Genomic DNA, 72,089 nt, shown 5'->3' with positions numbered 1-72,089 from the left:
GATATAAGGAAAATATAAATAACAACTTTATTATTGCCTCTAGGGCATATTTCCTTCAGTCTCCCACTTACACTAGAGTCAATAATCTAGATTACATAGTAATGATTCTAACACCCGTGGAGTCTTGGTGTTGATCATGTTTTGCTCGTGAGAGAGGCTTAATCAACGGGAATGCAACATTCAGATCCGTATTTATCTTGCAAATCTCTATGTCTCCTTCCTTGACTTGATCGCGGATGGAATTGAAGTGTCTCTTGATGTGCTTGGTTCTTTTGTGAAATCTGGATTCCTTTGCCAAGGCAATTGCACCAGTATTGTCACAAAAGATATTCATTGGACCCCATGCACTAGGTGAAGGAAATATGCCCTAGAGGCAATAATAATGTTATTATTTTATTTCCTTATATCATGATAAATATTTATTATTCATGCTAGAATTGTATTATCCGGAAACATAATACTTGTGTGAATACATAGACAAACTAAAATGTCACTAGTGTGCCTCTACTTGACTAGCTCGTTAATCAAAGATGGTTAAGTTTCCTAACTATAGACATGTGTTGTCATTTGATTAACGGGATCACATCATTAGGAGAATGATGTGATTGACATGACCCATTCCATTAGCTTAGCACCCGATCGTTTAGTATGTTGCTATTGCTTTATTCATGACTTATACATGTTCCTATGACCATGAGATTATGCAACTCCCGTTTGCCGGAGGAACACTTTGTGTGCTACCAAACGTCACAACATAACTGGGTGATTATAAATGAGCTCTACAGGTGTCTCCAAAGGTACATGTTGGGTTGGCGTATTTCGAGATTAGGATTTATCACTCCGATTGTCGGAGAGGTATCTCTGGGCCCTCTCGGTAATGCACATCACATAAGCCTTGCAAGCATTGCAACTAATGAGTTAGTTGTGAGATGATGTATTACGAAACGAATAAAGAGACTTGCCGGTAACGAGATTGAACTAGGTATTGAGATACCAACGATCGAATCTCGGGCAAGTAACATACCGATGACAAAGGGAACAAAGTATGTTGTTATGCGGTCTGACCGATAAAAGATCTTCGTACAATATGTGGGAGCCAATATGAGCATCTAGGTTCCGCTATTGGTTATTGACCGGAGACATGTCTCGGTCATGTCTACATTGTTCTCGAACCCGTAGGGTCCGCACGCTTAACGTTATGATGATAGTTTCATTATGAGTTTATATATTTTGATGTACCGAAGTTTGTTCGGAGTCCCGGATGTGATCACGGACATGACGAGGAGTCTCGAAATGGTCGAGACATAAAGATTTATATATTGGAAGCCTATGTTTGGACATCGGAAGTGTTCCGGGTGAAATCGGCATTTTATCGGAGTACCGGGAGGTTACCGGAACCCCCCGGTAACCTAATGGGCCTTAATGGGCCTCGTGGAGGAAGAGGAGAGGAGGCCTAGGGGCTGCCGCGCGCCCCTCCCCCCCACAAGTCCGAATTGGACAAGGAGGGGGGCGGAGCCCCCCCTTTCCTTTCTTCCCTCTCCTCCTTCCCCCCAAGTCCTAATCCAACTAGGGAAAGGGTGGCAGTCCTACTCCCGATAGGAGTAGGACTCCTCCGGCGCGCCTCCTCCTAGGGCCGGCCGCACCCCCCCTTGGATCCTTTATATACGGGGGCAGGGGGCAACCCTAGACACACAAGTTGATCTCCAAGATCGTTCTCTTAGCCGTGTGCGGTGCCCCCTTCCACCATAGTCCTCGATAATATTGTAGTGGTGCTTAGGCGAAGCCCTGCGACAGTAGAACATCAAGATCGTCACCACGCCATCATGCTGACGGAACTCTTCCCCGACACTTTGCTGGATCGGAGTCCGGGGATCATCATCGAGCTGAACGTGTGCTAGAACTCGGAGGTGCCGTAGTTTCGGTGCTTGATCGATCGGGCCATGAAGACGTACGACTACATCAACCGCGTTGTCATAACGCTTCCGCTGTCGGTCTACGAGGGTACGTAGATCACACTCTCCCCTCTCGTTGCTATGCATCACCATGATCTTGCGTGTGCGTAGGAATTTTTTTAAAATTACTACGTTCCCCAACAGTGGCATCCGAGCCAGGTTTTATGTGTTGATGTTATATGCACGAGTAGAACACAAGCGAGTTGTGGGCGATATAAGTCATACTGCTTACCAGCATGTCATACTTTGGTTCGGCCGTTTTGTTGGATGAAGCGGCCCGTACCGACATTATGTGTACGCTTACGCGAGACTGGTTCTACCGACGTGCTTTGCACACAGGTGGCTGGCGGGTGACAGTTTCTCCAACTTTAGTTGAACCGAGTGTGGCTACGCCTGGTCCTTGCGAAGGTTAAAACAACACCAACTTGACAAACCATCGTTGTGGTTTTGATGCGTAGATAAGATTGGTTCTTGCTTAAGCCCGTAGCAGCCACGTAAAACTTGCAACAAACAAAGTAGAGGACGTCTAACTTGTTTTTGCAGGGCATGTTGTGATGTGATATGGTCAAGACATGATGCTAAATTTTATTGTATGAGATGATCATGTTTTGTAACCGAGTTATCGGCAACTGGCAGGAGCCATATGGTTGTCGCTTTATTGTATGCAATGCAATTGCGCTGTAATGCTTTACTTTATCACTAAGCGGTAGCGATAGTCGTGGAAGCATAAGATTGGTAAGACGACAACGATGCTACGATGATGATCAAGGTGTCGCGCCGGTGACGATGGTGATCATGACAGTGCTTCGAAGATGGAGATCACAAGCACAAGATGATGATGGCCATATCATATCACTTATATTGATTGCATGTGATGTTTATCTTTTATGCATCTTATCTTGCTTTGATTAACGGTAGCATTTTAAGATGATCTCTCACTAATTATCAAGAAGTGTTCTCCTTGGTGCTGAGACACCACGTGATGATCGGGTGTGATATGCTCTATGTTCAAATACAACGGGTGCAAAACAGTTGCACACGCGGAATACTCAGGTTATACTTGACGAGCCAAGCATATACAGATATGGCCTCGGAACATAGAGACCGAAAGGTCGAGGGTGAATCATATAGTAGATATGATCAACATAGTGATGTTCACCAATGAAACTACTCCATCTCACGTGATGATCGGACATGGTTTAGTTGATTTGGATCACGTGATCACTTAGAGGATTAGAGGGATGTCTATCTAAGTGGGAGTTCTTTAGTAATATGATTAATTGAGCTTAAAATTATCATGAACTTAGTACCTGATAGTATCTTGCTTGTTTATGTTTGATTGTAGATAGATGGCCCGTGATGTTGTTCCGTTGAATTTTAATGCGCTCCTTGAGAAAGCAAAGTTGAAAGATGATGGTAGCAATTACACGGACTGGGTGCGTAACTTGAGGATTATCCTCATTGTTGCTCAGAAGAATTATGTCCTGGAAGCACCGCTGGGTGCCAGGCCTGCTGCTAGAGCAACACCAGATGTTATGAATGTCTGGCAGAGCAAAGCTGATGACTACTCGATAGTTCAGTGTGCCATGCTTTACGGCTTAGAATCGGGACTTCAACGACGTTTTGAACGTCATGGAGCATATGAAATGTTTCCGGAGTTGAAGTTAATATTTCAAGCAAATGCCCGGATTGAGAGATATGAAGTCTCCAATAAGTTCTATAGCTGCAAGATGGAGGAGAACAGTTCTGTCAGTGAGCATATACTCAAAATGTCTGGGTATAATAATCACTTGATTCAATTGGGAGTTAATCTTCCAGATGATTGCGTCATTGACAGAATTCTCCAATCACTGCCACCTAGCTACAAGAGCTTTGTGATGAACTATAATATGCAAGGGATGAATAAGACTATTCCCGAGCTCTTCGCAATGCTGAAAGCTGTGGAGGTAGAAATCAAGAAGGAGCATCAAGTGTTGATGGTCAACAAGACCACTAGTTTCAAGAAAAAGGGCAAAGGGAAGAAGAAGGGGAAACTTCAAAAAGAACAGCAAGCAAGTTGCTACTCAGGAGAAGAAACCCAAATCTGGACCTAAGCCTGAAACAGAGTGCTTCTACTGCAAGCAGACTGGTCACTGGAAGCGGAACTGCCCCAAGTATTTGGCGGATAAGAAGGATGGCAAGGTGAACAAAGGTATATACGATATACATGTTATTGATGTGTACCTTACTAATGCTCGCAGTAGCACCTGGGTATTTGATACTGGTTCTGTTGCTAATATTTGCAACTCGAAACAGGGACTACGGATTAAGCGAAGATTGTCTAAGGACGAGGTGACGATGCACGTGGGAAATGGTTCCAAAGTCGATGTGATTGCGGTCGGCACGCTACCTCTACATCTACCTTCGGAATTAGTATTAGACCTAAATAATTGTTATTTGGTGCCAGCGTTGAGCATGAACATTATATCTGGATCTTGTTTGATGCGAGACGGTTATTCATTTAAATCAGAGAATAATGGTTGTTCTATTTATATGAGTAATATCTTTTATGGTCATGCACCCTTGAAGACTGGTCTATTCTTATTAAATCTCGATAGTAGTGACACACATATTCATAATGTTGAAACCAAAATATGTAGAGTTGATAATGATAGTGCAACTTATTTGTGGCACTACCGTTTAGGTCATATCGGTGTAAAGCGCATGAAGAAACTCCATACTGATGGACTTTTGGAACCACTTGATTATGAATCACTTGGTACTTGCGAACCGTGCCTTATGGGCAAGTTGACGAAAACACCGTTCTCCGGTACTATGGAGAGAGCAACAGATTTGTTGGAAATCATACATACAGATGTATGTGGTTCGATGAATGTTGAGGCTCGTGGTGGATATCGCTATTTTCTCACCTTCACAGATGACTTAAGCAGATATGGGTATATCTACTTAATGAAACATAAGTCTGAAACATTTGAAAAGTTCAAAGCATTTCAGTGTGATGTTGAAAATCATCGTAACAAGAAAATAAAATTCCTACGATCTGATCATGGAGGAGAATATTTGAGTTACGAGTTTGGTGTACATTTGAAACAATGTGGAATAGTTTCACAACTCAGCCACCCGGAACACCACAGCGTAATGGTGTGTCCGAACGTCGTAATCGTACTTTACTAGATATGGTGCGATCTATGATGTCTCTTACTGATTTACCGCTATCGTTTTGGGGTTATGCTTTAGAGACGCCACATTCACGTTAAATAGGGCACCATCAAAATTCGTTGAGACGACACCTTATGAACTGTGGTTTGGCAAGAAACCAAAGTTGTCGTTTCTGAAAGTTTGGGGCTGCGATGCTTATGTGAAAAAGCTTCAACCTGATAAGCTCGACCCCAAATCGGAGAAATGTGTCTTCATAGGATATCCAAAGGAAACTATTGGATACACCTTCTATCACAGATCGGAAGGCAAGACTTTTGTTGCTAAATTCGGAAACTTTCTAGAGAAGGAGTTTCTCTCGAAAGAAGTGAGTGGGAGGAAAGTAGAACTTGATGAGGTAACTGTACCTGCTCCCTTATTGGAAAGTAGTACATCACAGAAACCAGTTTCTATGACACCTACACCAATTAGTGAGGAAGCTAATGATGATGATCATGAAACTTCAGAACAAGACACTACTGAACCTCGTAGATCAACCAGAATAAGATCCGCACCAGAGTGGTACGGTAATCCTGTTCTGGAAGTCATGCTACTAGATCATGATGAACCTACGAACTATGAAGAAGCGATCGTGAGCCCAGATTCCGCAAAATGGCTTGAAGCCATGAAATCTGAGATGGGATCCATGTATGAGAACAAAGTGTGGACTTTGGTTGACTTGCCCAATGATCGGCAAGCAATTGAAAATAAATGGATCTTCAAGAAGAAGACTGACGCTGACGATAATGTTACTGTCTACAAAGCTCGACTTGTCGCAAAAGGTTTTCGACAAGTTCAAGGGATTGACTACGATGAGACCTTCTCACCCGTAGCGATGCTTAAGTCTGTCTGAATCATGTTATCAATTGCCGCATTTTATAATTATGAAATTTGGCAAATGGATGTCAAAACTGCATTCCTGAATGGATTTCTGGAAGAAGAGTTGTATATGATGCAGCCGGAAGGTTTTGTCGATCCAAAGGGAGCTAACAAAGTGTGCAAGCTCCAGCGATCCATTTATGGACTGGTGCAAGCCTCTCGGAGTTGGAATAAACGCTTTGATAGTGTGATCAATGCATTTGGTTTTGTACAGACTTTTGGAGAAGCCTGTATTTACAAGAAAGTGAGTGGGAGCTCTATAGCATTTCTGATATTATATGTAGATGACATATTACTAATCGGAAATGATATAGAATTTCTGGATAGCATAAAGGGATACTTGAATAAGAGTTTTTCAATGAAAGACCTCGGTGAAGCTGCTTACATATTGGGCATTAAGATCTATAGAGATAGATCAAGACGCTTAATTGGACTTTCACAAAGCACATACCTTGACAAAATTTTGAAGAAGTCCAAAATGGATCAAGCAAAGAAAGGATTCTTGCCTGTGTTACAAGGTGTGAAATTGAGTAAGACTCAATGCCCGACCAATGCAGAAGATAGAGAGAAAATGAAAGATGTTCCCTATGCTTCAGCCATAGGCTCTATCATGTATGCAATGCTGTGTACCAGACCTGATGTGTGCCTTGCTATAAGTTTAGCAGGGAGGTACCAAAGTAATCCAGGAGTGGATCACTGGACAGCGGTCAAGAACATCCTGAAATACCTGGAAAGGACTAAGGAGATGTTTCTCGTATATGGAGGTGACAAAGAGCTCATCGTAAATGGTTACGTTGATGCAAGCTTTGACACTGATCCGGACGATTCTAAATCGCAAACCGGATACGTGTTTACATTAAACGGTGGAGCTGTCAGTTGGTGCAGTTCTAAACAAAGCGTTGTGGCAGGATCTACATGTGAAGCGGAATACATAGCTGCTTCGGAAGCAGCAAATGAAGGAGTCTGGATGAAGGAGTTCATATCTGATCTAGGTGTCATACCTAGTGCATCGGGTCCAATGAAAATCTTTTGTGACAATACTGGTGCAATTGCCTTGGCAAAGGAATCCAGATTTCACAAGAGAACCAAGCACATCAAGAGACGCTTCAATTCCATCCGGGATCTAGTCCAGGTGGGAGACATAGAGATTTGCAAGATACATACGGATCTGAATGTTTCAGACCTGTTGACTAAGCCTCTTCCACGAGCAAAACATGATCAGCACCCAAGCTCCATGGGTGTTAGAATCATTACTGTGTAATCTAGATTATTGACTCTAGTGCAAGTGGGAGACTGAAGGAAATATGCCCTAGAGGCAATAATAATGTTATTATTTTATTTCCTTATATCATGATAAATGTTTATTATTCATGCTAGAATTGTATTATCCGAAAACATAATACTTGTGTGAATACATAGACAAACTAAAACGTCACTAGTGTGCCTCTACTTGACTAGCTCGTTAATCAAAGACGGTTAAGTTTCCTAACTATAGAATGTGTTGTCATTTGATTAACGGGACCACATCATTAGGAGAATGATGTGATTGACATGACCCATTCCATTAGCTTAGCACCCGATCGTTTAGTATGTTGCTATTGCTTTATTCATGACTTATACATGTTCCTATGACTATGAGATTATGCAACTCCCGTTTGCCGGAGGAACACTTTGTGTGCTACCAAACGTCACACCGTAACTGGGTGATTATAAATGAGCTCTACAGGTGTCTCCAAAGGTACATGTTGGGTTGGCGTATTTCGAGATTAGGATTTGTCACTCCGATTGTCGGAGAGGTATCTCTGGGCCCTCTCGGTAATGCACATCACATAAGCCTTGCAAGCATTGCAACTAATGAGCTAGTTGTGAGATGATGTATTACGAAACGAGTAAAGAGACTTGCCGGTAACGAGATTGAACTAGGTATTGAGATACCGACGATCGAATCTCGGGCAAGTAACATACTGATGACAAAGGGAACAAAGTATGTTGTTATGCGGTCTGACCGATAAAAGATCTTCGTAGAATATGTGGGAGCCAATATGAGCATCCAGGTTCCGCTATTGGTTATTGACCGGAGACATGTCTCGGTCATGTCTACATTGTTCTCGAACCCGTAGGGTCCGCACGCTTAACGTTACGATGACAGTTTCATTATGAGTTTATATATTTTGATGTACCGAAGTTGTTCGGAGTCCCGGATGTGATCACGGACATGACGAGGAGTCTCGAAATGGTCGAGACATAAAGATTGATATATTGGAAGCCTATGTTTGGACATCGGAAGTGTTCCGGGTGAAATCGGCATTTTACCGGAGTACCGGGAGGTTACGGAACCCCCCGGTAACCTAATGGGCCTTAATGGGCCTAGTGGAGGAAGAGGAGAGGAGGCCGTAGGGGCTGCCGCGCGCCCCCCCCCCCCCCCCCAAGTCCGAATTGGACAAGGAGGGGGGGCGGAGCCCCCCCTTTCCTTTCTTCCCTCTCCTCCTTCCCCCCAAGTCCTAATCCAACTAGGGAAAGGGTGGCAGTCCTACTCCCGATAGGAGTAGGACTCCTTCGGCGCGCCTCCTCCTAGGGCCGGCCGCACCCCTCCTTGGCTCCTTTATATACGGGGGCAGCGGGCATCCCTAGACACACAAGTTGATCTCCAAGATCGTTCTCTTAGCCGTATGCGGTGCCCCATTCCACCATAGTCCTCGATAATATTGTAGTGGTGCTTAGGCGAAGCCCTGCGACAGTAGAACATCAAGATCGTCACCACGCCATCGTGCTGACGGAAGTCTTCCCCGACACTTTGCTGGATCGGAGTCCGGGGATCGTCATCTAGCTGAACGTGTGCTAGAACTCGGAGGTGCCGTAGTTTCGATGCTTGATCGATCGGGCCGTGAAGACGTACGACTACATCAACCGCGTTGTCATAATGCTTCCGCTGTCGGTCTACGAGGGTACGTAGATCACACTCTCCCCTCTCGTTGCTATGCATCACCATGATCTTGCGTGTGCGTAGGAATTTTTTTGAAATTACTACGTTCCCCAACACTAGGTATGACACCTAGATCGCATATGAACTCCTTCATCCAGACTCCTTCATTTGCTGCTTCCGAAGCAGCTATGTACTCCGCTTCACACATAGATCCCGCCATGACGCTTTGATTAGAACTGCACCAACTGACAGCTCCACTGTTCAATAAAAATATGTATCCAGTTTGTGAATTAGAGTCATCCGGATTAGTGTCAAAGCTTGCATTGATGTAACCATTTACGACGAGCTCTTTGTCAACTCCATAAACGAGAAACATACCCTTAGTCATTTTCAGGTATTTCAGGATGTTCTTGACCACTGTCCAGGATCCACTCCTAGATTACTTTGGTACCTCCTTGCTAAACTAATAGCAAGGCACACATCAGGCCTGGTACACAGCATTGCATGCATGATAGAGCCTATGGCTGAAGCATAGGGAACATCTTTCATTTTCTCTCTATCTTCTGCAGTGGTCGGGTATTGAGTCTGACTCAACTTCACACCTTGTAACGCAGGCAAGAACCCTTTCTCTTGCCTGATCCATTTTGAACTTCTTCAAAACTTTATCAAGGTATGTGCTTTGTGAAAGTCCAATTAAGCATCTTGATCTATCTCTAAAGATCTTGATGCCCAATATATAAGCAGCTTCACCAAGGTCTTTCATTGAAAAATTCTTATTCAAATATCCTTTTATGCTATTTAGAAATTCAGTATCATTTCCGATTAACAATATGTCATCTACATATAATATCAGAAATGCTACAGAGCTCCCACTCACTTTCTTGTAAATATAGGCTTCTCCAAAAGTCTGTATAAAACCATATGCTTTGATCACACTATCAAAGCGTATATTCCAACTCCGAGAGGCTTGCACCAGTCCATAAATGGATCGCTAGAGCTTGCACACTTTGTTAGCACCTTTTGGATCGACAAAACCTTCAGGTTGCATCATATACAACTCTTCTTTATATCCATTAAGGAATGCAGTTTTGACATCCATTTGCCAAATTTCATAATCATGAAATGCGGCAATTGCTAACATGATTCAGGCGGACTTAAGCATCACTACGGGTGAGAAGGTCTTATCATAGTCAACTCCTTGAACTTGTCAAAAAACTTTTGCAACAAGTCGAGCTTTGTAGACAGTAACATTACCGTCAGCGTCAGTCTTCTTCTTGAAGATCCATTTATTCTCTATGGCCTGCCGATCATCGGGCAAGTCAACCAAAGTCCACACTTTGTTCTCATACATGGATCCCACCTCAGATTTCATGGCCTCAAGCCATTTTGCAGAATCTGGGCTCATCATCTCTTCCTCATAGTTCGTAGGTTTGTCATGGTCAAGCAACATGACCTCCAGAACAGGATTACCGTACCACTCTGGTGCGGATCTTACTCTGGTTGACCTATGAGGTTCGGTACTAACTTGATCTGAAGTTACATGATCTTCATCATTAGCTTCCTCACTAATTGGTGTAGGAGTCACAGGAACAGATTTCTGTGATGAACTACTTTCCAATAAGGGAGTAGGTACAGTTACCTCATCAGGTCCTACTTTCCTCCCACTCACTTCTTTCGAGAGAAACTCCTTCTCTAGAAAGGATCCATTCTTAGCAATGAATGTCTTGCCTTCGGATCTGTGATAGAAGGTGTACCCCTCAGTCTCCTTTGGGTATCCTATGAAGACACATTTCTCCGATTTGGGTTCGAGCTTATCAGGTTGAAGTTTTTTCACATAAGCATCGCAGCCCCAAACTTTAAGAAATGGCAACTTTGGTTTCTTGCCAAACCATAGTTCATAAGGCGTCATCTCAAAGGATTTAGATGGTGCCCTATTTAACATGAATGCAACCGTCTCTAAAGCATAACCCCAAAATGATAGCGGTAAATCAGTAAGAGACATCATAGATCGTACCATATATTGTAAAGTACGATTACGTCGTTCGGACACACCATTACGATGTGGTGTTCCAGGTGGCGTGAGTTGGGAAACTATTCCGCATTGTTTCAAATGAAGACCAAACTCGTAACTCAAATATTGTCCTCCATGATCAGATCGTAGAAACTTTATTTTCTTGTTACGATGATTTTCCACTTCACTCTGAAATTCTTTGAACTTTTCAAATGTTTCAGACTTATGTTTCATAAAGTAGATATACCCATATCTTCTCAAATCATCTGTGAAGGTGAGAAAATAACGATACCCGCCGCGAGCCTCAGTATTCATCGGACCACACACATCAGTATGTATGATTTCCAACAAATCTGTTGCTCGCTCCATAGTTCCGGAGAATGACGTTTTAGTCATCTTGCCCATGAGGCATGGTTCGCAAGTACCAAGTGATTCATAATCAAGTGATTCCAAAAGTCCATCAGAATGGAGTTTCTTCATGCGCTTTACACCAATATGACCTAAACGGCAGTGCCACAAATAAGTTGCACTATCATTATCAACTCTGCATCTTTTAGCTTCAATATTATGAATATGTGTATCACTACTATCGAGGTTCATCAAAAATAGACCACTCTTCAAGGGTGCATGACCATAAAAGATATTACTCATATAAATAGAACAACCATTATTCTCAGATTTAAATGAATAACCGTCTCGCATTAAACAAGATCCAGATATAATGTTCATGCTCAACACTGGCACCAAATAACAATTATTCAGGTCTAAAACTAACCCCGAAGGTAGATATAGAGGTAGCGTGCCGACCGCGATCACATCGACTTTGGAACCATTTCCCACGCGCATCGTCACCTCATCCTTAGCCAATCTTCGCTTAATCCGTAGCCCCTATTTCGAGTTGCAAATATTAGCAACAGAACCAGTATCAAATACCCAGGTGCTACTGCGAGCATTAGTAAGGTACACATTAATAACATGTATATCACATATACCTTTGTTCACCTTGCCATCCTTCTTATCCGGCAAATACTTGGGGCAGTTCTGCTTCCAGTTACCAGTCCCTTTGCAGTAGAAGCACTCAGTCTCAGGTTTAGGTCCAGACTTGGGCTTCTTCACTTGAGCAGCAACTTGCTTGCCGTTCTTCTTGAAGTTACCCTTCTTCCCTTTATCCTTTTTCTTGAAACTGGTGGTCTTGTTGACCATCAACACTTGATCCTCCTTCTTGATTTCTACCTCCGCAGCCTTTAGCATTGCGAAGAGCTCGAGAATTTTCTTATCCATCCCTTGCATATTATAGCTCATCATGAAGCTCTTGTAGCTTGGTGGCAGTGATTGAAGAACGCTGTCAATGACACTATCAACAAGAAGATTAACTCCCAATTGAGTCAGGTGGTTATGGTACTCAGACATTCTGAGTATATGTTCACTGGCAGAACTGTTCTCCTCCATCTTGCAGCTGTAGAACTTATTGGAGACTTCATATCTCTCAATCCGGGCATTTGCTTGAAATATTAACTTCAACTCCTGGAACATCTCATATGCTCCATTACGTTCAAAACGTCGTTGAAGTCCCGGTTCTAAGCGGTAAAGCATGGCACACTGAACTATCGAGTAGTCATCACCTTTGCTCTGCCGGACGTTCATAACATATGGCGTTGCTCCTGCATCGGGTTTGGCACCTAGCGGTGCTTCCAGGACGTAATTCTTCTGTGCGGCAATGAGGATAATCCTCAAGTTACGGACCCAGTCCGTGTAATTGCTACCATCATCTCTCAACTTTGCTTTCTCAAGGAACGCATTGAAATTCAATGGAACAACAGCACGGGCCATCTATCTACAACAACATAGACATGCAAAATACTATCAGGTACTAAGTTCATGATAAATTAAAGTTCAATTAATCATATTACTTAAGAACTCCCACTTAGACAGACATCCCTCTAATCATCTAAGTGATCACGTGATCCATATCAACTAAACCATGTCCGATCATCACGTGAGATGGAGTAGTTTTCAATGGTGAACATCACTATGTTGATCATATCTACTATATGACTCACGCTTGACCTTTCGATCTTAGTGTTCCGAGGCCATATTTGCATATGCTAGGCTCGTCAAGTTTAACCCGAGTATTCTGCGTGTGCAAAACTGGCTTGCACCCTTTGTATGTGAATGTAGAGCTCATCACACCCGATCATCACATGGTGTCTCGGCACGACGAACTTTCACAACGGTGCATACTCAGGGAGAACACTTATACCTTGAAATTTAGTGAGAGATCATCTTATAATGCTACCATCGATCTAAGCAAAATAAGATGCATAAAAGATAAGCATCACATTCAATCAATATAAGTGATATGATATGGCCATCATCATCTTGTGCATGTGATCTTCATCTCCAAAGCACCGTCATGATCACCATCGTCACCGGCTTGACACCTTGATCTCCATCGAAGCATCATTGTCGTCATGCCAACTACTGCTTCCACGACTATCGCTACTGCTTAGTGATAAAGTAAAGCAATTACATGGTGATTGCATTTCATACAATAAAGCGACAACCATATGGCTCCTGCCAGTTGCCAACAACGGTGTTACAAAGCATGATCATCTCATACAATAAAATTTAGCATCATGTCTTGACCATATCACATCACAACATGCCCTGCAAAAACAACTTAGACGTCCTCTACTTTGTTGTTGCAAGTTTTACGTGGCTGCTACGGGTTGAGCAAGAACCGTTCTTACCTATGCATCAAAAACCACAACGCGGTATAGTGATTGCTTTTTGATCTTCAGAAAGAACCCTGTTCATTGAATCGGATTCAACTAAAGTTGGATAAACAGACACCCACTAGCCACCTGTGTGCGAAGCACGTCGGTAGAACCAGTCTCGCGTAAGCGTACGCGTAATGTCGGTCTGGGCCGCTTCATCCAACAATGCTGCTGAATCAAGAATCAACTAGTGACGGCAAGCAATATGTATATACCCACGTCCACAACTCATTTGTGTTCTACTAGAAACCTGGCTCGGATGCCACTGTTGGGGAACGTAGTAATTTCAAAAAAAAATCCTACGCACACGCAAGATCATGGTGATGCATAGCAATGAGAGGGGAGAGTATCATCCACGTACCCTCGTAGACCGTAAGCAGAAGCATTATGAGAACGCGGTTGATGTAGTCGTACGTCTTCACAATCCGACCGATCCAAGTACCGAGTGCACGACACCTCCGAGTCCAGCACACGTTCAGCTCGATGACGTCCCACGAACTCCGATCCAGCAGAGCTTTCTCGGAGAGTTTCATCAACACGACGGCGTGATGACGGTTATGATGTTGCTACCGACACAGGGCTTCTCCTAAGCACCGCTACGATATGATCGAGGTGGATTATGGTGGAGGGGGGCACCACACACGGCTTGGAATAATCAACTTGTGTGTCTTTGGGTGCCCCCCCCGCCCCCGTATATAAAGGAGCAAGCGGGGAGGCCGGCCGGCCTTGGTGCACCCCAAGGAGAGGAGGAATCCTCCTCCTTGTAGGAGTAGGATTCATCCTTTCCTAGTCCTACTAAGAAGGGGAAAGGGGGAAGGAAAGAGAAGGAGAGGGAGAGGGAAAAAGGGGCCGCGCCCCCCTCCGCTAGTCCAATCCGGACTCCTCATGGGAGGGGGCGCGCCACCTCCTGGGCTGCAGCCCTCTCTCTCCCCTCAGGCCCACTAAGGCCCAATACTTCCCCGAGGGGTTCCGGTAACCCCTCCGGCACTCCGGTTTTCTCCGAAACCATCCGGAACACTTCCGGTGTCCGAATATAGCCGTCCAATATATCAATCTTTACGTCTCGACCATTTCGAGACACCTCGTCATGTCCGCGATCACATCCGGGACTCGAAACTACCTTCGGTACATCAAAACACATAAACTCATAATACCGATCGTCACCGAACTTTAAGCGTGCGGACCCTACGGGTTCGAGAACTATGTAGACATGACCGAGACTCGTCTCTGGTCAATAACCAATAGTGGAACCTGGATGCTCATATTGATTCCTACATATTCTACGAAGATCTTTATCGGACAAACCGCATAACAACATACGTTGTTCCCTTTGTCATCGGTATGTTACTTGCCCGAGATTCGATCATCGGTATCCTCATACCTAGTTCAATCTCGTTACCGGAAAGTCTCTTTACTCGTTCCGTAATACATCATCCCGCAACTAACTCATTAGTCACAATGCTTGCAAGGCTTATAGTGATGTGCATTACCGAGAGGGCCCAGATATACCTCTCTGACAATCGGAGTGACAAATCCTAATCTCGATCTATGCCAACTCAACAAGTACCATCGGAGACACCTGTAGAGCACCTTTATAATCACCCAGTTACGTTGTGACGTTTGGTAGCACACAAAGTGTTCCTCCGGTACTCGGGAGTTGCATAATCTCATAGTCATAGGAACATGTATAAGTCATGAAGAAAGCAATAGCAACAAACTAAATGATCATCGTGCTAAGCTAACAGAATGGGTCAAGTCAATCACATCATTCTCTAATGATGTGATCCCGTTAATCAAATGACAACTCATGTCTATGGTTAGGAAACATAACCATTATTGATTCAACGAGCTAGTCAAGTAGAGGCAAACTAGTGACACTCTGTTTGTCTATGTATTCACACATGTACTAAGTTTCCGGATACAATTCTAGCATGAATAATAAACATTTATCATGATATAAGGAAATATAAATAAAAACTTTATTATTGCCTCTAGGGCATATTTCCTTCATTATTTTAGTACGAACTCTTGGTTAGATTGATCGGAAAGAATAGCTTTGTGTTATTTTAGTACGAACTCTAGGATAGGTTGATCGGAAAGAATAGTTTTGAGGTGGTTTCGTATCCTACAAACAATTCCGTCTTATGTTCTCCGCTAGATAGGAACTTAATTTGGAGTGATTCTTCATTGCACGTTGAGGGACGGTTATATGATCCAATTATATTAGCACTGTTGAGAGATTGCATGCACTAGCGAAAATATAGACCCTAGGCCTCATTTTCAAGCATTGCAATACTGTTTGTGCTCACTTTTGTTACTAGCTACGTTGCTGTTTTTTATTGTTCCTATTACAAAAATCAATATCTACTATCCATATTACACTTGTATCACCATCTCTTCGCCGAACTAGTGCACCTATACAATCTCCCATTGTATTTGGTGTGTTGGGGACACAAGAGACTTTTTATTATTTTGTTGCAGGGTTGTTTGAGAGAGACCATCTTCATCCTACACCTCCCACGGATTGATAAACCTTAGGTCATCCACTTGAGGGAAATTTGCTACTGTCCTACAAAACTCTGCGCTTGGAGGCCCAACACGAGTCTACAAGAATAAGTTGTGTAGTAGACATCAAGCTCTTTTCTGGCGCCGTTGCCGGGGAGGTAAGGTAAGCGGCACTCACACCACATCAACGAAGCTCTTTTCTGGTGCCGTTGCCGGGGAGGTGAGTGCTTGAAGGTATATCTTTAGAACTTGCAATTGAATCTTTCAGTTTCTTGTTTTATCACTAGTTTGGTCTATAAAAGAAAACTACATAAAATGGAATTGAGGTTGCATCATATTATTGATCATCTTTATGATATCTTTCTTGAAAATGATGGTTCGGAAAATTGTGCTCAACTGTAAGAAGAAGAAGTCAATAAAAGGTTTGGCACAAAATATTTGAATGATGAGCATGATTGCAATGTTGTTAGTATGAATTCTTTGAATACCCATGATGCTAATGATATGCAAAGCCATGAGCTTGGGGATGCTATATTTGATGAATATGATATTTTTAGTCCCCCAAGTTTTGATGAGAAAATTTATTATGATGATTACATGCCTCCTATTTATGATGATTATAATGATAAAAGTGGATTTGGAGAGGTCATGACTTTATTTAGTGATGAATCCACTATTTTGGAAGAGCTTTCAATTGATTATAACAACAAAGTTACTATCTATGATGATTATGGTGATGACATGTATGCTATAAAGAATAATGATAACCATGAAACTTGTCATCATGATTTTAATTTCCAATCACATGATAGCTATTTTGTTCAGTTTGCTACCACTACTATTGATGAGAAGAAATTTGCTTATGTGGAGAGTAATATTTTTTTATGAATGTGGATCATGAAAAGAATTCTTTATGTGATAGTTATATTGTTGAGTTCATTCATGATGCTACTGAAATTATTATGAGGGAGGAACATATACTTGTTGGTATTGCGATAATATCAAGTTTCATCTCTATGTGTTGAAAGTTTTGAAGTTAAGCTTGTTTTGCCTTCCTATGCTAGTTGATTCTTGTTCCCATAAGTTGTTTGCTCATAAAATCCCTATGCATAGGAAGTGGGTTAGACTTAAATGTGCTAGTAATATGTTTCATGATGCCCCTGTTATGTTTCAATTCTTATCTTTTATGTGAGCATCATTGAAATCATCATGCCTAGCTAAAAGGCATTAAGGAAAAGTGCTTGTTGGGAGACAACCCAACACTTTTACCCACTGTTTTTGTGTGTTCACATGGTTAGGCTACTGTAGTAATCATTTTTATTGCTTTTGTTTCAATATAGTGCCAAGTAAGACCTTTGGGATGGCTTACGGTGATAGTTGATTTGATCTTGCTGAAAAACAGAAACTTTTGCGCTCAAGAAAACAATTCTTATTTTTAACAGAAGCGTGATAAAATGCTGATTCTTTTTGCAGAAGATTAATAGACAAATTACCCAGGTTTTCCTGTTTTGTCAGAATTTTGGAGTAGCAGAAGTATGGTTGGAGTATAGATTACTACAGATTATTCTGTTTTTGACAGATTCTGTTTTCAATGCATAGTCTGCTTATTTTCTAATTTCTATGGCTTATATTGCTCAATATAAATTGTGGAAATAATATGCTACAGTAGGCATTGTGTGAGAACAATTATGAATCTTGTCTTTGACAGTATCAAAAGTGAAATGATTTGCTCTTTATCATACTAACCTATCTCACGAAGTTCCGTTAAGTTTTGTGTCATTGAAGTTTTCAAGTTTTGGGTGAGATATCGATATGATGAGAATAAGGAGTGACAAGACCCTAAGCTTGGGTATGCCCAAGGAACCCCAAGGTAATATTCAAGAAAGATCCTAGCAACTAAGCTTGGGGATGCCCCGGAAGACATCTCCTGTTTCGTCTCAAACATTATCGGTAACCTCACTTGGAGCTATGTCTTCATTCGTCACATGATATGTGTTTTGCTTGGAGCGTCAATTTATTTTGTTAGGATTTGCTTGTTGTTATTTAGAATAATGTTTTGCATCTTTTATTTCAATAAAAGTGGCAATGATAGCCTTTGTCATGCTTATTTTGCAAGTATACATGTTGCTGTTTGAAAACAAAAAGTTTACCGCTGTCGCAAAAATTCCCTAGAAAAGTTAGAATGCGATAAAATGTTGAATTTTTTTGCAAAATAATATCTGATAAATTTTCTACAGTGTGGTAAACTTTCATAATCTTTGGATTCTAAGAAGTATCGATACTCTTACATTCTTTACAGACTGTACTGTTTTTCCATGCTTATTTTGCAAGTATAAATGTTGCTGTTTGAAAACAGAGAATTTGTGACAAAGTTTGGAGACCAAACTTGAACTATGAAATTGATTGATTTTTTTTGGAAAGCTTGACAAGGAAAAGTGGAAGGCCACTAAAAGAAAAGGAGGAAGCTCAAATGACTTGCTGAAAATGATCATAATTTTTAATTTGGCGTGAAACATTTAAAGACATGAAGAAAAGAAAAAGGAAAATAAATACCACACAACATATTGCAATATGATCCAAAATATATTACAAAGATTGCAATTGGTCCTAGGTTTTGGGTTGGGGCTGTTACACACCGTCAGCGCTCCATCATTTCCAGGGTCACTGAATCTTGGGTCGATTCTGTCACATGACACACACATACACACACACACACACGCGCGCGCGCGCACACACACACATAGAGACACACACAAGTGGCCCGTCCGATGCAGTTTCAGCGGTTAGGCTCAAGTTCAAGTCCCTCTCATGGCATTATAAGCCACCTTTTTGGCCAATTAGCTAGACACTGGCCGTTGGGCTAAGGGGCTGCCTATGACTATGCAGCCACTAACAGATGGGCCAGCAGGGGGTGTCCCATGCGTCACTAACCGAGTCAAGTAACAGTCAACCACTTTCACCTGACGGGCAAGCTCCCGCTTGGGCATTTGTGAGGGTGGGCTGAGCGGTTGAGGGGAAATGTGAGGAATGTTAGATGGTTTGGATGAAACTGAGCAGAACAAAGGAGGGAGGGGCATGAATATAGAAATCCCTTGTTTAGAATATGAACATTTTTTGAAGACACAAACAATTTTTGAAATGTTTGAACATTTTTTAAAGAAAAGAAACTTTATTGAAAACATGAAGATTTTCTCAAATTTATGAACATTTATTGAAAAACATGAACATTTTTAATGAAATCACGGACATTTTTTGAAATTTTTGAATATATATATATATATATATATATAAAGAAGAAAAACAAAACAAAAACAAAAACCAATAAAACCAACAAAGAAAACAAACAAAAAACAGATTCAGGGGACCTACTAGAAGGCTTCAAAAACTGGTTGGCTAGCACTATGTAACCTCTCAAAGTGTGTCGGCCCATCTCTTGTCGCTCGGGTCAGTGCCTATCCGGAGCAGCGATAGTTTGCTGCTTAATGCGGCAAATACGGTTTGCGGGTGCACGAAATGGACTAGTTAACATGCCCAGAACAGGCAAGGCGGGAGAATCATTTTGGTGGGCTACTTAGGCATTCGGCTGCCGATCAGTGCGACGAAGGATATAGTTTCTAGCTTGTTTTGTGGAGCACCAACTTGATTAGGGTGGATTGAACGAATCGCGAGAGGGAGAAATCCTATAGGGTGTTGTATCAATCGGGTGCGTTGGTGAGTTTGATCAGACGACCAATAATCTCAAATCATCGTTGAGAGCCTTTGATGGAGTTTTACTTTTTTTCATAAATGTATTCAGTGTCGTTTACATGGCGATAGCTTGGAGGGGCAAGATAATGCCGTGATGGCCATCGCCAATGGACAAGAGACAAAAAAATGAGCATCCCAAATATTGGCTTCAAGAATGCTTTAAAAGTACTAAAATGTGATAGTACTAAAACGATGTGATATCATTACACTGTGGAAAAAAACAGAGGTGGATGCCACATTATTGGTAAACAAAGTGTATCCATGGGCACAGAGTACCCCAGTATTAGGCTTAAAAAACCAGTATTTAATTTTTTGTGTTAAACTGAAATCTCATAGGAGGACAATTAATTAATTAGCATGCTCCTCGTATAAATGTATAATTCATATTATTCCTTGTGATACATCATTGTCCAACAATAATAGTGCCTAATACATTTGACTTGCAACCTTGGTATGGTACAATTTATCATTTTAGCTACTTTGTCGAGACTCATGATACACACATATCGAATATGTAGGAGTATAATGCTGGCATTATACAATTTTCATACAGGCACTAAGTAATTCACCATTGCTTACTCTTTCTTGATGGATTCTGAAAGCCTTGAAGCCGCATCCTTAATGAGCCCGAAGGACACGACAAAGTCATCCAAAAGTTGACTATAATCTGGAAATATTTCCTCATCAACCGATAAAACTATCTTAATAGTGTTATTATAACTCTGGTAGTGCATAATCAAAGCCTGCAAAAGAAACCTTTGTGATTAATTACAAATCAGGGTGGCCGAATGATTGAATTTTATAAGTTTACTTCCATTTCTCTTTTCTTTCCATGGTGAAATTTTACTTGTATTGTTCCAAGATGTTAACCTAGCTTGGTTGGGAGTGTGTATTCATGTATGCCCACACAAAACCAAGTTATCTCCATAGTCGCGTAGCTATTTAATGACAAAACTATCCACATAGTTATATCTAGAATTGCATCTAACCATATGTGGTGTCTTGGGTTCTAGTTTACTGTCAAAAGAAGAGGAGGAGGGGGGAATGCAGCAATGCAAATACTCCTAACTATCTCATTGTTCTATAAACTCCATTGGAGAGCGTTTTCATAGTACACCTCACCTAGTTTTGAGTACTCTTTAACGAATTTGGTCCGTCTAGTTATATACGTTTAATTTCTCCTTGGTGCATCTATAACTTTGAATATAACTATATGACCATGTGTTTAAGCATGTATAATGTTGTAGTTCTGTATTCTCTTTTTTTTTCCAATAAACGAAAGTAGATCAAATGGGTGGTTTTGATAATTTAGATAGAGTGGCTTTCTGTTCCAAAGCAAAGCATTACGACCAATGTCCTTGCATTGTGGATTGTTTTGTAGATGAGTTGAGTTTGATAAAATTTTGGTTTAGTTTGATAAAATTTTGGTTTAAGATTGAAGATTTTTTGACATAAGATCGTGGGTGACTTACTTGCGGAACTCCATAAACGCTAGGCGCAATGAAGACAACTGGATGCCCACACAACTCTATTTTTTCAGTTGGTCCAACCAGGTTTGAGAATGAAATAGTTGTATTGGCGAACATACGGCGGAAGATAAAAGCGCCTGCCTGCTAGGATTGTCAAGTCAAACAGTCACAAACTTGGATAATAACTAAAAAAACAATATTCGTTTATTAAACAAGGAGTTTCTTAATTTGTGTAATTCGGCTTTACGAAAAACATATAAGCTGGGTAGAAAATATACCTTCAGACCAAACATTTTGACAAAAACTTCACTTGTCTTACATGTGAAGATAGCTTCAAGTGAGCTCTTTTTCCTGTCCACGGTCATCTTAGCCTTGCGAACATATGCAAGTGGATTATCGTGCATCGCTAAATGAAATGGAAGGAGGATGTAGCCTAGTTGATTTCCCCATGCCACATCATTGCTCCTACCGGATTCTATCATATTAGCATATGTCTGTACATAGTTGTAAGAAAACATTAGACTAAAACAATGATATGCTTTGTAATGAGACGATCTCTTGCATTCCGAAATAATTTACATTTCAACACACATGCAGTCAAACTACTAGTATGATACACTGGAATTAATTAGATTCTTCAGGTGTGCATATATGATATCAATAGTTTTACAAGAGTTGTTTCATAATACAACGATTCATACTATTCTTTTACTAACATTCATATGAAAAGTAATGGGCCAAAACTTGCGTGTTGAAAATCGTTTTGACAACTGAAATGTCATATATTTACATAAGTAAGGTGTAGCATTCGGAGCGCAGAAACATAAATGAATATCAATACTGACATTTTCTTTTTGGAAATTTACATGTTTTGATGAAAGAAAAACTTTTCTTCTAAGGGAAATGAAAAACTTACTTGTAGGCTAGCGGTTGGCCTTGTATTGACAAGGAGGACAGACCGCAACCATGTTCTGTAAGTGTCGGTGCCACCTAACACAAGTTGATCAGTTACATGAATTAATGTGTATAGCAAGTACAGCACGTTGGCTTGTGGGAGAAACTGTATACCCTCGTTGTCCGGCTTACATTACTTACCAGACTTGCGAAAGTAATAGCGTGACAGAGCAGCGGAAGTTGCCCCAACCAGCACATCATTGACAGTCTTCAGGAAAAAAACAGACAAAATTAATTATTCGCAAAAAAGGACAAAATTAGTTAATACTCCCTCTATAAACTTTCGCAAGCTGTGTGACATATCACCTAATATTACAGCACACAAATAGCTAGACGCACACAGAAGCATAATTATAATGCTAAGGCCACACATGTCAAGAGATAAAATTGATGATATCAGATTAAAGATGATTTTGAGATTAAAAAACATTATATAGTTTATAGTGTATGTCTGCAGAATGTTTTAACTGGTAACCTCATATCGAGGTTTGGATAAGAAAACGGAACACTTTTAGGCTAGTCGTAGTGGTGATTAACTTAGACTAGTGTCATAACACTAGTCTATGTTACTACCTTCATAATGCAAAATGTCATAGAAATAGTATCATATATGGTTGCATTTATTAACTACCTTCATACATGCCAAGAGTATATTGTTGTGAACTAATTATACAACTGTTTTTATCTGGCTCGGAGAAAATGCCGTACGTACACAGTCATAGTGTAGATGAGGATTTTAGAAGAGTTATGTGATCATCAGTCCATCAAACGGGCAGCTACTCCCTCCGTTTTTAAATATAAGGCTTTTTAGAGAGTTTAATATGAACTATATACGAAGCAAAATAAGTGAAACTACACTCTAAAATACGTCTATATATATTCGAATGTAATTCATATTGAAATCTCTAAAAGGTCTTACATTACATACGGAGCAAAATAAGTGAACATACACTCTAAAATACGTCTATATATATTCATATGTAATTCATATTGAAATATCTAAAAGGTCTTATATTTAAAAACGGATGGAGTGCATAGCTAGGACATATATATACTTACGCAACTCATGGCATTCTTGACGAACTTGACGTCGTCCAAGCTAAGGCTCCGGTGCACAAAGCGCCTACGGGGGTTCAACGTGACGTCGCCGTCCGCACGTCTGAAGGGTGTGCACGGGTCCCTCAGGAACGCAATCGTCGCAGCGAAGAAGCTCACGTCCACCATGGTGTTCCATGCGAGCACGAGATACGGCCATATCCACGTGATGAACGCCGCTAGGGCGCCAGCGGATGACGGCTCTCGGCGCCGCGGCGCGTAGATGGCGCCTGTGCGCGCTGGCTGCTCTGGCATGGCCGGCAAGCGTGTCGGATCGGCGGCGCTGCGCGAGGACGCCAGGAGGAGTGTGATGAGCGACATGCCGTCGCCGAGGGAGTGGTGCACGCGGAGCACCACGGTGGAGGCCGCCTCGGAGGTCGGGAAGTCGAGGAAGTGAAACTCCCATAGAGGGCGGGAGCGGTCCATGGGGAGCGTGTACACCGAGGCCACGTAGTCCTCCACGGCCCGGTCCGGGTCGGCCGCCACGGCGGCGGTGTCAATCGTCGGGACGATCATGTGGTCCTCCACGTTCACCGCCGTGCGCGCCCACCGCGGGTTGTTGCCGTTCCCATCTGTCACCTGACATTTGAGATTTGACACACGCATGCACTCACGCGTTTAATTACACCTAGCTAGTGACAAAATCGTGAAGTATGCTTTTACTGGTAAGAGTATTCATGTATACATACTTGGATGCTGCGGAAGCGTGGGAAACGGGCAAGTTCCGCCGCAGCGCCGGCGCTGAAGACCTGTAGGTTTACGGGGGAACCAAGGCCGATGGTGACGACGATGTATATACCTTCCATGAGTCTTGCAGTAGGAGTGACAGGCTCCTCCTCCTCCACCGTAGCCGCCGAGGAATCGTCCGTCGTCGTCCATTCGGCCGGTGCCGATCTCGGCGTGCGTATCGGGAGCAATCGGCTCGTTGGCACGGAGACTATCGAGGGGCTAACACTGCTAGCGTCCATAGCTACTTTAGTTTCAAGAGACGATCGCTGCATGTACTACGGAGTGATCTGCTCGATCTGTAGGTAGTAGGTGTAGGTATATATAGGATGAGGAGTATGTGTTTCTCTTTCCGTGACCTTCCTGGCTAGCTTGTACACACACATGGAAGATTGGTAATAGACCTCGCAAGAAAAACAAATTGGTACGAGTACGTATACTTTCTCCATTAAAGTTGTGCTAAAATTGAGACACTTATATTAGGATTATATTAGGACCGGAAAAAATATAACCCCCTCCGTTCCATAATATAAGAGCGGTTTTGACATAGTGGGAGTAACTTAGCTAGTAACGTAACACATCCCAAAACAAGTTTGCTTATGTGGCACCTAGTTAATGAGGAGAGAGGTGTTTGGAGTAACATATTATGTTACTATAACATAGCGCTTCCCAAAAATGTTGAGTCTATAAGCTAATAAATGTAATTATATATGATACTACTTCTATGGCACTTTGCACTATGAAGGTAGTAATATAGACTAGTGTCATATGCATGACATTAATCTAAGTTACTCTCCACTATGACCAGCCTTATTAGTGTAATGTCAAAACCGCTCTTATATTATGGCACGGACGGGGTATTAATTAATGAAAGGCACACTGGTCCTTGAGGAAATAAAGATGGCGGCAGTTTGAAAGCATAGTCCAATCTCCCAAAAAAAAAGAAAGAAAACGTAGTCCAGTGCGAGACCTTAAAAGCAGCATATAATAAGAATTTCAAAGGAGTCCGAAAGAAAAGAAGTACTCCCTCCGTCACGGTTTAGAAGGCGTATATGAGAAATCTCTGGGACCAAGGCGTTCCATGATTGGCTCTAGTTTTCTTTGCATGCGATTGAAAAATAGCAGCGTAGTTAATAGCACATCGCTTAATTTCTTGAAAAATCAATGCGTAGTAACCCCATGCCCACTAAACATGCAGCTTTCCACCCACGGGCCATCGTTCCCACTGGCTTTTACACACACGTTCACACCATGCATGCAAAACTAGCTTTTACACACACACACACCGTTCACACCATGCATGCAAAACTAGCTTTTACGCACACAGACGTTCACACCATGCATGCATAAATTACACCCGGACGTGAGAGTAATTGCATTGCGCCTTAAATCTTGTCTATTTTGAAAACGCACGTAAATCTAACTGTGCCTTCTAAACTGTGACGGAGGGAGTACTATGTACATTTTAATGCTCCGGCGTGGTAGTCTTTCTTGGTCAAGTAACACTATCAAAACAGCTGAGACCGTTGGTAGTTGCCGGTCTGATCATATTCAACAGTAAACATCGGGCTCCTTGGCTACCATTGATGAGCTTCTCCCTCTATTTCATTTCATAAAAAGGACCACATTTGAATGCCGTCACGGTAATTCACATTCAAATGTGGACCTTTAAGCCAAAAATTCTGAAGAACCTGCACGTGGATATTGCCCTAGAAAGTATTGCATAACTGGGTTTTCATTCATATATCCCCGCAAAAAAAGGGGGTTTTCATTCATATAATGGAACGGGGGAGCAATGGCAGAGCCAACATCCAAAAAAATGTGTGTACAGAGTCCACTAAAATTCCTAGCTTTACTCAAATTTCCTCATTTATTTGATGTATATTGGTCTATATATGTGAATTATGCATGATATAGACCAATATACATCAGCCAAGCTCATATTGAGATAGTTTACGTTTTGGATCTAGTTAAACGTAAAGGCCGCACAGATGTATTTTTGCTCAAATTCTGGTAACAACTGGTTGTTCCGTTGCTTCATGATGTTGCATTTTGTTTTATAAACTTGTCATAGTAACATAAACAGTGTTTTGTTTGGAAAACACAAGGTCCTGAAATTTGAGAAATTTACAGATATGGAGACTTCAATCTAGTAGGTGAGATTGGAGTGTCTCAAGCTGATCTCTATTACAGAACAGCTTGCTCATTTCCATTTTAACTAAGACTATTATCTGATGCTCCCTTCTTCCCGAATTACTTGCAGAAATGGATAGAAATTGATATATCTAGAACTAAAAATACATCTAGATACATCCATTTCTGCGGCAAGTAACTTGGGATGGAGGGAGTATAATTGTAAGCATGTTAAATTCTTCTGGGATATGTTTTTTTCAGATTCCTCTGAACAAGAAAAACAAAAAAGAGACTTACTGCTGAAGAACTCATCATTTCACTAACTGCTTCATAGTTTGGTAAGCGGGCCAGTCAATTACAATATCAGTTATTGCTGAACCTGCATCAGAGGATCAACAAATATACCTAGGTGGAACAAAATATTTTACTATGAAAAGTTAGTTTACATAAATTTACAAGGTCCCACCGGATACAGCACACAACTTGAACTAAACGAGAACTGACAGCTTTGATACTGTACCTTAGTTGTACCCTACATAGAAATAGCATCATTTTGCTCTGTTTCTAATCTACTTGATATCAGAAAAACCTTATTGCCTGACCTTTGATAAATGTCAATAACATTTCAAGTACTTTGGACAACAAACTAGCTAAGATCATCGGTTTCATGTCGTGACTCAGGGAACATATATGATGATCTGGAAATTTTGGGCCAACATGGTAACCTTGTCAGAGATGGTAAGCAATAAAAAATAAATACAGCTGAACTGAAATGTGAAACCATGGCAATGCTTTGATTCTAGTGATTGCAAATGGTTTATATAGTTAAGTATAGTTTTGGTAATAAGCTACTGCTACTCTGACATGGCTGGTATGTGGCACAATTTTTACAAGCTTGTTACCTGTCATTAAACTCATTATCATGCTGTCTTTCAGGTGTGCTGAGCCAGCACTAGAAGGTATGCGAGGCACCTGGTGTGGTTGACCACTGCGCCATATGGTTGATCTCTTCTACTACCCCAATATCAAACTGTCTTTCAGGTGTGCTGACTGCTGAGCCACATGCAACAAATATGGCGGTGAAAACAGTGCACGCCAATCTTGCAATGTGCCGTAATGCTTTTATCGAATCAGTGCCCTCGTAGGATATCATAGATGAATAAAACTGCATAAATGTGTTTGTTGTGGAACATGGGAGTGGAAAAGAATCACGAGATTTGAAATGCAAACAAACCTCTGTATTGTTTCAGTTACATCTGTGCTGCACAACTAATTCAGAAAAGTGTATGTTCATGTATACACTAACACGCAAACACGGATCAAATAAATTAGCAGATACTCCATTAGAGACCGCGACAAAACATTGCCAGCAAGTTCCATCAGCAGATGGGGTGCTGTCAGTACAAAACTTTGCAGGGTTTTTTTTTACAGTACAAAATTTTGCAGGTTTACTTGTACAGTTGTGCCAATGTACATGTAATAATAACCAATAAAAAGAACAGACAGGTATAAGCTCAACAACTGGGCTGCTTAGACACCATCTGAGCCGCTACAAAACACCACCGGTTCTTCAACAGTTTACGAGTTAGAAACACCACTAAAAAGGCTAAACAGGTTGGTCGAAAACTATCCCCGACACCCTCCAGACACACCTGTTAAGCAGAAAGCAGCATGTCTGCCAGGGTAGAAAGAAAGGACCAAGCAACAGTAACTTGCACCTTGCAGAAACCAAGATCACATACGCCATGACTCGTGCCGACATTCATCTGTGTAAAGAGAGCGGTATCTGTCACGACCAAACCTTTCTTATCACCCATCCCACGGCCCAGCACAGAAACCAACAGCTGTCCCCTTAATTCTACAGAAACAACGCGCCTTGAAAGCTCAATCACACCATCCGCGAGTTGACAGGCGTTTTTCCATCTCGAGAAGCAAGCAGCACCATCTCCCCATTTTCCATGCTGGCAGTGCGGCAAGTAACAACTCCTTGAACATGGTCGTCCCATGACCCATCAATAACTTGGACAGTGACAGTGGCCTCGACTGAAGGAAGCAGCGGCGCATATGCAAACTCAAGCGTGCAGCGCTTACAGGTGACGCGTGTAGATACCACCTCATCAGAATGAAAAGCTTTGTAGTAGCTGAAAACTTTGAAAGCCAACAGTTCATCCTTTCCAGGCTCTGTTTTGCTCTTTACTTTTAGCTGAACTTCAAACGCAATCGGGTCAATTAACACGAGCGCACGAGATGGGCCGGTTAACATCAACCATGGATCCTGCAAGCATCACAATCATCATCAGTTAATCAACCAAATCGACAGTCTAGCAGTATAGCACATAGCAGAATAAGGAAGGAAGAAAGAAAGCCAAACAAAACAGACAAGGCATGCTTAGATAGATGGTGCTCACTTCTTGGGTGAGGGTTTGGCAGTCATCCCTAGTTGCGAGAGCATTTTTATGGTACCCTGTACTGTTATAGAGGGAAGGGAGCAGTATACCATATCATCCACCCTTGATTTTGTGAGGGTACTCTAGTCATAATTTTGTTTTACAGTACAAAATAACGTCAGCCCATTAAGAATCGGCTGGTCTGTTCATTGCCCTGCCCCGAGCCGTAGCCGAACTCGATGCCGCGTCCCTATTTCCCGGTGCACTCCCGCCAACGCCCACGGGCTCTCGTCGATCTCGCCGTCATCTGACCCTGTCCTCGCACCTCCAGGTTCCAGCCGCGCCTCCCGCTGGGGTGTGCATCGCCCTCACACACACGTCCACGTCCTGGTCAGTACAGGATCGCAAACTTTCCCACCTTCCATGGTGGTTCATCACTTAACTCTTGGTCGGTGGAGATGCTGTGTTTTGGTTGATCTATAGAGCCCGTCGATTGGTTTGCTTCTAAAATACACGCACTGCATCTAATTTCCTTAGCTACCGCTGAAGAAGAGGAGCTCATCAGGCTCGCACAACTGTGCCATACTGCTGACCGCCCGGAAGGGGATGCGGATGAAAACGAGATGCAGCCAAGGTTTTGGTTACCGAATGAGGCATTTTTACCGAGGGGGACTGGTAAACGCGGTTACCACGGTTACCGAGAAATACCGATAAATACCGAGAATATTTTGAACGAAATTTATAGTTGAATTTTGAATTCAAATAAGTTAATGAACGAATATTTGAACCAAAGACCTCTTAAAACAGGAACTAAGTTGCTACCAACATGCCAGAACCAACTCTCATGACATTAATTAGATCCTACGTACTTTACTACAAATCGAGTGTTTAAATTCAAAAAATTCAAAAAACTGGTATTTTTTGCTTGATACGTGGATTTACCGAGGGGCACGGAAATACGCGGTAACCACGGGAAATCTTGAAATTTCGACCGGTAACCAAAACCTTGGATGCAGCAGTTTCCAACGGAAGAGGAAGGGGAGGGGGGCTCGTCGAGGAAGACGACGCGGCTGCGTGTGGCAGGCACCTCGAGCATAGCTGGCGCTTGGCGGCGTAGTAACGTCGATCCACGAAAACGACGGTCCACAATGGAGATGCTCGAAAAGCGGCTGCCGGAACCCGAGACGAGAGGCGCGTGCGGGAAAAGGGCACTAACTTTTTTCCACTCCCTAAATTACCCTCACAACACGTATACTGCTGCTCGTGGACCTGCCAGTTCCACCGCTACTGTTGACGATGGGACTGTTCCAAATTGAGCAGTATAGATCCATCACAACCCTCGGATTTTTAGAATAGACGGCCCATATTGATGACAGGGTACGGTAAAAGAGCTCATGCACCATACATTCGAACCCATCCTGCGCTACGCCACTCCTGATTGTACCTTGCAGATCTTCTACATCCGAGTCACCGAGATCAGCAAAGATGGTCTCCAGTGGTCTCTGCGTGTCCATGGATTGGTTGCTGCCAGGGACTCCGTAGATCACAATCGCAACTTCCTCTTCAATCGCACTAGAGCCGCTGCATGAAGCAAAATTGTGCTAAGAGTATTAGACAGAAATACTAGGTACATGTCAGCAGGAAACTACATAGAGAATCCTACTTGCAAGAAGCAAAATTGTGATGACTAGAGTCTACAGCGTAATATTATTGGTGGTTTCACCATCCATGTTGTCGTCCATCCAAGCATTGACGGGTATGTACGTACATGGATTGGGTTGGCTAATAATTCCCCTACGTTATGCAAAGAGGTCTCTGACAGAATACATTTTGTAGGAAAACAAAACTACTCATCATTTGATTCCTAAATTACTAGTGCCATGTGTAGGACAACACAATCCCTTCACTTTACTTCCCAGCATCGGTTCATCATTTGATTCGCAGCAAAGATGGAAACAGATTCGATTGACACTCACTTTCGTCGTCGAAGGAGCCGAAGTGGTCGGCGTAGAGACAGTCCCAGAGTTCGCGGTAACCGGGGGATCTCGTCCTCCTCCCTCAGCTCTATGGGCTCCTCCTCCCTTAGAGCCCGCATGAACTCCTCGCGGTTTGGGCGATCCTTCCGGTAGGACAAGGGCTTCTTCTCGCGGGCCATCGTCAGCGCCTTCTTCTTCCCTCTGCCGGTCGTCCTTGGGTTGTTGCCGGCCTCCGCCCCGCCGGTGCTGACCAGCTCCGTCCCCGTCAGCCCGCCGGCCACCATCTCCCCCAACATCTCCTAGGGTTTTCCCCCTCGCTTCTCTGTTTTTCCCCCTCTCCTTTCTTCTCCTTCGGAGTTGGGGGTGCGCGGCGGCTCTGGATCGATCGCCTTGGGCTCGGGCCATAGGCGGCTCGGGAGTAGCCGAGTAGCACAACCGAACGCGAACACAAACACTCGTGGTCGACTCTGGAAGAGTACGGATGGGCTCGAGCGGGACGATTCCGGCCGGATGCGCGCGCGTCTTTTTTTTTTTAAAAAAAAACTTTTTTTCTTCTTGACCGCACACATTGTTTTTTTAAACACAATGTAGACGCAAGCGATCATATACACGCGCATACACTCATCCGGTGTATCATCGACTTGAACCCTGGTGGATTGGGATACCATAGTCCCTCTAATTATCCAACCACAAGTTGGTTCGCACAACATTGTATTAATCAGTAAAATAGAGTACAATTGTACACGTACATACGGAAAACTAGCAAAAAAACCAGGATGTGACAGATGTCTAGTAAACATTATAGATAGAACCCCACATAAAAATATATAATAAATAAGTCACTAGTCCCTGCAAACAATCAAATCTGAAGTCACCGACGACCGTCGGTGTTGCGAAGACGCACACCAAGGAAAGAAGCGGAGCACTTGCAAACCAAATCCATACCAGCGCCATATCCTTGTAGGCGTTGAGAGCGGAAGACCAGGCCTGCAGAATAGACACTTGACGATGTGGCGTGTGGCCGAGGATGTTCCCCACGCCGACCTAGATTCAGATATGACGCATCCCACCGTTGTTGCCAGGAGAAAACGCAAAATCCACTGTCGTCGAGCCACGAACCTTGTACCAACATCAATCTGTCCCACTTGACGACATCGTCATGAGAGGCGACAACCACTAGACACAGGAAGCATAAGGCCGACCACTCCAAACGAACGAAAAGCAGACGAGACCATCGACTCAGCGGCGCCGTCAGGAAGAACATCGCCGTGGTGAGAAAAAGACGAGGCCACCCTATTCGAGCAGCATCAGTCTCACCAAACTGGCACTAGTAGACGAAGACGAAGCCCTAAACTTAAGGAACAACAGGAAGAGAAATAGGAGCCCACCCCCTCCACCAGCCGCCAAAGCAGCGGATGGAGAGGGGTCGAGATTACCTCTCGTCAGCGTCCAAGGGCGGCAAAAGCTAGCTCTGCGAAGCAGTTAGCTTTTGCGAGAGCGGAGTGGTAACTGGGTGATTTTTTAAGGAAACTAGGTAATTGATCGTGCGTTACAATGAAAACATGAATATTCTGCTGAACATGAATCTACTCACACCAACAGCAACAAACAAATTATGCATAAACATATCATTATTGTATCATTTACTAAGCAGCATCAAGTGAATATGTAGCAAGAAATCAATATGGCAAAACAAATGTCAAGGAGCAAAGTATTTTTCTTGTGGGCATTGTTATTTGGCGAACATTCACCAGGTGACCAATCTTGGCGAACACCCTTCCACCCATCCGATTCTGGCGACACCTGATCGGGTGACAGGTCAGCTCTCTCGACTCGTTCGCCATACCAGCTCTCCTAGCGAACACCCTTTTTTATTTCTACAAAAAAGGTATTGTGAATATTTTTGCTCAAACCAACTTTTATCTATTTGAGTTAATTTGTTTTTTATATTTTATTTTTCATTTGAAAAAGTCCAAAAAATCCTACTTTTTTCAATGAACACAAATCCCTTTTTTAGTGGGGATGTTTTTTTCTAAACTTGCCATGTGCATTTTTATTATAGGTAGCATGGCAATTTTTTTTTGTTAAAACCATGTCATTTTTTTCTCTTCCAAAATATGACATTTTTACTGTCTCACATGGCATTTTTATTATTAATAGCATGGAATTTTAATAACTAAAACATGGGATTTTTATTAATAAGAGGGTGTTATTTTTATTATTAAGAGCATGTCATATCATTAATAAGAGGATGTTGGTTTTATTATTAAGAGAATGGTATTTTAATAATTAATAACATGGCATTTTTATCGATAAGAGGATATCAATTTTATTAAGAGCATGGCATTTTAATAGTCAATAACATGGCAAATATATTTTTAAGAGTATGTCATTTTTATTATTATGAGCATGGAATCTTAATAGTCGATAACATGGAATTTTTATTTTTAAGAGGATGGCATTTTTATTATTCAGATGATGGCATATTTATTATTACTAAGATGGCAGTTTTAGTTTTTATGGCATGGCAATTCCTATGTGTAACTTTTTTATGTTTTTGACAACAAAAAAGGCGAAGTATCTAGTGAAAATGGCTTTTTAGTGAAAATCTGAAAATTCCTACGTGTGCCATCAGATCTATAATGGATGCCACGGATCAAAGATGGGAAGCATCCACTTAAACGCAATTAGCAGATAACCCCCTAACTTATCCATCATCAAGGAGTAAAAATCCTTCGTGAGTATACCTGGGATCGATTCACGTTTCAATCACTTGCACGCGGTGATGGAGAATTATGTTCCGACGACCATTAGTCCTTGCCTCCCGCCGGCAGGAACAGGCCCTCCTCCGGCAGCGACTCGAGCCACGTAGTTGCTTCCGCCGGCAGCAACGGGCCCTCCTCCCTCGTCGACTCGAGCCATGTCGTTCCTTCCACCGGCAGCAACCGGCCCTTCGTCAGTGGCGACTCGAGCATGCCCTTCACTCCGTCGGCCACCGATTTTTCCAACAATTCCACCACTACATATATACATGTATTAAGGAACATGAGCCCAATTTACAATCCTTCGAGCAACTCTAGCAGACCCCGCAAAGCCGCAAACCCGTAAAATTCCGGCGAGTATACGGGTTCGGTCCAATTTTCCGGCCAGAACAGAGCCCACATACTCGCTCGGCCCGTAAAAATATTTGCCGCGGCCCGCAAACCGCACGCCCCGACCAGTATATCTACGAGTTCGCGGCGCGTTTGCGGGTCAAAACCCTATCCCCCGCCGCCGCCGAGCTACACAATTCTGCACTCCCCTCCCCACATTTCTCGCTGCCGGCGAGCCCCTTCCGCCTCCAGCCGCCATGTGGGGCCGCATGTGGAGCTCCGGACGCGGCTCCTGGAGCAGATCCGGCGGCGGTAGCGGCCCCGAGCGCGAGCGGCGCATCCGGTTGGACGGCGCGAGGAAGAGCGGGGCGAGGAAGTGGACCAACCGCGGCCTCTCGCCACCGCCGAGCTTTCGCGTCCGCGAGACGGACGAGTACGACCGTCCGCACGACCGTACCCCGTCCTCTGCCATGGGCTCGTCCTCTGCGATGAGATCTTCCTACGCCGGGAGCTCCTCCTCTTCCGGCGCGGGCCTTCTTCCCGTGAAGAGGGAGTGGTCGGAGGAGCTGGAGGAGCCGAAGGAGATCGAGTCCTTCCCCGTCAAGGAGGAGCCCGAGGAGCTCGGCCACCGCGGAGTCGTCGGGCCGGAGGACTTCGTCACCGATGTCGATGCGGTCGCGGCCGCCATTGGCAAGCGGAGCGTGCGCGAGGAGGCGGAGCACTGCGCCACCATGAGGAGCTCGAAGTCCTCGTGTTCCGGCAGGCGGTCATGGCCAACCTTGCCGCCAAGGAGAAGGACGACGAGTGGCGGCGCATCCGCGAGGAGCAGAGGGAGAAGTACATCGATCTCGGCAGCTCCGGCAAGGAGGATTGAGCTCCTCCACGGCGTCGTCCATGGCCGCGAGCTCGCCGCCGTGAGATCCCCACCCCCTCTAGTACTAGTACTGATGTAGTATGTGAAGGAAATATGCCCTAGAGGCAATAATAAAGTTGTTATTTATATTTCCTTATATCATGATAAATGTTTATTATTCATGCTAGAATTGTATTAATCGGAAACTTAGTACATGTGTGAATACATGGACAAAACAGAGTGTCCCTAGTATGCCTCTACTAGACTAGCTCGTTAAGATGGTTAAGTTTCCTGACCATAGACATGTGTTGTCATTTGATGAACATGATCACATCATTAGAGAATGATGTGATGGACAAGACCCATCGGTTAGCTTAGCATAATGATCGTTTAGTTTTATTGCTATTGCTTTCTTCATGACTTATACATGTTCCTATGAATATGAGATTATGCAACTCCTGAATACCGGAGGAACACCTTGTGTGCTATCAAACGTCACAACGTAACTGGGTGATTATAAAGATGCTCCACAGGTGTCTTCGATGGTGTTTGTTGAGTTGGAATAGATCGAGATTAGGATTTGTCACTCCGTGTATCGGAGAGGTATCTCTGGGCCCTCTCGGTAATGTTCATCACTATAAGCCTTGCAAGCAATGTGACTAATGAGTTAGTTTTGGTATGATGCATTACGGAACGAGTAAAGAGACTTGCCAGTAACAAGATTGAACTAGGTATGATGATACCGATGATCGAATCTCGGACAAGTAACATACCGATGACAAAGAGAATGACGTATGTTGTTATGCGGTTTGACCGATAAATATATTCGTAGAATATGTAGGAGCCAATATGAGCATGCAGGTTCCGCTATTGGTTATTGACCGGAGATGTGTCTCGGTCATGTCTACATAGTTCTCGAACCCGTAGGGTCCGCACGCTTAACGTTCGATGACGATTTGCACTATGAGTTATGTGATTTGATGACCGAAGTTTGTTCGGAGTCCCAGATGAGATCACAGACATGACGAGGAGTCTCGAAATGGTCGAGAGGTAAAGATTCATATATGGGAAGATGGTATTTGGACACCAAAAGTGTTCCGGGTGATACCGGGTCACTGGAAGGGGTTCCGGGCAACCCCCGGCAAAGATATGTGCTTAATGGGCCAAGTAAGGAAACACACCAGCCCACAAGGGACTGGTGCGCCCCTTATAGGGCCAGCCACGTGGGGAGAAAGGGAAAGGAGAGGAGGAAAAGGAAAGTATGAAGTAGGACTCCTACTTCCTTCCCCCCTCCTTCCTTTCCCCCTTGTCCAAATATGGTAGGGGGGCCGAATAGGACTAGGGGCCCAAGTAGGATTCCTCCTACTTGGGCGCACCCTAGACTACCTCCCTCCTTTATATACGTGGGGAGGGCACCCCTAGAACACATATCAATTGTTCCTACCCGTGTGCGGCGCCCCCCTCCACAGTTAACACCTCGGCCATATCGCCATAGTGCTTAGACGAAGCCCTGCGTCGGTAACTTCATCATCACCGTCGCCACGCCGTCATGCTGAAGGAACTCTCCCTCGTCCTCAACTGGATCAAGAGCTCGAGGGACGTCATCATGCTGAACATGTGTTGAACACGGAGGTGCCGTATGTTCGGTGCTAGGATCGGTTGGATCGCGAAGATGTTCAACTACATCAACCGCGTTACTAAACGCTTCCGCTTTCGGTCTAAGAGGGTACGTGGACACACTCTCCCATCTTGTTGCTATGCATCTCCTAGATAGATCTTGTGTGATCGTAGGTAAATTTTTTGAAATACTGTGTTCCCCAACAGTGGCATCCGAGCCAGGTCTATGTGTAGATGATATATGCATGAGTAGAACACAAAGAGTTGTGGGCGATAATAGTCATACTGCTTACCACCAACGTCTTACTTTGATTTGGCGGTATTGTTGGATGAAGCGGCCCGGACCGACATTACATGACCGTGTTCATGATTCTGGTTCTACCGACGTGCTTTGCACACAGGTGGCTGGCGGGTGTCTGTTTCTCGAACTTTAGTTGAATCGAGTTTGACTATGGCCGGTCCTTGTTGAAGGTTAAAACAGCACACTTAATGAAAAATCGTTGTGGTTTTGATGCGTAGGTAAGAACGGTTCTTGCTAGAAGCCGGTAGCAGCCACGTAAAACTTGCAACAACAAAGTAGAGGACGTCTAACTTATATTTGCAGGGCATGTTGTGATGTGATATGGTCAAGACATGATGCGATATAATTTGTTGTATGAGACGATCATGCTTTATTAAAGTTATCGGCAACTGGCAGGAGCCTTATGGTTGTCTCTTTATTGCATAAGATGCAAGCGCCATATAATTGCTTTACTTTATCGCTATGCGATATCAATAGTTGCAAAAGCAATAGTTGGCGAGACGACCATGTGACGACACGTTGATAGAGATCAAGATGATGGAGATCATGGTGTCATGCCGGTGACGATGGAGATCATGACGGTACTTTGGAGATGGAGATCAAAGGCACAAGATGATGATGGCCATATCATGTCACATATTTTGATTGCATGTGATGTTTATCTTTTATGCATCTTATTTTGCTTAGTACGACGGTAGCATTATAAGATGATCCCTCACTAAATTTCAAGGTATAAGTGTTCTCCCTGAGTATGCACCGTTGCTACAGTTCGTCGTGCCAAGACACCACGTGATGATCGGGTGTGATAAGCTCTACGTTCACATACAACGGGTGCAAGCCAGTTTTGCACACGCGGAATACTCGGGTTAAACTTGACGAGCCTAGCATATGCAGATATGGCCTCGGAACACTGAGACCGAAAGGTCGAACGTGAATCATATAGTAGATATGATCAACATAGAGATGTTCACCATTGAAGACTACTCCATCTCACGTGATGACCGGACATGGTTTAGTTGATATGGATCATGTGATCATTTAGATGACTTGAGGGATGTCTATCTAAGTGGTAGTTCTTAAGTGATATGATTAATTGAACTTAATTTATCATGAACTTAGTCCTAATAGTTTTTGCATATCTATGTTGTAGATCAATAGCTCGCGTTGTAGCTCCCCTATGTTTTTGATATGTTCCTAGAGAAAACTAAGTTGAAAGATGATATTAGCAATGATGCGGACTGGGTCCATGATCTGAGGATTATCCTCGTTGCTGCATGGAAGAATTATGTCCTTAATGCACCGCTAGGTGACAGAACTATTGCAGGAGCAGATGCAGACGTTATGAACGTTTGACAAGCTCGGTATGATGACTACTTGATAGTTTAGTGCACCATGCTTTACGGCTTAGAACCGGGACTTTAAAAATATTTTGAACGCCACAGGGCATATGAGATGTTCCAAGAGTTGAAATTGGTATTTCAGACTCATGCCCATGTCGAGAGGTATGAGACCTCTGACAAGTACTTTGCCTACAAGATGGAGGATAATGGCTCAACCAGTGAGCATGTACTCAGAATGTCTGGGTAGTACAATCGTTTAACTCAAGTGGGAGTTAATCTTCCAGATAAGATAGTGATTGACAGAGTTCTCTAGTCACTATCACCAAGCTACTAGAACTTCATGGTAAACTATAATATGCAAGGGATGACGAAAACGATTCCCGAGCTCTTCGCGATGCTAAAATCGGCGAAGGTAGAAATCAAGAAAGAGCATCAAGTGTTGATGGTTAACAAGACCACTAGTTTCAAGAAAAGGGGTAAAGGAAAAGAAAGGGAACTTCAAGAAAGAATGGCAAGCAAGTTGCCACTCCCGTGAAGAAACCCAAAGCTAGACCTAAGCCTGAAACTGAGTGCTTCTACTACAAAGGAAATGGTCACTAGAAGCGGAACTGCCCCAAATACTTGGCGAATAAGAAGGATGGCAAAGTGAACAAAAGTATATATGATATACATGTTATTGATGTGTACTTTACTAGTGTTCATAGTAGCCCCTGGGTATTTGATACTGGTTCAGTTGATATGATTAGTAACTTGAAACAGGAGTTACAAAATGAACACAGACTAGTTGAGGGCGAGGTGACGATGTGCATTGGAAGTGTTTCCAAGGTTGATAAGATCACCATCGCACACTCCCTCTACCTTTGAGATTAGTGTTGGACCAAAATAAATGTTATTTGGTGTTTGCGTTGAGCATGAATATGATTGGATCATGTTTATTGCAGTATGATTATTCATTTAAGTCAAAGAATAATTGTTGTTCTGTTTACATGAATAAAACCTTCTATGGTCATACACTTAATATAAATGGTTTATTGAACCTAGATCATAATGATAAACATATTCATAATATTGATGCCAAAAGATACAAAGTTAATAATGATAGTGCAACTTATTTGTGGCCCTGTCGTTTAGGTCATATTGGTGTAAAGCGCATGAAGAAACTCCATGCTGATGGGCTTTTGGAATCACTTAATTATGAATCACTTGATGCTTGCGAACTATGCCTCATGGGCAAGATGACTAAGACTCCGTTCTCCGGAACAATGGAGCGAGCAACTGACTTGTTGGAAATAATACATACTGATGTATGCGGTCCGATAAGTGTTGAGGCTCGCGGTGAGTATCGTTATTTTCTGACCTTCAGAGATGATTTGAGCAGATATGGGTATATCTACCTAATGAAACACAAGTCTGAAACATTTGAAAAGTTCAAAGAATTTCAGAGTGAAGTGAAAAATCATCGTAACAAGAAAATAAAGTTTCTACGATCTGATTACGGAGGCAAATATTTGAGTTACGAGTTTGGCCTTCATTTAAAACAATGTGGTATAGTTTCACAACTCACGCCACCTGGAACACCACAGTACTGTAATGGTGTGTTCGGATGTCGTAACCGTGCTTTATTAGTTATGGTGCGATCTATGATGTCTCTTACCGATTTACCACTATCGTTTTGGGGTTATGCATTAGAGACAACTGCATTCACGTTAAATAGGGCACCATCTAAATCCATTGAGACGACACCATATGAACTATGGTTTGGCAAGAAACCTAATTTGTCGTTTCTTAAAGTTTGGGGCTGCGATGCTTATGTGAAAAAGCTTCAACCTGGTAAGCTCGAACCCAAATCGAAGAAATGTGTCTTCATAGGATACCCAAAGGAGACTGTTGGGTACACCTTCTATCATAGATCTGAAGGTAAGATATTTATTGCTGAGAATGGATCCTTTCTAGAGAAGGAGTTTCTCTCAAAAGAAGTGAGTGGGAGGAAAGTAGAACTTGATGAGGTAGTTGTACCTTCTCTCAAATTGGAAAATGGTTCATCACATAAATCAGTTAAAGTGATGCCTACACCAATTAGTGAGGAAGTTAATGACGATGATCATGAAACTTCAGATCAAGTTGCTACCAAACCTCGTAGGTCAACCAGAGTACGATCCACACCAGAGTGGTACGTAATCCTGTTCTGGAAGTCATGTTACTAGACCATGATGAACCTACGAACTATGAGGAAGCGATGATGAGCCCAGATTCCGACAGATAGCCTTAGGCCATGAAATCTGAGATAGAATCCATGTATGAGAACAAAGCGTGGACTTTCGTGGACTTGCCCAATGATCGGCAAGCCATTGAGAATAAATGGATCTTCAAGAGGAAGACAGGCGATGATAGTAGTGCTAATATCTACAAAGCTCGACTTGTCGAAAAGGGTTTTTGATAAGTTCAAGGTGTTGACTACGCTGAGATTTTCTCACTCGTATCAATGCTTAAAGTCTGTCTGAATCATGTTAGCAATTGTCACATTTTATGAAATCTGACAAATGGATGTCAAAACTACATTCCTTAATAGATTTATTAAGGAAGAGTTGTATATGAAACAACTAGAAGGTTTTGTCAATCCTAAAGGTGCTAACAAAATGTGCAAGCTCCAGCGATCCATCTATGGACTAGTGCAAGCATCTCGGAGTTGGAATATACGCTTTGATGAGTTGATCAAAGCATATAGTTTTATATAGACTTGCGGTGAAGGCTGTATTTACAAGAAAGTGAGTGGGAACACTACAGCCTTTCTGATAAGTATATGTGAATGACATATTGTTTGCCAGAAATGATGTAGAATTTTCTGGAAAGCATAAAGGAGTGTTTGAAAGGAGTTTTTCAAAGAAAGACCTCGGTGAAGCTGCTTACATATTGGGCATCAAGATCTATAGAGATAGATCAAGACGCTTGATAAGATTTTTCAATGAGTACATACCTTGACAAGATTTTGAAGTAGGTCAAAATGAAACAGTCAAAGAAGGAGTTCTTGCCTGTATTGCAAGGTGTAAAGTTGAGTAAGACTCAAAACACAACCACGGCAGAAAATAGAAATAAAATGAAAGTCATTCCCTATGCCTCAGCCATAGGTTCTATAAAGTAGGCTATGCTATGTACCAAACCTATTGTGTACCTTGCCATGAATTTGGCAAGGGGGTACGATATGTATCCAGGAGTGGATCACTGGACAGCGGTCAAAATTATCATTAAAAGACTAAGGAGATATTTCTCGGTTATGTTGGTGATAAAGAGTTCGTCGTAAAGAGTTGCGTGATAACCCACAAGTATAGGGGATTGCAACAGTTTTCGAGGGTAGAGTATTCAACCCAAATTTATTGATTTAACACAAGGGGAGCCAAAGAATATTCTCGAGTATTAGCAGTTGAGTTGTCAAATCAACCACACCTGGAAACTTAATATCTGCAGCAAGGTATTTAGTAGCAAAGTAATATGATAGTAGTGGTAACGGTAGCAAAAGTAATATTTTGGGGTTTATAGTGATTGTAGCAGTAGCAACGGAAAAGTAAATAAGCGAAGAACAATATATGAAAAGCTCGTAGGCAATGGATCAGTGATGGATAATTATGTCGGATGCGATCAATCATGCAACAGTTATAACATAGGGTGACACAGAACTAGCTCCAGTTCATCAATGTAATGTAGGCATGTATTCTGAATATAGTCATACGTGCTTATGGAAAAGAACTTGCATGACATCTTTTGTCCTACCCTCCCGTGGCAGCGGGGTCCTATTGGAAACTAAGGGATATTAAGGCCTCCTTTTAATAGAGTACCGGACCAAAGCATTAACACATAGTGAATACATGAACTCCTCAAACTACGGTCATCACCGGTAAGTATCCCGATTATTGTCACTTCGGGGTTAACGGATCATACCACATAATAGGTGACTATAGACTTGCAAGATAGGATCAAGAACTCACATATATTCATGAAAACATAATAGGTTCAGATCTAAAATCATGGCACTCGGGCCCTAGTGACAAGCATTAAGCATAGCAAAGTCATAGCAACATCAATCTCAGAACATAGTGGATACTGGGGATCAAACCCTAACAAAACTAACTCGATTACAAGATAAAGCTCATCCAACCCATCACCGTCCAGCAAGCCTACGATGGAATTACTCATGCATGGCGGTGAGCATCATGATATTGATGATGGAGGAAGGTTGATGATGACGATGGCGACGGATTCCCCTCTCCAGAGCCCCGAACGGACTCCAGATCAGCCCTCCCAAGAGAGTTTAGGGCTTGGCGGCGGCTCCGTATCGTAAAACTCAATGAATCCTTCTCTCTGATTTTTTTTCTCCCCGAACATGAATATATGGAGTTGGAGTTGAGGTCGGTGGAGCACCAGGGGCTCATGAGGCAGGGGGCGCGCCCAGGGGGGTAGGTGCGCCCCCACCCTCGTGGACAGGGTGTGGGCCCCTGGCCTTGATTCTTTCGCCAGTATTTTTTATATATTCCAAAAATAATCTCCGTTGATTTTCAGGTCATTCTGAGAACTTTTATTTCTGCACAAAAATAACACCATGGCAATTCTGCTGAAAACAGCGTTAGTCTGGGTTAGTTCCATTCAAATCATGCAAGTTAGAGTCCAAAACAAGGGCAAAAGTGTTTGGAAAAGTAGATACGACGGAGACGTATCAACTCCCCCAAGCTTAAACCTTTGCTTGTCCTCAAGCAATTCAGTTAATAAACTGAAAGTGATAAAGAAAAACTTTTACAAACTCTGTTTGCTCTTGTTGTTGTAAATATGTAAAGCCAGCATTCAAGTTTTCAGCAAAGATTATTAACAAACCATATTCACAATAACATTTAGGTCTCATGTTTACTCATATCAATGGCATAATCAAGTAGCGAGCAATAATAATAAATCTCGGGTGACAACACTTTCTCAAAACAATCATAATATGATATAACAAGATGGTATCTCGCTAGCCCTTTTTGAGACCGCAAAACATAAATGCAAAGCACCTTTAAAGATCAAGGACTGACTAGACATTGTAATTCATGGTAAAGGAGATCCAGCCAAGTCATACTCAATGTAAACTAACAATAATGCATGCAAATGACAGCGGTGCTCTCCAACTGATGCTTTTTAATAAGAGGATGATGACTCAACATAAAAGTAAATGGATAAGCCCTTCACAGAGGGAAGCAGGGATTTGTAGAGGTGCCAGAGCTCGATTTTGAAATAGAGATGAATAATATTTTGAGCAGTTTAGTTTCATTGTCAACATAACAACCGAGAGATCTTGATATCCTCCATGCTACACACATTATAGGCTGTTCCCAAACAGAATGGTAAAGTTTATACTCCCCCACCACCAACAAGCATCAATCCATGGCTTGCCCGAAACAACGGGTGCCTCCAACTAACAACAATCCTGGGGGAGTTTTGTTTGCAATTATTTTGATTTGATTTGAGCATGGGACTGGGCATCCCGGTGACCAGCCATTTTCTCATGAGTGAGGAGCGGAGTCCACTCCTCTTGAGAATAACCCGCCTAGCATGGAGGATACAGACAGCCCTAGTTGATACATGAGCTATTCGAGCATACAAAACAGAATGTTTATTTGAAGGTTTAGAGTTTGGCACATACAAATTTACTTGGAACGGTAGGTAGATACCGTATATAGGAAGGTATGGTGGACTCATATGGAATAACTTTGGGGTTTATGGAATTGGATGCACAAGCAGTATTCCCGCTTAGTACAAGTGAAGGCTAGAAAGAGACTGGGAAGCGACCAGCTAGAGAGCAACAACAGTCATGAACATGCATTAAAATTAATCAACACCGAGTGCAAGCATGAGTAGGATATAATTCACCGTGAACATAAATATCATAGAGGCTATGTTGATTTTGTTTCAACTACATGCGTGAACATGTGCCAAGTCAAGCCACTCGAATCATTCAAAGGAGGATACCATCCCTGTTGGGGAACGTAGCAGAATTTTAAAATTTTCTACGCATCACCAAGATCAATCTATGGAGTCATCTAGCAACGAGGGAGAGAGGAGTGCATCTACATACCCTTGTAGATCGCGCGCGGAAGCGTTCAAGAGAACGGGGTTGATGGAGTCGTACTCGTTGTGATCCAAATCACCGATGACCTAGCGCCGAACGGACGGCACCTCCGCGTTCAACACACGTACGGTTGGGAAGACGTCTCCTCCAACTTGATCCAGCAAGGGGGAAGGAGAGGTTGATGAAGATCCAGCAGCACGACGGCGTGGTGGTGGAAGCAACGGTGATCTCGGCAGGGCTTCGCCAAGCTCAGGGAGAGGGAGGAGTGTCACGGGAGGGAGAGGGAGGCGCCAGGGGCTAGGGTGCGGCTGCCCTCCCTCCCCCCCACTATATATAGGGTCCCTAGGGGGGGCGCCGGCCCTAGGAGATCCAATCTCCAAGGGGGGGCCAAGGGGGTGGCTTGCCCCCCAAGCCAAGTGGGGCGCCCCCCACCCCTAGGGTTTCCAACCCTAGGCGCAGGGGGAGGCCCAAGGGGGCGCACCAGCCCACTAGGGGCTGGTTCCCCTCCCACTTCAGCCCATGGGGCCCTCCGGGATAGGTGGCCCCACCCGGTGGACCCCCGGGACCCTTCCGGTGGTCCCGGTACAATACCGATTACCCCCGAAACTTTCCTGATGGCCGAAACTTGACTTCCTATATATAAATCTTCACCTCTGGACCATTCCGGAACTCCTCGTGACGTCCAGGATCTCATCCGGGACTCCGAACAACTTTCGGGTTACCGTATACTAATATCTCAACAACCCTAGCGTCACCGAACCTTAAGTGTGTAGACCCTATGGGTTCGGGAGACACGCAGACATGACCGAGACGACTCTCCGGTCAATAACCAACAGCGGGATCTGGATACCCATGTCGGCTCCCACATGCTCCTCGATGATCTCATCGGATGAACCACGATGTCGAGGATTCAATCAATCCGTATACTATTCCCTTTGTCAATCAGTACGTTACTTGCCCGAGACTCGATTGTCGGTATCCCAATACCTCGTTCAATCTCGTTACCGGTAAGTCACTTTACTCCTACCGTAATGCATGATCCCGTGATCAACCACTTGGTCACATTGAGCTCATTATGATGATGCATTACCAAGTGGGCCCAGAGATACCTCTCTGTCATACGGAGTGACAAATCCCAGTCTCAATTCGTGCCAACCCAACAGACACTTTCGGAGATACCTGTAGTGTACCTTTATAGTCACCTAGTTACGTTGTGACGTTTGGCACACCCAAAGCACTCCTACGGTATCCGGGAGTTGCACAATCTCATGGTCTAAGGAAATGATACTTGACATTCGGAAAAGCTATAGCAAACGAACTACACGATCTTTGAGCTATGCTTAGGATTGGGTCTTGTCCATCACATCATTCTCCTAATGATGTGATCCTGTTATCAATGACATCCAATGTCCATAGTCAGGAAACCATGACTATCTTTTGATCAACGAGCTAGTCAACTAAAGGCTCACTAGGGACGTGTTGTGGTCTATGTATTCACACATGTATTACGATTTCTGGATAACACAATTATAGCATGAACAATAGACAATTATCATGAACAAAGAAATATAATAATAACCATTTTATTATTGCCTCTAGGGCATATTTCCAACAGTCTCCCACTTGCACTAGAGTCAATAGTCTAGTTACATTGTGATGAATCGAACACCCATGCAGTTCTGGTGTTGATCATGTTTTGCTCTAGGGAGAGGTTTAGTCAACGGATCTGCCACATTCAGGTCCGTATGTACTTTACAAATATCTATGTCTCCATTTTGAATATTTTCACGAATGGAGTTGAAGCGACGCTTGATATGCCTGGTGTTCCTGTGAAACCTGGGCTCCTTGGCAAGGGCAATAGCTCCAGTGTTGTCACAGAAGAGAGTCATCGGGCCCAACGCATTGGGTTTGACTCCTAGGTCAGTAATGAACTTCTTCACCCAGATTGCCTCTTGTGCTGCCTCCGAGGCTGCCATGTACTCCGCTTCACATGTAGATCCCGCCACAATGCTTTGCTTGCAACTGCACCAGCTTACTGCCCCACCATTCAAAATATACACGTATACGGTTTGTGACTTAGAGTCATCCAGATCTGTGTCGAAGCTAGCATCGACGTAACCCTTTACGACGAGCTCTTCGTCACCTCCATAAACGAGAAACATATCCTTAGTCCTTTTCAGGTACTTCAGGATATTCTTGACCGCTGTCCAGTGTTCCATGCCAGGATTACTTTGGTACCTTCCTACCAAACTTACGGCAAGGTTTACATTAGGTCTGGTACACAGCATAGCATACATGATAGACCCTATGGCCGAGGCATAGGGGACAACACTCATCTTTTCTCTATCTTATGCCGTGGTCAGGCATTGAGCCGTGCTCAATCTCGTACCTTGCAATACAGGCAAGAACCCCTTCTTTGACTGATCCATTTTGAACTTCTCCAATATCTTGTCAAGATACGTACTCTGTGAAAGACCAATGAGGCGTCTCGATCTATCTCTATAGATCTTGATGCCTAATATATAAGCAGCTTCTCCAAGATCCTTCATTGAAAAACACTTGTTCAAGTAGGCCTTTATGCTTTCCAAGAATTCTATATCATTTCCCATCAACAGTATGTCATCCACATACAATATGAGAAATGCTACAGAGCTCCCACTCACTTTCTTGTAAATGCAGGCTTCTCCATAAGTCTGGTAAACCCAAACGCTTTGATCATCTCATCAAAACGAATGTTCCAACTCCGAGATGCTTGCACCAGCCCATAAATCGAGCGTTGGAGCTTGCACACCTTGTCAGCATTCTTAGGATCGACAAAACCTTCCGGCTGCATCATATACAATTCTTCCTTAAGGAAACCATTAAGGAATGCCGTTTTGACGTCCATTTGCCATATCTCATAATCATAGAATGCGGCAATTGCTAACATGATTCGGATGGACTTCAGCTTCGCTACGGGTGAAAAAAGTCTCATCGTAGTCAACCCCTTGAACTTGTCGATAACCCTTAACGACAAGCCGAGCTTTATAGATGGTTACATTACCATCCGCGTTTGTCTTCTTCTTAAAGATCCATTTATTTTCTATGGCTCGCCGATCAACGGGCAAGTCAGTCAAAGTCCATACTTCATTTTTATACATGGATCCTATCTCAGATTTCATGGCTTCCAGCCATTTGTCGAAATCCAGGCCCGCCATCGCTTCTTCATAGTTCGAAGGTTCACCGTTGTCTAACAACATGATTTCCAAGACAGGGTTGCCATACCACTCTGGTGCGGAACGTGTCCTCGTGGACCTACGAAGTTCAGTAGCAACTTGATCTGAAGTTTCATGATCACTATCATTAACTTCCTCTCTAGTCGGTGCAGGCACCTCAGGAACATTTTCTTGAGCTGCGCCACTTACCGGTTCAAGAGGTAATACTTCATCAAGTTCTACTTTCCTCCCACTTATTTCTTTCGAGAGAAACTCTTTTTCTAGAAAGGACCCATTCTTGGCAACAAAGATCTTGCCTTCGGATCTGAGGTAGAAGGTATACCCAATAGTTTCTTTAGGGTATCATATGAAGACGCATTTTTCCGATTTGGGTTCGAGCTTTTCAGGTTGAAGTTTCTTGACATAAGCATCGGATCCCCAAACTTTTAGAAATGACAGCTTAGGTTTCTTCCCAAACCATAATTCATACGGTGTCGTCTCACCGGATTTCGACGGATCCCTATTTAAAGTGAATGCGGCAGTCTCTAAAGCATAGCCCCAAAATGACAGCGGTAAATCGGTAAGAGACATCATAGATCGCACCATATCCAATAGAGTGCGATTACGACGTTCGGACACACCATTACGCTGAGGTGTTCCAGGCGGCGTGAGTTGTGAAACTATTCCACATTTCCTTAAGTGTGTGCCAAATTCGTGACTCAAGTATTCTCCCCCACGATCTGATCGCAAGAACTTGATTTTTCTGTCACGTTGATTCTCAACCTCGCTCTGAAATTCCTTGAACTTTTCAAAGGTCTCAGACTTGTGTTTCATTAAGTAGACATACCCATATCTACTCAAGTCATCAGTGAGGGTGAGAACATAACGATAGCCACCACGAGCCTCAACACTCATTGGACCGCACACATCAGTATGTATGATTTCCAATAAGTTGGTTGCTCGCTCCATTGTTCCTGAGAACGGAGTCTTGGTCATTTTACCCATGAGGCATGGTTCGCATGTGTCAAATGATTCGTAATCAAGAGACTCCAAAAGTCCATCTGCATGGAGCTTCTTCATGCGTTTGACACCTATGTGACCAAGGCGGCAGTGCCACAAGTATGTCGGACTATCATTATCAACCTTACATCTTTTGGCATTCACACTATGAATATGTGTAACATTATGCTCAAGATTCATTAAGAATAAACCATTCACCAATGGAGCATGACCATAAAACATATCTCTCATATAAATAGAACAACCATTATTCTCGGATTTAAATGAGTAGCCATCTCGAATTAAACGAGATCCTGATACAATGCTCATGCTCAAAGCTGGCACTAAATAACAATTATTGAGGTTTAAAACTAATCCCGTAGGTAAATGTAGAGGCAGCGTGCCGACGGCGATCACATCGACCTTGGAACCATTCCCGACGCGCATCGTCACCTCGTCCTTCGCCAGTCTCCGCTTATTCCGCAGCTCCTGCTTTGAGTTACAAATGTGAGCAACCGCACCAGTATCAAATACCCAGGAGCTACTACGAGTACTGGTAAGGTACACATCAATTACATGTATATCACATATACCTTTAGTGTTGCCGGCCTTCTTGTCCGCTAAGTATTTGGGGCAGTTCCGCTTCCAGTGACCACTTCCCTTGCAATTAAAACACTCAGTCTCGGGCTTGGGTCCATTCTTTGGCTTCTTCCTGGCAGCTTGCTTACCGGGCGCGGCAACTCCCTTGCCATCCTTCCTGAAGTTCTTCTTACCCTTGCCTTTCTTGAACTTAGTGGTTTTATTCACCATCAACACTTGATGTTCCTTTTTGATTTCCACCTCTGCTGATTTCAGCATTGAATATACCTCAGGAATGGTCTTTTCCATCCCCTGCATATTGAAGTTCATCACAAAGCTCTTGTAGCTCGGTGGAAGCGACTGAAGGATTATGTCAATGACCGCGTCATCCGGGAGATTAACTCCCAGCTGAGTCAAGTGTTATGCAACCCAGACATTTTGAGTATGTGCTCACTGACAGAACTATTTTCCTCCATCTTACAGCTGAAGAACTTGTCGGAGACTTCATATCTCTCGACCTGGGCATGAGCTTGGAAAACCATTTTCATCTCTTCGAACATCTCATATGCTCCGTGTCTCTCAAAACGCTTTTGGAGCCCCGGTTCTAAGCTGTAAAGCATGCCGCACTGAACGAGGGAGTAATCATCAACACGTGGCTGCCAAGCGTTCATAACATCTTGGTTCTCTGGGATGGGTGCGTCACCTAGCGGTGCTTCTAGGACATAATCTTTCTTGGCAGCTATGAGGACGATCCTCAGGTTCCGGACCCAGTTCGTATAGTTGCTGCCATCATCTTTCAGCTTGGTTTTCTCTAGGAACGCGTTGAAGTTGAGGGCAACATTAGCGTGGGCCATTTGATCTACAAGACATAGTGTAAAGATTTTAGACTAAGTTCATGATAATTAAGTTCATCTAATCAAATTATTCAATGAACTCCCACTCAGATAGACATCCCTCTAGTTATCTAAGTGAAACATGATCCGAGTTAACTAGGCCGTGTCCGATCATCACGTGAGACGGACTAGTCAACATCGGTGAACATCTTCATGTTGATCGTATCTTCTATACGACTCATGCTCGACCTTTCGATCTTCCGTGTTCTGAGGCCATGTTTGTACATGCTAGGCTCGTCAAGTCAACCTAAGTGTATTAAGTGTGTAAATATGGCTTACACCCGTTGTATTAGAACGTTAGAATCTATCACACCCGATCATCACGTGGTGCTTCGAAACAACGAACCTTCGCAACGGTGCACAGTTAGGGGGAACACTTTCTTGAAATTATTACGAGGGATCATCTTATTTAAGCTACCGTCGTTCTAAGCAAATAAGATGTAAAACATGATAAACATCACATGCAATCAAATAGTGACATGATATGGCCAATATCATTTGCACCTTTTGATCTCCATCTTCGGGGCTTCATGATCATCGTTGTCACCGGCATGACACCATGATCTCCATCATCATGATCTCCATCATTGTGTCTTCTTGAAGTTGTCTCGTCATCTATTACTTCTACTACTACGGCTAACGCTTTAGCAAAAAAGTAAAGTAATTACATGACGTTTATGTTGACACGCAGGTCATAAATAAATTAAGACAACTCCTATGGCTCCTGCCGGTTGTCATACTCATCGACATGCAAGTCATGATTCCTATTAAAAGAACATGATCAATCTCATACATCACATATATCATTCATCACATCCTTTTGGCCATATCACATCACACGGCACATGCTGCAAAAACAAGTTAGAGGTCCTCTAATTGTTGTTGCAAGTTTTTACGTGGCTGCTATAGGTTTCTAGCAAGAAAGTTTCTTACCTACGCCAAAACCACAACGTGATATGCCAATTTCTATTTACCCTTCATAAGGACCCTTTTCATCGAATCCGATCTGACTCAAGTGGGAGAGACAGACACCCGCCAGCCACCTTATGCAACTAGTGCATGTCAATCGGTGGAACCAGTATCACGTAAGCGTGCGTGCAAGGTCGGTCCGGGCCACTTAATCCCACTATGCCGCCGAATCAAGATAAGACTAGTAACGGCAAGCAAATTGACAATATCGACGCCCACAACTACTTTGTGTTCTACTCGTGCATAGAAACTACGCATAAACATGGCTCTGATACCACTGTTGGGGAATGTAGCAGTATTTTAAAATTTTCTACGCATCACCAAGATCAATCTATGGAGTCATCTAGCAACGAGGGAGAGAGGAGTGCATCTACATACCCTTGTAGATCGCGCACGGAAGCGTTCAAGAGAACGGGGTTGATGGAGTCGTACTCATTGTGATCCAAATCACCGATGACCTAGCGTCGAACGGACGGCACCTCCACATTCAACACACGTACGGTTGGGAAGACTTCTCCTCAAACTTGATCCAGCAAGGGGGAAGGAGAGGTTGATGAAGATCCAGCAGCACGACGGCGTGATGGTGGAAGCAAGGGTGATCTCGGCAGGGCTTCGCCAAGCTCAGGGAGAGGGAGGAGTGTCACGGGAGGGAGAGGGAGGCGCCAGGGGCTAGGGTGCGGCTGCCCTCCCTCCCCCCCACTATATATAGGGTCCCTAGGGGGTGGGTGCCGTCCCTAGGAGATCCAATCCCCAAGCCAAGTGGGGCGCCCCCCACCCCTAGGGTTTCCAACCCTAGGCGCAGGGGGAGGCCCAAGGGGGGCGCACCAGCCCACTAGGGGCTGGTTCCCCTCCCACTTCAGCCCATGGGGCCCTCCGGGATAGGTGGCCCCACCCGGTGGACCCCCGGGACCCTTCGGTGGTCCCGGTACAATACCGATTACCCCCGAAACTTTCCGATGGCCGAAACTTGACTTCCTATATATAAATATTCACCTCCGGACCATTCCGGAACTCCTCGTGACGGCCGGGATCTCATCCGGGACTCCGAACAACTTTCGGGTTACCGTATACTAATATCTCAACAACCCTAGCGTCACCGAACCTTTAGTGTGTAAACCCTACGGGTTCGGGAGACACACAGACATGACCGAGACGACTCTCTGGTCAATAACCAACAGCGGGATCTGGATACCCATGTGGCTCCCACATGCTCCTCGATGATCTCATCGGATGAACCACGATGTCGAGGATTCAATCAATCCGTATACAATTCCCTTTGTCAATCGGTACGTTACTTGCCCGAGACTCGATCGTCGGTATCCCAATACCTCGTTCAATCTCGTTACCGGCAAGTCACTTTACTCGTGCCGTAATGCATGATCCCATGATCAACCACTTGGTCACTTTACTCATACGGAGTGACAAATCCCAGTCTCGATTCGTGCCAACCCAACAGACACTTTCGGAGATACTTGTAGTGTACCTTTATAGTCACCCAGTTACGTTGTGACGTTTGGCACACCCAAAGCACCCCTTATGTTTTCGGGAGTTGCACAATCTCATGGTCTAAGGAAATGATACTTGACATTCGGAAAAGCTATAGCAAACGAAATACACGATCTTTGAGCTATGCTTAGGATTGGGTCTTGTCCATCACATCATTCTCCTAATGATGTGATCGCGTTATCAATGACATCCAATGTTCATAGTCAGGAAACCATGACTATCTTTTGATCAACGAGCTAGTCAACTAGAGGCTCACTAGGGACATGTTGTGGTCTATGTATTCACACATGTATTACGATTTCCGGATAACACAATTATAACATGAACAATAGACAATTATCATGAACAAAGAAATATAATAATAACCATTTTATTATTGCCTCTAGGGCATATTTCCAACAACCCCATCATACCACATCACAACCATTTTAATAGCATGTTGGCACACAAGGTAAACCATTATAAACTCCTAGCAAATTAAGCATGGCATAAGTAACTATAATCTCTAATTGTCATTGCAAACATGTTTCATTCATAATAGGCTGAATCAGGAACGATGAACTAATCATAATTACAAAAACAAGAGAGGTCGAGTTCATACCAGCTTTTCTCATCTCAATCAGTTCATCATATATCGTCATTATTGCCTTTCACTTGCACGACCCAACGGTGTGGATAACAATAATAGTGCACGTGCATTGGACTAAGCTGGAATCTGCAAGCATTCAATTCAAGGGAGAAGACAAGGTAATATGGGCTCTTTGTTAGATCAACAATAATGCAAATAAGAGCCACTCAACAATTTCATCATGGTCTTCTCCTCTCGACCCCCAAAGAAAAGAAATAAAACTATTTACACGGGAAAGCTCCCAACAAGCAAAAGAAGAACGAGAAATCTTTTTGGGCTTTCTTTTAATTACTACCACTACAGGCATGGAAAGTAAACTAGCTAAAAGCTACAACTAATTTTTTTTGTTTTTTCTTAAGGTTTTTCAAACACACAAGAAGAAAGCTTAAAAAGAAAATAAACTAGCATGAATGATACAATGAAAAAGTATGAGCACCGATAATTGGCATGAGTGTGTGAACATGAATGTAATGTCGGTGAGAGATACGTACTCCCCCAAGCTTAGGCTTTTGGCCTAAGTTGGTCTATGCCCATGGATCAAAGTGGCCCTCTCCGGTGTATGAGGGAGTGTCCTTTGGGTCCCACTGGTGGGCGATCTCCTCCGGATTCCACTGATAAAAAGACTGACGGTGATGATCAAGTGGTGGTTCTGGCTCAGGCTTTGCAGCTGACATCTGGCCCCGGTACGCATGAATGGCCTCAGGCAAAATGAGGTACATGCCTGAAAATATATTAAACAAAGAGGGCACAGGCAAGGTAATAATCTCACAATATTTTTTACTAAATATTAATTTTTACTTAAGTATCTTATTCTTATCCTTAACAATAAACTCATGTGCTACCATACTCTTATAATCTAGAACAATAAGAGGCAACAACTTTTCCTCTTTCTCAAAATGCCGGATAGGTATGTTAAAGTGTGCAGCAAGGCACGAGGCAAAGATACCTCCGAGAATGGGGCCCTTTGTACGGTTCAGATTTAACTGTTTAGCAACAATAGCGCCTAAACTGAAAGTAGTATCACGAAACATGGCATGGCGCAAAATAACAATATCAGGGGCACCAAGGTTTCCGCAGTTCCCACGACCAATTAAACATCTACTAGCAAATATTGCGAAGTAACACAGAACAGGAAAATGTCTGCTAGTGATTCTTGCATGGGAAACCTTTCTAGTTTCCCCTATAGCAATCATATCAATAGCAGACTAAGGAATAGCCTAGTGGTGGGAAGGGGTTGATGCCTTCCCACCCACCCAGATTCAAGGCATGGTACTTGCAATTTGGGTTTGTTGCACCAATTATACTGTAGGGGCCACCCTTACAGTCTTCCTGTCAAAAAAAGCAATCGTATCAATAAACCCTTCCACATCGTTACGATGTGGTTCCTCTATGCTGCCCGCAAAGGGTATCATACAGACCCGGCAAAAATCATAAAGTGACATCTCCTTATGCTCATCATATAAATAAAATTCCACCGAAGGTGGCGATCTCCTAGCATGGAAATTTTCATAGCCTGATTTTTGGCCCTTTCTTTTTCTTTTGATTTTCTGAGGTTTTTGCTTGAGTTTTCTTTTTCCGTGGCTTTGTGGTCTGGAAAAGGAAGAAGATGACCTCTTATTTGCTTCTAGAGTGGCTTGTCAACCTCAAATCCTTCCCTAGACCTTTCCATTTTCATCCTAGCCCAAATCCCAATATTCTTTTTATTGGGAATATTCCTTTTCTATCAAAGGAATGACCCTAATTGCCCTAGGTTGTGAAGCAACCTATATTTCTGTCACTCCTAAAATTCCCAAATAATTCTCATAAATTTTTTGGGTCATATCTTCCTCAAATGTGGCAAAATATTTCATTTGCCATGTTTATCATCATGCTCAAATAATTCTTTTCCTATTATGTCCTGAATGGCAGATTGTGAAGCAAGTGCCATTTATCTTTGCCCAGTTGACTCCAAACTTCTTGGACATCTTTTCATGTCAAAATAATTTCCTCATGACAAATTTCAACTTAATTTTCCTAGTAAATATTCCTGAGAAATTTTTCAAAGTTCCTGTCTGAGGGAATTGGTTGTGAAGGAAGTACTAGCTAGGTTAATCCAATTGAGTTTAATTTGTTCATGGTCTTTAATATCATCTAATAAAAGCTATCCACAAGATTTGAGCTCATGCAATGCATCCATGTGAGCTAAGCATCAATTCTTTGGTTCTGTCCAAATTTTCAGTTAGTGAAGCAAGTATATTTTATCTTGCTCCATTATGTCTCAAAATTTTTCTAGGCCTTCTCCTACCCATTTAACCTATCTCCACCAAATTCGGGCATATTTTGTTTAGCCATTTCCCTTAGGAATTTTCCTAAAATTCTGTCCAAAGAGGTGCTGTATGAAGGAAGTACCATTTTGGTTTGGCCAAATGGTAGGAAAGTTTTACAGAACTCTCATATGCCCAAATCACCCTGCCTTGCCAAATTTCAGCTCAAGTGGCTTCTCCATTTGAGAGCATCATCATGATCTTCATTTTGGACCAGATTACTTAGTTGTAAAGCAACTATATTAATTAGTGGTCCATTTACCTTCAAAATTCACAGGATCGTAGTCCTTCCTATCCTAAACACCCCAGACAACTCCATTTGACCCAATCAAGTTCCTGTTGATCAGCAGGGCTTGGACAAGTCTGATACAGCAAAGTTTCAGCGATGCCACACTCCTCTCCTTGGCACTTTTTCGTGATCCATCACCTCCCTCGGCCTCTACTACGCAGGGACTTGTCGGTAGACATCTCACCACAGCCCTTGGCATCTTATCCTTGCCAGCCTTCGCGGTGACCATCATTTTGGCATGGCGTTTCTCGCGCTCTAGCGCCTCTGTCTCCTTCTCCGCGTCTGTGCACTCATCCATTCCTCACCAGACCGTGTCCAGCGTGTTCCCCACGTTGTCGCCGTCCCTATGGAGCCCTTGCCCCCTCCGTCTTCTTCCCCGGTGAGCTGTCCCCATCGAGAAAAAGAGCGCGTCCACGGACGCACAGTGCCGACAAGGCATTAATGGCGTCATGGCTTCTTCCTCCCTTGTCCCCGAGCTCCGCTCGTCGCTCGTCTCCGTGACCCCTGGCACTCGTCCGCGTCTCCCCTCGTCGTCTTGCCGCCCCCTCCCCGTGACCCTTGGCCGCGCGTGCCCATCACCGAAGCGCGGACACGTAGCCGCGCGCATGCCACCTCATCCCCTCGCCGCCCCGGCTATATAAGCCCACCCTGAGGTGCCCCGACCTCACTAGCGACCTCACCCCACTCCCAGGACCTCGCCTAGCCACTAGCCCGAGCTCGAGGAGCTCCCGTTACCCTCCTTTGCCGCCATGGCCGCCGCCCCGGTCCTCCTAAATTGGAGCGACCCGAGCCTCCTCTCGCCTCCCTGATCTGTCCACCTAGTCCCCCTCATCCCCGCAGTTCGCCCTACCCACTTGCCCCTCGTCGGAGTTGGCCGTAGCACCAAGCATCACCACCGCCCCCACCCCTCTGTTCTCCTCCTGGCGCCGCCGTTCGCCGCGTCTCCTCCCCTCCCCGGCGCCCCTGCTGCCTCTGGACGGATGCGGTAGGCCGCCACGCACCCGCCGGTGGCCTCGGCCGGGCGGGAGACGGCCGGAGCCGCCCGGGCCCCTCGCCGGCGTCGCCCCTCCCCTGCTCCTCCTCTGTCCCGATCGGGGCACAAGCAGGAGGAAGGAGACGAGCGCCCGAGCCCCTCCCCATGCGATTGGGACCCACGCACCAGTGGCCTAGCGCCCTGGTCCACGTGGATAAGTGGAGACGGTTTTCTTGAAATATGTCTTCCCTTCTCCAAAAATGTACTATTATTCTACTACGACCGAAAGTGCGTTTTCCCGTCCTGGGGGCGTATTCCTCTAAGTGCGCGATCTGTTTTTCCTCCCAGGGACTTGTTGGTGGTGAAAACTTTCACAGATTGGTCCCTGGACTTCCCCTTCTCGTATCTTCGCGACCGCAACTCCGATTTAGGTGATTCCAAAGCCCACTTCTTCGTCTCGTCGAGCCCAAACTTTTGGTACCATTTTCACTATGTTTAAACATTCTGAAAATGACCCATTTTGCCCTTGCCCCTAATCATCCCCCTCCGAGAGAGAATCTTTCCGGCAATTCCTTCCGCGATCTTTCCGCACTTCTCCCCGGAGCCTTCTTCATACCCAGGCAAGCCACAACCACCATTTGCATGATAGTCATGGAGAAGCATTGGTTTTCAACTTGAATCTTTAATAATTGTTTGATTGTTTTGCTACTGCTGTCATTATTTCGGTTATGCTTATGGATCGGTGTTTACCGTGATGCTATGTTTTCTTGCACTCTGTTGTTATGTTCTTCATGATAGTATTACTTTAATATTGGCAATGTTTGGTAGTAGTACATGTTGGTGATGGTCTTCGGTGCATGACTATCGTCTGTTCCGAGTACCGCTGTTATGCATGTTTCTTTGCATCCAGTTGATTAAATACTCGCATGGTAGTTTTATCGTTATGTTATTGCATGGTAGTTTATCGTTATGTTATTGCATGGTATTTATTGTTGATGCTAGTGGTCATGTTATGCTATGAGTAGTGTTGGGGATAACTACCAGGTATGACCCGCCCAGCAGGGGCCGGGTCAATAGCAATGGCGGGTTAACTAAAGGAAGCCCGAAGAATATACAAGGTGACAGTTTATGATAAGGTTGTAGTAGGCCGAAGCCCAGAGGCGGCTAAGGCCCATGAGTATAAACCGCCATGTATGATAAGACTTGTAAAGTAAGGCATGTAAAATACGTCACCGAGCCGGACACGTTGTATGAGCCGGCCGGGACTCTATAGGCCGCAGGGCGTCAACCCTTGTATATAAGGGGACAACCCGGCGATGGCTTAGGCTTTACCTTTTGATCGAGAGCCAAGCTAGCGTATTTCGCTCCTTGGTCATCAAAACCTAGCAATACCACAACAACTGGACTAGGCTTTACCTTCACCGCAAGGGGCCGAACCAGTATAAACCTCTCGTGTCCTTTGTCCCGATTAACCCCTTTAAGCTTCCTAGTTGCGATGCCTCCACGACTAAGTCCTTTCACTAGGACATCTGCCGTGACAATTCCAGGACAGTTGGCGCCCACCGTGGGGCCAGCGCACGGTGGATTTGAGTTCTTGAAGGGCAGCTTCGAAGGGCTCAAGGGATACGATGTGGGCCGAATGACCAAGAGTCGTCGCGGCAAGCTCTACATCGACGACGCAGGCTGGGGCCCCGAGGCCGTCTCGATCGAGTACGGGTATCGGGTCCCCTTCGGCGGAATCCATGTCTTCGTCGGCCGGATCGGCGAGCCAGGCCCTGAGTCGGACGTCTGCACCGACCTCATCGAAACGGCTCAGCGTGCGAGACCCGCCCGGGCTCAGCCAGCCGTAAGGCATGCCTTCGTAGGTTGCATCCATGGAGGGGAGCTTTCTGAAGGATCTGTGGATGGCGGCGAGACGGCTGTCCACTCTGACGGCGAGTCGTCCACAGGTGAGACAGATTCATTGTATCAACTACAGGATGGCGGGCTTGGGGGCTGTTTCGATGGAAGCAGTATTCCGGACCCCTTTGAGCCGCCGAATCGAGCCGGGGTCTACATGGCTGGTACTCAGCCCGGTCAGAATTCTACGGCCGCGGCGACGGTAACCACCGGAACAGCAGCAGCCGGGATCGGAGACCTGATAACCCACAAGTATAGGGGATCGCAACAGCTTCCGAGGGTAGAGTATTCAACCCAAATTTATTGATTCGACACAAGGGGAGCCAAAGAATATTCTCAAGTATTAGCAGCTGAGTTGTCAATTCAACCACACCTGGAAACTTAGTATCTGCAGCAAAGTGTTTAGTAGCAAAGTAATATGATAGTGGTGGTAGCGGCAACAAAAGTAAAGACAACAAAAGTAATATTTTTGGTATTTTGTAGTGATTGTAACAGTAGCAGCGGGAAAGTAAATAAGCATAAACCAGTATATGGAAAACTCGTAGGCACTGGATCAGCGATGGATAATTATGCCAGATGTGGTTCATCATGTAACAGTCATAACATAGGGTGACACAGAACTAGCTCCAATTCGTCAATGTAATGTAGGCATGTATTCCGTATATAGTCATACGTGCTTATGGAAAAGAACTTGCGTGACATCTTTTTTCCTACCCTCCAGTGGCAGCAGGGTCCTATTGGAAACTTAGGGATATTAAGGCCTCCTTTTAATAGAGAATCGGAACAAAGCATTAGCACATAGTGAATACATGAACTCCTCAAACTATGGTCATCACCGGGAGTGGTCCCGATTATTGTCACTTCGGGGTTGCTGGATCATAACACATAGTAGGTGACTATAGACTTGCAAGATAGGATCTAGAACTCACATATATTAATGAAAACATAATATGTTCAGATCTGAAATCATGGCACTCGGGCCCTAGTGACAAGCATTAAGCATAGCAAAGTCATAGCAACATCAATCTCAGAACATAGTGGATACTAGGGATCAAACCCTAACAAAACTAACTCGATTACATGATAAATCTCATCCAACCCATCACTGTCCAGCAAGTCTACGATGGAATTACTCACGCACGGCGGTGGGCATCATGAAATTGGTGATGGAGGATGGTTGATGATGACGACGGACTCCAGATCAGCCCTCCCGAGAGGTTTTAGGGCTTGGCGGCGGCTCCGTATCGTAAAACGCGATGATTTCTTCTCTCTTATTTTTTTCTCCGAAAGCAAATATATAGAATTGGAGTTGGCGTCAGAGGGTCAACAGGGGGCGCACGAGGTAGGGGGCGCGCCCTAGGGGGGGCGCCCCCCCACCCTCGTGGAAAGGGTGTGGGCCCCCTGGTCTTCATATTTGGCGAGGATTTTTTATTGTTTTTTCTAAGACCTCCCGTGGAGTTTCAGGTCATTCCGAGAATATTTGTTTTCTGCACATAAAACAACATCATGGTAATTCTGCTGAAAACAGCATCAGTCCAGGTTAGTTCCATTCAAATCATACAAGATAGAGTCCAAAACAAGGTCAAAAGTGTTTGGAAAAGTAGTTACGACGGAGACGTATCAACTCCCCCAAGCTTAAACCCTTGCTTGTCCTCAAGCAATTCAGTTGACAAACTGAAAGAAAGAAAGAAAAACTTTTACAAGCTCTGTTTGCTCTTGTTGCTGTAACTATGTCAAGCCAGCATTCAAGTTTTCATCATAACTAACCACATTTGCAATAATTCTCAGGTCTCATAATTACTCGTATCAATAGCATAATCAACTAGCAAGTCATAATAATAAATCTCGGATGACAACACTTTCTCAAAACAATCATAATATGATATAACAAGATGGTATCTTGCTAGCCCTTTTCGAGACCGCAAAACATAAATGCACAGCACCTTTAAAGATCAAGGACTGACTAGACATTGTAATAGTGATGAATGCAAATGACGGTTGTGCTCTCCAGCTAGTGCTTTTTAATAAGAGGGTGATGACTCAGCATAAAAGTAAATGGATAGGCCCTTCGCAGAGGGAAGCAGGGATTTGTAGAGGTGCCAGAGCTCGGTTTTGCAATAGAGATAAATTGTATTTTGAGCGGTATACTTTCATTGTCAACGTAACAACTAAGAGATGGCTATATCTTCCATGCTAAACACATTATAGGCGTTTCCCAAACAGAATGGTAAAGTTTATACTCCCCCTCCACGAACAAGCATCAATCCATGGCTTGCTCGAAACAACGAGTGCCTCCAACATACATCGGGTCCCAGGGGGAGTTTTGTTTGCAATTAATTTGGATTTAGTTTGCATAAAGCATGGGACTGGGTATCCCGGTGACCAACCATTTTCTTGTGAGTGAGGAGCGGAGTCCACTCGTCTTGAGAACAACCCGCCTAACACGGAAGATAAGGACAGCCTTTGTTGATACATGAGCTATTCGAGCATACAAAACAGAATGTTTATTTGAAGGTTTAGAGTTTGGCACATACAAATTTACTTGGAACGGCAGGTAGATACTGCATATAGGAAGGTATAGTGGACTCATCTGGAATAACTTTGGGGTTTAAGGGATTGGATGCACAAGCAGTATTCCCGCTTAGTACAGGTGAAGACTAGCAAAAGACTGGGAAGCGACCAACTAGAGAGCGACAACAGCCATGTACATGCATTAAAATTAATAAACATTGGATGCAAGCATGAGTAAGATATAATCCACCATGAACATAAATATCATGAAGGCTATGTTGATTTTGTTTCAACTACATGCGTGAACGTGTGCCAAGTCAAGTCACTTAAATCATTCAAAGGAGGATACCACCCCATCATACCACATCATAACCATTTTAATAGCATGTTGGCACACAAGGTAAATCATTATAACTCATAGATAATCAAGCATGGCACAAGCAACTCTGATCTCTAATTGTCATTGCAAACATGTTTATTCATAATAAGCTGAATCAAGAACGAGGGACTCATCATATTTACAAAAACAAAAGAGGTCGAGTTCATACCAGCTTTTCTTATCTCAGTCAGTCCATCATATATCATCATAATTGCCTTTCACTTGCATGACCGAACAGTGTGAATAATAATAAGAGTGCACGTGCATTCGACTAAGCTGGAATCTGCGAGCATTCGATAAACAGGAGAAGACAAGGCAATATGGGCTCTTGGTTAAATCAATCAATAATGCATATAAGAGCCACTTCAACAATTTAATTATGGTCTTCTCCTACTGACCCCCAAAGAAAAGAAAAGAAATAAAACTATTTACACGGGAAAGCTCCCAACAAGCAAAAGAAGAACGGAAAATATTTTTGGGTTTTCTTTCTTAATTATTACTACTACAGCAGAAAAATAAACTACTACTATTTTTTTTGTTTTTCTTAAGGTTAAGAAAACACACAAGAAGAAAGCAGGAAAAAGAAAATAAACTAGTATGGATATTACAATGAAAAAGTATGAGCACCGACATCTAGCAATGAGTGTGTGTGAGCATAAATGTAATGTCGGTGAGAAATACGTACTCCCCCAAGCTTAGGCTTTTGGCCTAAGTTGGTCGGCTGGCCTGGCGGATATCCATAATAATAGTTGTTGGGGTCGTACTGTGACGAGGAGGAATAGTTGGGATCATACTGATGTGCAGCGGTTATCGCCTGCTGAGCTGCAGCGTGGAGTCAGGCTGCCTTCGCTCTCCTCTCGTACTCTTCTGCCTCCTCTCTGGTAATAAAATATCTTCCTTTTGTCTGTGAATCAAAGAAGGCATGAGCAGGGAGAGTAATACGGAAAACACGCCGTTTATCAAAAATTAAGCGGTATAAGAGAGGTGATTTAGGCCTCTCGACAAACTGGTGCGAAGCCATAGAGTTATAATCTAAATATGCAGGAGGCAACTCCATATCACCCTCATGAATGTCTATTCCAAGAAAATGAGCTAAGCGAGTTGCATAAATTCCTCCAAAGAAATCTCCATCATGTCTATTATGATGCAACCTACGAGCTACAATGGCTCCCATATGATAAGATTGGTCTCCTAACACAGCACTCCTAAGAATGCTAAGATCAGGGACACACATGTGACATGCTTCACCCTTAGCATTTATGCATCTACCAATGAAAAGAGCAAAATAATGTATAGCAGGAAAGTGAATGCTCCCTATGGTAGCCTGCGTTATATCTCTGGATTCCCCCACAGTAATACTAGCAAGAAAGTTTCTAAATTCAGATTTAGGGGGATCCCTAATACTGCCCCATGATGGAATTCGCAAGCAGAAGTGAAATCCTCTAGGTCCATGGTATAAGATTTGTCATAAAGATCAAACATGACTGAAGGAGAATTACGCGAAGATGAATACTCAAACCTCCTCACAAATGAACTTGTGAGATCATGATACCGGGGGCATTTGTTAGCCTCAAAATCCTCAAGATCGGCATTGCGCAAATATGATTTGAATTCTTCTTTAATTCCCGCATGGTCCATAAAATTTTCCGACGGCCATTCACAAGGCCGTACTGGAGCGTCTCTTGGTGGATCCTCGTCAGCATCGCGCATAGCAATTCTGGGTCCTTGCTTCTTAGAGGAACCACCTTGGAACATCTTCCTAAACATATTGTTTTTCTCTGAAAAAATTCTGAATTTTTTAGTAACTTCGAAATAAAAGTGAACCAAACTCAATTAAACTGATAGCAACTACTCCTACAAGTGCCTAGAGCCTATATCAAGCATTAGAACTACTTGGAACCATATAAATTTGACATGCAAGCTCAAGAACATGGTCACCTAAGCAGCACAAATTTGCAATGAATAAAGCACTAGAACAAAAACTAATTGGACAAATGGAGGAGTCACATACCAAGGAACAATCTCCCCAAGTAGTTTTGCGAGAGGTGCTTTGAGCAAGGAGATCGAAAATCACAGCAAAAGTGGTTGGAACTCGTGCTTGAGTTGGTTTTTCGGGTTTGTGTGAGACAGAGGAAGAAGATGGGTGCTGGAATAAGTGGAGGAGGGCCACCGTGGGCCCACGAAGCAGGGGGGCGTGCCCTATAGGGGGGGGCGCCCACCACCCTCGTGGCCAAGTGGCAGCTCCTCCCGTGGTAATTTTTGCACAATAAATCCTCAAATATTCCCGAAAAAATCATATTAAATTGGCATGGCATTCTGAGGACTTTTATTTTCGGGATATTTTTATATTGCACGGATAATCAGATAACAGACAGAAAAATACTATTTTTACTTTATTTAATATAAATAACAGAAAGTATAAAGAGGGTACAGAAGTTTGTGCTTCTAGTTTCATCCATCTCATGCTCATCAAAAAGAATCCGCTAACAAGGTTGATCAAGTCTTGTTAACAAACTCATTCCGATAATCAGGAAACCAGAGAAATTTCGAATAACACTAAGTTACTTCAACGGGGATATGCGCATCCCCTATAATAAGAATATCATATTTTTTCTTGACAGTAGGAAGAGGAAATTCAAAACCTCCAAATATAATCGATGGAATTTTTCCAATAGAGTTGATACTATGAACTTGAGGTTGTTTCCTCCGAAAGTGTACTGTATGCTCATTACCATTAACATGAAAAGTGACATTGCCTTTGTTGTAATCAATAACAGCCCCTGCAGTATTAATAAAAGGTCTTCCAAGAATAATAGACATACTATCATCCTCGGGAATATCAAGTATAACAAAGTCCGTTAAAATAGTAACGTTTGCAACCACAACAGGCACATCCTCACAAACACCAGCAGGTATAGCAGTTGACTTATCAGCCATTTGCAAAGATATTTCAGTAGGTTTCAACTTATTCAAGTCAAGTCTACGATATAAAGAGAGAGGCATAACACTAACACCGGCTCCAAGATCACATAAAGCAGTTTTAATATAATTTCTTTTAATGGAGCAAGGTATAGTAGGTACTCCGGGGGCTCCAAGTTTCTTTGGTATTCCACCCTTAAAAGTATAATTAGCAAGCATGGTGGAAATCTCAGCTTCTGGTATCTTTCTTTTATTAGTAATGATATCTTTCATATATTTAGCATAAGGATTATTTTGAGCACATCAGTTAATCTCATACGCAAAAAGATAGGCCTAATCATTTTAGCAAAGCGCTCAAAATCCTCATCATCCTTTTTCTTGGATGGTTTTGAAGGAAAAGGCATGGGTTTGTGAACCCAAGGTTCCCTTTCTTTACCATATTTCCTAGCAACAAAGTCTCTTTTATCATAACGTTGATTCTTTGATTGTGGGTTATCAAGATCAACAGCAGGTTCAATTTCTACATCATTGTCATTACTAGGTTGAGCATCATCATGAACATCAGCATTAATATTTTCATTAGGTTCAGGCTCATTACCAAATTGTGTTTCAGCATCAGACATAGATATATCATTTGGATTATCAGGTGGTTCAACAATAGGTTCACTAGAAGTTTGCACAGTTCTATCATTTTTCTTCTTCTTCTTTTTAGAAGAACTAGGAACATCAATATTATTTCTTTGAGAATCTTGCTCGATTCTCTTAGGGTGGCCTTCAGGATACAAAGGTTCCTGAGTCATTCTACCAGTTCTAGTAGCCACTCTAACAGCATAATCATTTTTCTTACTATTCATTTCATTAAGCACTTCTTTTTGAGCTTTAAGTACTTGTTCTACTTGGGGGGTGACCATAGAAGCATGTTTGCTAATAAGTTTAAGTTCACCCTTAATATCAGCCATATAATCACCCAAGCGTCTAATCATATAAGCATTTTATATTAATTGTCTACCAAAATAAGCATTAAAGTCGTCTTACTTATACATAAAGTTATCAAACTCATCCAAGCACTGAGTAGCAATTTTAGTAGGAGGGACTTCAGCTTTATCATATCTATAGAGAGAATTTACCTTTACTACCTGTGTCGGGATACCGGGATCAGGAGGTTCTTCAGTAAATAAATAATTGAGATCATATGTTTCTTCAACAGGCGGTGAATTAAGACCATGCATTTCTTCAATAGGAGGTAAATACTTAACGTCTTCAGCTTTAATACCTTTTTCTTTCATAGATTTCTTTGCCTCTTGCATATCTTCGGGACTGAGAAATAAAACACCTCTCTTCTTCGGAGTTGGTTTAGGAATAGGCTCAGTAATTGGAGCAGGAGCTGGCTCAGGAGGTGCCCAATTATTTTCATTTGTCAACATATCATTCAATAGAATTTCAGCTTCATCCGGTGTTCTTTCCCTGAAAAGAGAACCAGCACAACTATCCAGGTAATCTCTAGAAGCATCGATTAGTCCATTATAAAAGATATCAAGTATTTCAGGTTTCTTAAGAGGATGGTCAGGCAAAGCATTAAGTAGCTTGAGAAGCCTCCCCCAAGCTTGTGGGAGACTCTCTTCTTTGATTTGCACAAAGTTGTATATTTCCCTTAAAGCAGCTTGTTTCTTATGAGCAGGGAAATATTTAGCAGAGAAGTAATAAATCATATCTTGGGGACTACGCACACAACCAGGATCAAGAGAATTAAACCATATCTTAGCATCACCCTTTAATGAGAACGGAAATATTTTGAGTAAATAGAGGTAACGTGATCTCTCATTATCAGTGAACAGGGCAGCTATATCATTTAACTTAGTAAGATGTGCCACAACAGTTTCAGATTCATAGCCATAAAACGGATCAGATTCAACCAAAGTAATTATACCAGGATCAACAAAGAATTCATAATCTTTATCAGGAACACATATAGGTGAAGTAGCAAAATCAGGGTCGGGTCTCATTCTATCTCTAAGTGATTCTTTGTTCCATTTAATTAATAACCTCTTAAGCTCATATCTATCTCTGCAAGCTAAAATAGCTAAAGAAGCATCTTTATCAAAAAGATAACCTTTAGGAATAACAGGCATATTTTCATCATCACTATCATCATCGTATTCAGATTCAATAATTTCTCTTTCTCTAGCCCTAGCAATTTGTTCTTCTAGAAAATCACCAAGGGGCACAGTAGTATCAGACATAGAAGCAGCTTCATCATAAGTATCATGCATAGCAGAAGTGGCATCATCAATAACATGCGACGTATCAGAACGAATAGCAGAAGCAGGTGTAGGTGTCTCAAACTTACTCATAACAGAAGGTGAATCAAGTGCAGAGCTAGATGGCAGTTCCTTACCTCCCCTCGTAGTTGAGGGATAGATCTTGGTTTTTGGATCTCTCAAGTTCTTCATAGTGTACAATAGATATAAATCCCAAGTGACTCAAAGAATAGAGCTATGCTCCCCGGCAACAGCGCCAGAAATTTGTCTTGATAACTCACAAGTATAGGCGATCGCAACAGCTTTCGAGGGTAGAGTATTCAACCCAAATTTATTGATTCGACACAAGGGGAGCCAAAGAATATTCTCAAGTATTAGCAGCTGAGTTGTCAATTCAACCACACCTGGAAACTTAGTATCTGCAGCAAAGTGTTTAGTAGCAAAGTAATATGATTGTGGTGGTAGCGGCAACAAAAGTAAAGACAGCAAAAGTAATATTTTTGGTATTCTGTAGTGATTGTAACAGTAGCAGCGGGAAAGTAAATAAGCGTAAACCAGTATATGGAAAACTCGTAGGCACTGGATCAGCGATGGATAATTATGCCGGATGCGGTTCATCATGTAACAGTCATAACATAGGGTGACACAGAACTAGCTCCAATTCGTCAATGTAATGTAGGCATGTATTCCGTATATAGTCATACGTGCTTATGGAAAAGAACTTGCATGACATCTTTTGTCCTACCCTCCCGTGGCAGCGGGGTCCTATTGGAAACTTAGGGATATTAAGGCCTCCTTTTAATAGAGAACCGGAACAAAGCATTAGCACATAGTGAATACATGAACTCCTCAAACTATGGTCATCACCGGGAGTGGTCCCGATTATTGTCACTTCGGGGTTGCCGGATCATAACACATAGTAGGTGACTATAGACTTGCAAGATAGGATCTAGAACTCACATATATTAATGAAAACATAATAGGTTCAGATCTGAAATCATGGCACTCGGGCCCTAGTGACAAGAATTAAGCATAGCAAAGTCATAGCAACATCAATCTCAAAACATAGTGGATACTAGGGATCAAACCCTAACAAAACTAACTCGATTACATGATAAATCTCATCCAACCCATCACTGTCCAGCAAGCCTACGATGGAATTACTCACGCACGGCGGTGAGCATCATGAAATTGGTGATGGGGGATGGTTGATGATGATGACGGCGACGAATCCCCCTCTCCGGAGCCCCGAACGGAGTCCAGATCAGCCCCCGCGAGAGGTTTTAGGGCTTGGCGGCGGCTCCGTATCGTAAAACGCGATGATTTCTTCTCTCTTATTTTTCTCTCTCTGAAAGCAAATATATAGAGTTGGAGTTGGCGTCGGAGGGTCAACAGGGGGCCCACGAGGTAGGGGGGCGCGCCCTGGGGGGGCGCCCCCCACCCTCGTGGAAAGGGTGTGGGCCCCCTGGTCTTCATATTTGGCGAGGATTTTTTATTGTTTTTTCTAAGACCCCCCGCGAAGTTTCAGGTCATTCCGAGAATATTTGTATTCTGCACATAAAACAACATCATAGTAATTCTGCTGAAAACAGCGTCAGTCCGGGTTAGTTCCATTCAAATCATACAAGATAGAGTCCAAAACAAGGGCAAAAGTGTTTGGGAAAGTAGATACGACGGAGACATATCAAGACCCCGTGCGCCCGCCGGCTCAGGTGCTGATGGATCTCATCGATAGGATGACGACCTTGTTGACCGCCGTGGTTGAGCCGGTAGATAAGGCTCAGCACGATGCAGAGGTGGCACGGTTACGTGAGGAGGTAGCACAAGCTAAGGAGAATTTAGCAGCAGAGGACGTAAGGATGGCTGCAGAGCGGGCGGCTCTAGATGCTCGTGCTCAGCAGCTTCAAGCAGAGACTTTCCGGCTCTCAGTGGTTCTAAACGCATCAAATGAGGTCATGAGGAGAAGGTACCAAAAGGCTCAATCACGTCTGCCTCTAAATTATGATCCTAGGAACCTCTTCCACACACCTGGGTCTGGTCCTAGTAACCTTCCGGAGGCAAACCGGGTCGCAACACCCGGGACTGGGGCGCTGGTTTAGCCGCGGGCGATGGAAACCCCCCCCCCCCCCCCGTGTGAATACCGCTCCGCCTCATTACACACTAATACCACCGGGTCACTTTTCTAACCCTTTGGAGAATCCTATCGCTGCGTCGGCTTGTTTGGCGGCTCTCTCGATGGAAGGCGACTCTCCAACAGCGATCGAAACACGAAGGGTCAGAGAACTTCAGACGGCTTTGGCACAATAGGATGCATACTCTTATAGTCGAGACAGAATCCATTCAACCCCTCGCCCAAGTCGGAGCCCGAGCTATAGTAGGCATATGGACTCAGCGTCCATGTCAAGCAATGCCCAACGTCATAACCAACCAAGCAGGCATGACCCGGCCCAGGGTGGGGCTCTTAACTTGGTGGACCAGGAGAGGATCCGTCAAGAGACTGGGCGGGCGGTTCAATAGGCAGCTGAGATGACGACTCACCAAGCTTTTCCGATTTATCCAGCGACCTCTGTTGAAGCAGGCGTGGCCACAAAGACAGGAGGTGTCCCTTGTCTGGTGCCGACTCTGCGTAATAAGCGTTTGCCAAAGGACTTTAAGGGGCCTCGTAAGGTACCTAATTACACAGCCGACCTGTAGCCCGGAGCATGGATTGAAAGTTACGAGATGGCCATGGAGTTATTGGAGGTCAGTGACGCAGCAATGGCTAAATACTTCACTATGATGTTGGATGGAGCAGCTCGCACTTGGTTGAAGGGGTTGCCACCCAACTTCATCGCTCATGGGCAGAGTTAAAAGCCCGGTTCATTCAGAACTTCAAAGATACCTGTAAGCAGCCCATGTCGATCGTGGACTTAACTAACTGCAAGCAGGAGGAAGGCGAATCCACGACCCATTGGGTGCGCCGGGTCAAGGAAATAATACATTCATCTGATAAGATGGATGCCGGCTCCGCGGTCTTAATGTTGGAGAAAAATTGCCGTTTTGAACCTCTGAAACAGAAGCTGGGGCGGCTCAAGCGTGATTGCAATGACATGGGCCAGCTGATGGCGGCTCTGGTCAAGTACGCCGATTCTGACAGTACCAAGGACCCCGCGTCTGACTAAGAGGAGACAGGGAAGGGAAAGAAGAACGACAATGGCAAAGGTCACCAGCACAACCCGGCGAATCAAGGAGGTAACAAACGTAAGGCTGATGGTAGTCTGGAGTTTGTGGCTAACACCAATGCACAGGGCAACGATCAACGGCGCAAAGGGAGGCCACACCTCCTCGCTCTGGCGTGTCAGGTCCCACCCTTGAGTAGCTGCTAAATGAACCTTGTCCGAGACACGACACCCGGGAGAAGCAAGCTACCCAGCTGTGGAAAGACTGTACGATCATGAAGGCTTTTAACAATTCCAACATGTTTGATGGTAACCACGGGCCTGGCGGGGGCTCAGGCGGTGGCCGCTTTCATGGCCTGGGCGCCGGCTCAGGCGGTTTTCTCGGCCAGGGCCCTCAAGGCAGTCAGGGCGGCTATAATCAGCAATCCGGCCAAGGTAATCAGCAGCAAAAACAGTCCGAGTATTAGAGCAACCCAAAACAATTGAACGGTGGGCAGTATCACGTATTCACCACCAGTTTGTGCAAAAGGGACCAAAAAATTCATAAGAGGGCTGTAAACGTTGTTGAACCGACAGTCCCACATTATTTAAAATGGTCTGAGCAGCCTATCGTATGGAGTAGGGAAGACCACCCTCCCCGGGTTGATAATCCGGGTCATCTGGCTTTGGTGGTGGCACCTTAGGTTGGCGGATACAAATTCACTAAAGTGCTCATGGACGGAGGCAGTAGCATCAACATCCTTTATTATGAGACGTTCCATCGCATGGGGTTGACTGACAAAAGTCTTAAAACGTCCAATACTGTTTTTATGGAGTTGTGTCTGGTATGTCGGCATACCCAGTTGGTAGGATTGAGTTGGAAGTAGCCTTTGGGGATGAGTATGATTCTAGGGCTGAGAAGTTAACTTTTGAAGTGGTTAAAATCAAAAGCTCGTATCACGCTCTGTTTGGACGGCCGACTTATGCTAAGTTCATGGCACGGCTGTGTTATGTTTATCTGCAACTCAAAATGCCGGGTTATAAGGGCACCATCACAGTGCATGGAAGCCGGAAGATAGCCCTGGAATGTGAAGAAGGCGATGTTGCTTACGCCGAGTCTGTTTGTGCAATAGAGGAATTGAAGTTTTATAAGGATAATGTTGACCCGGCAGACATGACGTCTTTGAAGAAGCCAACTGCGGAGAATGAGCCGGCGCTGAAATTTAAGTCAACTGATGATACAAAAATGGTTGATTTTGTGCCTGGCGACTCATCCAAACAGTTCATTATCAGTGCTAACTTGGATCCAAAATAGGAAGGCGCGCTCATCGAGTTCATCCGTGAGAACTGGGACATCTTTGCATGGAAGCCTTCTGACATGCCGGGTGTACCGAGAGAACTCGCTGAGCACACTCTTAATATTGATCCAAAGTTTAAGCCGGTCAGGCAGTTTCTTCGATGGTTTAATGAGGAAAGGCGCAAGGCTATTGGAGAAGAGGTGGCCCGGCTTTTGGCAGCTGGGTTTATTGTTGAAGTTTTTCACCCAGAGTGGTTGGCGAACCTGGTGCTCGTGCTCAAAAAGAACGACACTTGGCGTATGTGTGTAGATTACACGGATTTAAACAAAGCTTGCCCGGCTGATCCTTTTGCTCTCCCTCGTATTGATCAAATCATTGATGCTACGGCGGGTTGTGAGCGTCTGAGCTTCTTGGATGCTTATTCTGGTTATCATCAGATCAAAATGGCGGTTAAGGACCAGGAGAAGACGGCTTTCATTACTCCGTTTGGAGCCTTCTGCTATGTGTCTATGCCTTTTGGGCTTAAGAGTGCCCAGGCAACTTATCAGCGGTGTGTACAGAATTGCCTTCAAAATCAGATTGGGCATAATGTTCATGCTTACGTGGATGATATAGTGGTGAAATCCAAAGAGAAGGAAACCTTGGTAGTTGATCTGAAGGAAACCTTTGATAACCTCCGGGTCTACAAAATGATGCTTAACCTGGCCAAGTGTGTTTTTTGAGTCCCAGCTAGCAAGCTTTTGGGCTTTTTGGTGTCTAACAGAGGCATTGAGGCTAACCCAGAAAAAATTAAAGCGGTTACATCTTTGGCTAAACCGGCGTGCATCAATGACGTTCAGCAGCTGGCGGGTCGAGTTGCAGCTTTGAGCCGGTTCATAAGCCGGTTGGGTGAGAAGGCTATGTTGTTGTATCAAATGATGAAAAAGACAGATGACTTTGTCTGGAGTGACCTTGCCAACTCCGCCTTTGAAGATTTGAAAAGACAGCTTGCTGAGCCACTGGTTCTTGCTGCCCCCGTTGAGAAGGAGCCACTGTTGTTATATGTGGCTGCTAACTCACGGGCCGTCAGTGTGGCCATTGTTATGGAGCGCAAGGAGGCTCGCAAGGAACATCTGGTTCAACGGCCGGTTTACTACGTTAGTGAGGTGCTCATTGAATCCAAGCAAAGATATCCACATTGGCAGAAGCTTGTTTATGGGGTGTTCATGGCAAGCCGGAAGCTTAAGCATTACTTCCAGGGTCACCCTACCACTGTGGTTAGCTCTTCTCCTTTAGGAGATATTATTCAAAATAGAGAAGCCACAGGACGAGTCGCCAAGTGGGCCATTGAGC

General features: G+C 43.7%; 2 protein-coding genes and 1 pseudogene across 3 annotated transcripts; all 3 read right to left on the bottom strand.

Moving 5' to 3' along the window:
- Positions 1 to 20,353: 20,353 nt before the first annotated feature.
- On the bottom strand, positions 20,354 to 24,586 carry LOC125510119 (wax ester synthase/diacylglycerol acyltransferase 11-like). Of its 2 annotated transcripts, none has more exons than XM_048675208.1 (7): positions 24,197 to 24,586; positions 23,472 to 24,086; positions 22,554 to 22,620; positions 22,375 to 22,448; positions 21,737 to 21,952; positions 21,462 to 21,602; positions 20,354 to 20,732 (listed from the first exon to the last, which is right to left on the bottom strand). In XM_048675208.1, exons 1-7 carry the CDS (start codon positions 24,506 to 24,508, stop codon positions 20,565 to 20,567), a joined length of 1,593 nt encoding a protein of 530 aa, XP_048531165.1. In that variant the 5' UTR covers positions 24,509 to 24,586; the 3' UTR covers positions 20,354 to 20,564. The 2 variants fall into 2 exon arrangements, with proteins under 2 accessions (XP_048531165.1, XP_048531167.1); XM_048675210.1 differs by having other exon boundaries at positions 21,462 to 21,599; positions 24,197 to 24,579.
- A 3,245-nt stretch (positions 24,587 to 27,831) lies between these two features.
- LOC125507230 lies at positions 27,832 to 29,116 on the bottom strand (annotated as a pseudogene).
- Positions 29,117 to 29,768: 652 nt separating this feature from the next.
- On the bottom strand, positions 29,769 to 31,150 carry LOC125556447. Its single transcript, XM_048719178.1, has 2 exons — positions 30,730 to 31,150; positions 29,769 to 30,334 (listed from the first exon to the last, which is right to left on the bottom strand). Exons 1-2 carry the CDS (start codon positions 31,023 to 31,025, stop codon positions 29,983 to 29,985), a joined length of 648 nt encoding a protein of 215 aa, XP_048575135.1. The 5' UTR covers positions 31,026 to 31,150; the 3' UTR covers positions 29,769 to 29,982.
- Positions 31,151 to 72,089: the final 40,939 nt, after the last annotated feature.

This window comes from Triticum urartu, chromosome 5 (genome assembly GCF_003073215.2).
Source record: "Triticum urartu cultivar G1812 chromosome 5, Tu2.1, whole genome shotgun sequence".
NCBI lineage: Eukaryota > Viridiplantae > Streptophyta > Magnoliopsida > Poales > Poaceae > Triticum > Triticum urartu.
The sequence above is the reverse complement of the archived record's forward strand: the minus strand, read 5'-3'. Positions and strand labels throughout refer to the sequence as shown.

Bases quoted from the DNA above. Each gene is read 5' to 3' on its own strand.
- LOC125556447 (XM_048719178.1), bottom strand. From the start codon at position 31,025: ATGTTGGGGGAGATGGTGGCCGGCGGGCTGACGGGGACGGAGCTGGTC. The intron at 30,335-30,729 runs GTGAGTGTCAAT...TGCTTCATGCAG, and splicing joins CGGCTCCTTCGACGACGAAA to CGGCTCTAGTGCGATTGAAG.
- LOC125510119 (XM_048675208.1), bottom strand. From the start codon at position 24,508: ATGCAGCGATCGTCTCTTGAAACTAAAGTAGCTATGGACGCTAGCAGT. The intron at 22,449-22,553 runs GTAAGTAATGTA...AACTTGTGTTAG, and splicing joins CTATTACTTTCGCAAGTCTG to GTGGCACCGACACTTACAGA. The intron at 20,733-21,461 runs GTAAGTCACCCA...TTTCTTTTGCAG, and splicing joins GCGTTTATGGAGTTCCGCAA to GCTTTGATTATGCACTACCA.